Source organism: Ornithodoros turicata, chromosome 1 (genome assembly GCF_037126465.1).
Source record: "Ornithodoros turicata isolate Travis chromosome 1, ASM3712646v1, whole genome shotgun sequence".
NCBI lineage: Eukaryota > Metazoa > Arthropoda > Arachnida > Ixodida > Argasidae > Ornithodoros > Ornithodoros turicata.
The window spans coordinates 87349541-87421629 of record NC_088201.1 but is presented as its reverse complement, the minus strand read 5'-3'; the positions used below and the strand labels follow the sequence as shown (position 1 = coordinate 87421629).

At 44.4% G+C, this 72089-nt stretch overlaps 1 protein-coding gene and 1 long non-coding RNA gene across 2 annotated transcripts; one reads left to right on the top strand and one right to left on the bottom strand.

Moving 5' to 3' along the window:
- The first annotated feature begins 48017 nt into the window (after nucleotides 1-48017).
- On the top strand, nucleotides 48018-51129 carry LOC135365875 (uncharacterized). The gene is made up of 3 exons (XR_010413979.1): nucleotides 48018-48055; nucleotides 50879-50987; nucleotides 51075-51129. It is a non-coding gene; the product is annotated as an uncharacterized LOC135365875 (long non-coding RNA).
- A 3580-nt stretch (nucleotides 51130-54709) lies between these two features.
- Nucleotides 54710-69341, bottom strand: LOC135378084 (uncharacterized). The gene is made up of 4 exons (XM_064610949.1): nucleotides 69295-69341; nucleotides 69145-69217; nucleotides 68936-69070; nucleotides 54710-56209 (listed from the first exon to the last, which is right to left on the bottom strand). The coding sequence occupies exons 1-4, from the start codon at nucleotides 69339-69341 to the stop codon at nucleotides 54710-54712; spliced, it is 1755 nt and encodes a 584-aa protein (XP_064467019.1).
- Between the last annotated feature and the right edge of the window lie 2748 nt (nucleotides 69342-72089).

The window sequence follows — 72089 nt, the reverse complement described above, 5'->3', positions numbered from 1 at the left end:
CTTAACATAGCGTACTTTCCTTCTCGCGTCCAGACGTGCAAGCAACAGACATACACATTTGTACAAGTGAAAATATTTTATTAATCTAAAGTACTAGCAATCAGCATAGAGAGGTGTAAAGTTGAAACGAACAATTTCTGCAGGCAACATTCACATCCTACACACACACACACACACTACAAATTTTATGATATTGTAATATCTGCAGTTAAACCAATTTAATATCAAATGGATAGATTGGATAACTCGAGTGCGCAGACAATCGCTTCCCCAGAGCAGATAATATTTATTAAAGAACATTCAGGAACACAACTTTTAATTAAGGAAGAGATTCTTAGTCCATACAACAATAATTAAATTAAAATTTCTACCATAACAAGTCTGAGCTTCTTCTATGTGACGTCCATCTTCGTGTTGTAAATCAACATAAAAAAATCATACATGTAAATAATTAATTATTCCATGCTCAAATCATTTCAATGCTATTAAATACGAGTCATTTCGATTGAAGAGCACAACAGGGGGGACACACCGCACCATCCAGGAAAGCACTAATTAAACAAACAATAGTTAACACGGTCGGAGGGACATCATTAGCACAACTTTTAATTAAAGAATCTTTAACTTCGAAGCTTGCTATCAATACGACCTGAGCTAGGACGAATGCCGAGTAACGCGAACTATATAGGGAGAACAATTTTCATTGATATGAAAGAAATACAGCCCGCACTTTCTTGTGCATTCAGAATCATTACATGTACACACATTACATACAATTCCGACTCACATTTACGCACTTTTGTCGAACATTTCCATGAGAAGAACACAGTGACACACACACGCACACACACAAGCTCAGATAAACTTAATACCTGACCCCAGTCCGCTAGAACCGGTTTCACCTCTCCTTTCACACATCCCTCTTTCACTCTTTCCTCGAAACGCGCGGGAGATCTCCCTCAACCCCAATCGACGATTCCATCCCAAAGTCAAAATACATATTGGGTGACATCATCATTAGAGTGAAGGATGATATCAAACCACAAGTAACACCATAAATGCAACGACTGATCTTGCTGTTATATGAAGGCGATATTTTTTTATTATCCTAATTGAACAATATACAATGATCACAAATACTCTATATGTAAGCATCTTCAGGGTGGCCAATTCGAATTTTGTTGTAACTCACACCCCCGTTTTGTTTGTTTGTTTGTTTATCAGATCACCATCACAAATAGGTGTAAGAAAATAATAATTAACTACTTATAGCTACCAAATACGAATCTCCCAAGTGAAGAGCAAAACGCAGGAACATGTGGATAGTTGGAGAAGTAGAATCAGACACACGATCACAGCAACAATTATCATTAGTCAACACTACAAATATTATGCTAAAAAGAAGAGCACAAGTTAAGAACATGTATATAGATGGAGAAAGTATGGAGGAGTAAAATCAGACACACAGAATATTAGCAACAATTAGCAATAGTCAATGCTTAAAGAATTAATAATAATTATCTACGTATATCAATCGAAGGCTACCAAATACGAATCTATCAAGTGAAGAGAAAAAACAGGAACATATAGACAGATGGAGGATTTATATCAAACACGCAGAATCGTAGCAACCATTATCGTTTGTCATTGCTTGGAGGAATAATAATTCTCAACGTATATTAATCGAAAGCTACCAAATACGAATCTGTCAAGTGAAGAGCAAAACACAGGAACATGTAGATAGTCTGGAGGAGTAGAATCAAACACACAGAATCGTAGCAACAATTATCAATAGTCAATGTTAGAAATAACATGCTAACAGGGGAACATCGAATAATCATTAAAGGGATAGAATCGCGGCGAGCAGTCATAGAGGTAATTAAAACAATCAATAGTCAATGCTAAAAACTGCCAGAGGGATATTATTAACACAACTTTTAATTAAAGAAGAATTAACTTTTATGCACGCTGTCATTGCGACCTGACCTAGGGCAAACACGAAGCAACACGAATTTCTATAGCAGGACAGTGTTCATCAATCTGAAAGAGGCTACAAAGCCTACATTCTTTTGCATTCGGGATCATTACATGTGCACAGATTAAACGCAATTTTGACTCACGCATTCTCGGATTTTGTTGAATATTTCCATGAGAAGGACAAAATAGCATACACACAGAGACAAGTTCACTGTCCCCCAGTCCCTACAGAACCGGTTTCCCCCGTCTTTTCATTTGTCCCTCTCCATTCTTTTCTGGAAACCTACGGGAGACGTCCCCCACCGCAACCTACGGTTTCCCCATGGCCGAAATTCCTATTGCATGGCAAAGCAGTGGACTGAAGGATGATATCAACGCACAAGTAACGTCATAGATTTTTTAACAATACGATGGTAAAAGCAAACGACGTGCTTTAATTGAACGTAGAATCCCCAAGTGAAGAAGTTATAACACAAAGTAAACATCACCGCTTTTCTTTGCTTTTTCTCTCTGTAGCATTCATTATCACTACAGATTTTAAATATACTCATACCGTTTTTTTTAACGTTATGGATAAACAACCGCTTCACATGTATCGAATCATTATTCTCTCCCTTAATCAGGAGCATAAATTTGAAAATGAAAGAACATATGATAATACATCTATAAGCTTACTTTTATTTTTTTGAGCAGTTTCATGGCTTCGAAGACTATTTCAAGACAACTGCCAAAATAGTCCAATGCATAATCGAAAGAATGAGCATGACCTCATTTATCAACATATAATGTAAGGATCACTGTCCCAAATTTACATCACATGATACAAATGCAACGAAAGCAGGTAAAATGAGAACAACGAACATGACCATTTAGTGATGGGAAGCTCTTTTTTGTATACTTAGACAGTCATAAACAGCCTATGTCAGGAACTGATTTTCTGGCGGTGAAATGACAAAACATATGCATATCTAAGCAACAAACATGTATTTTTCATTGACCTACAAGAACGAGCTGGGCTGGAAATATTCCTACAAAGCCCACGAGTTCTCTCATGTATTCCTCGCTACATGCAAGCAACCTTTTCTCAGTTGTGAGGAGGCACAGACAAAACCTTTCTAGTTGGCTACAACACAATTGACCATAAGCTCCCCATCCCGTCAACAATAGAACGTGGAGATGTACGGTCTTTTTACGACTTCAAACGCCCCAAGGATGGAAGTAATTGATGGTGGGGGAGAATCGGTACACAGGATGACGATAAAATTCTCTCCACACACACCTCAAACCAACGCTTTTTCTTCTTTACACATTACTATCATGTTTCAAACTTAACAAAAAAACTCAATCGAAAATATTTTTGAGTGTCAAAACAGACCAACCAATGCTATATGAGGAAGAACTGTTTACATCAGCATATGGAATCAACAAGGCAAGCAGGACGAGCGAAAGCTTTGTGAAGCTTCTAAAGCAACTGTGAAAATAAACAATTCCACAGCTGAGAAAAAAGAACGAGTGTAGATTATTTCCTCTATACATCGCATGTCAATGAATGTTCAACTGGAATCTTGTAAACTACTCCACTTCTTTGCCAATCAACCAAACGAATTTGATTACATTAGAAGGAGAACACATAATTATTAATCATCTTTTCCAAATCGTACGGAGATTCATAGAGATGCTCCCCAAATGCCACAGTCGAGGCCTCTGTTGGAATCAGCGCGCAGACGAAATAGTGTTCTCACATATATTTCTTGTAAACTGCTCTAACTTTGCCCATCATCCAAATGAATTTGATTTCATTAGAAGGAGACAATGTAGTAATTTTAGACAAGCACCCAGAATGGCTTAATTTAGAACTCGTGAAAATAGATGATTATCATCTATAATGGTCTTTCAAATTCAAAATAGTATGCAGATACACATAAATACCCTAAATACTGCAATTGAATCCGTTTTCTTTTTTCTTCACTTTTAGAAAATTAGCATTCAGAGGGAATAGTGTGATGATGATGATTGGAGTTTAATGGCGCATTGACAACAAAGATCATAATGCGCCACAAACGGGAATAGTGTTCCTACACAAAACTATTGTCACATGTTAACATTGTCGTTAAGGCATTTTTCATCCTAGTAATCTAGTGTTGACATTAGAACATTCTCACTTTTTTTGTGTGCGAAAACTTGCAACAGTATGTAATCTGGATGTCTGAAAGCAACAACAATATAGCGGACGGAAAAAGTGATTTCATGGTCGACATGCAATCTCATTCATGACAATCATTTCAATATGGTGAGCATGTCAAAGGATGTGTAATCACAAAAGGCCTTTGCATCTCAATTGTCTCGCAACGTAAACCCCCAGTTATTATTATTATTAAAAAAAATGGAAAACCTGTGTTCCAGGTTACGAATACATTTACGAAGAGTGCGATTTTAGCAATATACAAGCTTTAGTCATGTGACTGATACGAGGACACGACAAGAGGACACGAAGGTCACACTGACATAGAATTTTGTCGATAACCGACGATATGATCAAGAAGAAGCTTGATTAAGAAGATATGATTAAACAGAAGCAAACTTGAAGAGGCAACTGCATTGGAATGATGTGCGTTCGTGAAGACGTATCTCCGACGATGAAGAAAGCGATTTCAAAGCAACACTCACGGTTTCAGCGATGCGCCCGAATCCCCGATGCGCAATGCCGGGCACCCATGTGGCAACATGTGCGAGTCACGCACGACGCATCCAAGCCCCCCCACAAACGCGCAATCGCAAGCCCAACGCGGTATCCCGACTGTGTTGCTTGTCTCCTGAAACGACTTCGTCATCGTCTTCACGAACGCACATCATTCCAATGCAGTTGCCTCTTCAAGTTTGCTTCTGTTTAATCATACCTTCTTAATCAAGCTTCTTCTTAATCATATCGTCGGTTATCGACAAAATTCTATGTCAGTGTGACATTCTGGGTGCTTGTCTAAAATTACTACATTGTCTCCTTCTAATGAAATCAAATTCATTTGGATGATGGGCAAAGTTAGAGGAGTTTACAAGAAATATATGTGAGAACACTATTTCGTCTGCGCGCTGATTCCAACAGAGGCCTCGACTGTGGCATTTGGGGAGCATCTCTATGAATCTCCGTACGATTTGGAAAAGATGATTAATAATTATGTGTTCTCCTTCTAATGTAATCAAATTCGTTTGGTTGATTGGCAAAGAAGTGGAGTAGTTTACAAGATTCCAGTTGAACATTCATTGGCGTGCGATGTATAGAGAAAATCTACACTCGTTCTTTTTTCTCAGCTGTGGAATTGTTTATTTTCACAGTTGCTTTAGAAGCTTCACAAAGCTTTCGCTCGTCCTGCTTGTCTTGTTCATTCCATATGCTGATGTAAACAGTTCTTCCTCATATAGCATTGGTTGGTCTGTTTTGACACTCAAAAATATTTTCGATTGAGTTTTTTTGTTAAGTTTGAAACATGATAGTAATGTGTAAAGAAGAAAAAGCGTTGGTTTGAGGTGTGTGTGGAGAGAATTTTATCGTCATCCTGTATACCGATTCTCCCCCACCATCAATTACTTCCATCCTTGGGGCGTTTGAAGTCGTAAAAAGACCGTACATCTCCACGTTCTATTGTTGACGGGATGGGGAGTTTATGGTCAATTGTGTTGTAGCCAACTAGAAAGGTTTTGTCTGTGCCTCCTCACAACTGAGAAAAGGTTGCTTGCATGCAGCGAGGAATACATGAGAGAACTCGTGGGCTTTGTAGGAATATTTCCAGCCCAGCTCGTTCTTGTAGGTCAATGAAAAATACATGTTTGTTGCTTAGATATGCATATGGTTTGCCATTTCACCGCCAGAAAATCAGTTCCTGACATAGGCTGTTTATGACTGTCTAAGTATACAAAAAAGAGCTTCCCATCACTAAATGGTCATGTTCGTTGTTCTCATTTTACCTGCTTTCGTTGCATTTGTATCATGTGATGTAAATTTGGGACAGTGATCCTTACATTATATGTTGATAAATGAGGTCATGCTCATTCTTTCAATTATGCATTCTTTCAATTATGCATTGGACTATTTTGGCAGTTGTCTTGAAATAGTCTTCGAAGCCATGAAACTGCTCAAAAAAATAAAAGTAAGCTTATAGATGTATTATCATATGTTCTTTCATTTTCAAATTTATGCTCCTGATTAAGGGAGAGAATAATGATTCGATACATGTGAAGCGGTTGTTTATCCATAACGTTAAAAAAAACGGTATGAGTATATTTAAAATCTGTAGTGATAATGAATGCTACAGAGAGAAAAAGCAAAGAAAAGCGGTGATGTTTACTTTGTGTTATAACTTCTTCACTTGGGGATTCTACGTTCAATTAAAGCACGTCGTTTGCTTTTACCATCGTATTGTTAAAAAATCTATGACGTTACTTGTGCGTTGATATCATCCTTCAGTCCACTGCTTTGCCATGCAATAGGAATTTCGGCCATGGGGAAACCGTAGGTTGCGGTGGGGGACGTCTCCCGTAGGTTTCCAGAAAAGAATGGAGAGGGACAAATGAAAAGACGGGGGAAACCGGTTCTGTAGGGACTGGGGGACAGTGAACTTGTCTCTGTGTGTATGCTATTTTGTCCTTCTCATGGAAATATTCAACAAAATCCGAGAATGCGTGAGTCAAAATTGCGTTTAATCTGTGCACATGTAATGATCCCGAATGCAAAAGAATGTAGGCTTTGTAGCCTCTTTCAGATTGATGAACACTGTCCTGCTATAGAAATTCGTGTTGCTTCGTGTTTGCCCTAGGTCAGGTCGCAATGACAGCGTGCATAAAAGTTAATTCTTCTTTAATTAAAAGTTGTGTTAATAATATCCCTCTGACAGTTTTTAGCATTGACTATTGATTGTTTTAATTACCTCTATGACTGCTCGCCGTGATTCTATCCCTTTAATGATTATTCGATGTTCCCCTGTTAGCATGTTATTTCTAACATTGACTATTGATAATTGTTGCCACGATTCTGTGTGTTTGATTCTACTCCTCCAGACTATCTACATGTTCCTGTGTTTTGCTCTTCACTTGACAGATTCGTATTTGGTAGCTTTCGATTAATATACGTTGAGAATTATTATTCCTCCAAGCAATGACAAACGATAATGGTTGCTACGATTCTGCGTGTTTGATATAAATCCTCCATCTGTCTATATGTTCCTGTTTTTTCTCTTCACTTGATAGATTCGTATTTGGTAGCCTTCGATTGATATACGTAGATAATTATTATTAATTCTTTAAGCATTGACTATTGCTAATTGTTGCTAATATTCTGTGTGTCTGATTTTACTCCTCCATACTTTCTCCATCTATATACATGTTCTTAACTTGTGCTCCTCTTTTTAGCATAATATTTGTAGTGTTGACTAATGATAATTGTTGCTGTGATCGTGTGTCTGATTCTACTTCTCCAACTATCCACATGTTCCTGCGTTTTGCTCTTCACTTGGGAGATTCGTATTTGGTAGCTATAAGTAGTTAATTATTATTTTCTTACACCTATTTGTGATGGTGATCTGATAAACAAACAAACAAACAAAACGGGGGTGTGAGTTACAACAAAATTCGAATTGGCCACCCTGAAGATGCTTACATATAGAGTATTTGTGATCATTGTATATTGTTCAATTAGGATAATAAAAAAAATATCGCCTTCATATAACAGCAAGATCAGTCGTTGCATTTATGGTGTTACTTGTGGTTTGATATCATCCTTCACTCTAATGATGATGTCACCCAATATGTATTTTGACTTTGGGATGGAATCGTCGATTGGGGTTGAGGGAGATCTCCCGCGCGTTTCGAGGAAAGAGTGAAAGAGGGATGTGTGAAAGGAGAGGTGAAACCGGTTCTAGCGGACTGGGGTCAGGTATTACTAAGTTTATCTGAGCTTGTGTGTGTGCGTGTGTGTGTCACTGTGTTCTTCTCATGGAAATGTTCGGCAAAAGTGCGTAAATGTGAGTCGGAATTGTATGTAATGTGTGTACATGTAATGATTCTGAATGCACAAGAAAGTGCGGGCTGTATTTCTTTCATATCAATGAAAATTGTCCTCCCTATATAGTTCGCGTTACTCGGCATTCGTCCTAGCTCAGGTCGTATTGATAGCAAGCTTCGAAGTTAAAGATTCTTTAATTAAAAGTTGTGCTAATGATGTCCCTCCGACCGTGTTAACTATTGTTTGTTTAATTAGTGCTTTCCTGGATGGTGCGGTGTGTCCCCCTGCTGTGCTCTTCAATCGAAATGACTCGTATTTAATAGCATTGAAATGATTTGAGCATGGAATAATTAATTATTTACATGTATGATTTTTTTATGTTGATTTACAACATGAAGATGGAGGTCACATACAAGAAGCTCAGACTTGTTATGGTAGAAATTTTAATTTTAATTATTGTTGTATGGACTAAGAATCTCTTCCTTAATTAAAAGTTGTGTTCCTGAATGTTCTTTAATAAATATTATCTGTTCTGGGGAAGCGATTGTCTGCGCGCTCGAGTTATCCAATCTATCCATTTGATATTAAATTGGTTTAACTGCAGATATTACAATATCGTAAAATTTGTAGTGTGTGTGTGTGTGTGTAGGATGTGAATGTTGCCTGCAGAAATTGTTCGTTTCAACTTTACACCTCTCTATGCTGATTGCTAGTACTTTAGATTAATAAAATATTTTCACTTGTACAAATGTGTATGTCTGTTGCTTGCATGTCTGGACGCGAGAAGGAAAGTACGCTATGTTAAGGGGAAGCATGGGGAGATGAAACACTCTTCCATGGAGTGGACTTCCTCACTCAGGATGTATTGTATGTGGAACTGGGCCGGAGAGGGAATAAGATGGGCGGGCAATAACATTTTGGTTGGTGGTTATGTACTTTGCATGTTCATGCATGCTCGAATGTGAGAAGGAAACCCCTCTCTACGCGACGCGCGGCCGCGAAACGCGCGGGGCGGTCTTGGTGCGTGCTCCTCCTTGGCGCGAACGATCTTGCTCCAAATACCTTCCTATCTAGAGTGGTGGGGACCGATGGTCACCAGTATCTTCGGTTACCAGTCTCTTCCTAGTACTACTCGCTTGCTCAATTCTGTGCTTGATATCTCCTACCGTGTTGATAGTCCCGCGGTACACCTCATCTTTGACGTAACCCCAAAGGAAGAAGTCACATGGGGTAAGGCCTGGTGATCGGGGTGGTGACGCCAGTGTGGAGGTGCCTCATCTTGCATGAATATGCAGACTTCTTTCTGTATGTGCAGTGCTTCGAGTTCTGGCAAGAACTCATACTGGAGCATGGCAAGGTAGCTTTCGCCAGTCACGGTGCCACTGAAAAGGGACCAACAACCCCTTGCATCCACAACCCGCCCCACACAACGACCTTTGGGGACTGCAGATGGCATTGTAACGCCCAATCTGGGTTGTTCGCGGACCAATATCGGTACTTATGGCGATTTACGTAGCCTTTGAGATGGAAGTTCGCCTTGGCGTTAAACAAAATTAACTCTAAGTGAGCTGGGCTGTCAGCGATGCGCCGCAGCCCACCACAGCAGAACTGCACACGGCGATCGCAGTCTCCTCACCCCAGTTCGTGAAGCCCTTGAAGTTTATATGGAAAGAAGGAACTGTCTTTGAGAGTCCTTTCTACATTTCCGACGCCGAACAGTCGCGCGGCGCTGGTTGTGGACATGCCAGGACGGTCTTCGAACGTGCCCAATACAGCGTTGACGAGTTCGTCTGTCGGTTTGCTTTTCGGGTAACCGTGCGTCTTGTTCTTGGCAGAACCTTCGTCGGTGAATCACTTTGCCTTCGTTTTTTTTTATTTTTCTATGGGGTGTTCTGACGGCGCAAGGCGGTTGCAATTCGCTCTGAATTTTCATTGCATGAGTGCGACACTTCTTAGCTCCGTATACCAGAGCACTATGTCTGTGCGCTCCTGTACAGCTAGTTGGCGTATTGTACGCAATGTGAATAAAGTGGAAACGCGGTACATACAGGTTCTGACAGCAGATGAATGAACATTGAGAAAACGGTTAACGATAGGATGAAAACAAGTGCACGTCGAATAACTCGAAGAGGTTTGCAGACGATTGCTAGAAGACAGAATCGTCTGCTTCAGTGATTGCTTGCTGGTTGCCTTCATTTTCCTATTTCACCTGCGCCACTGCGCCCACACACCTCGTCGCAAGCCCATTGGCCGGGCGGCTGTGCGCGTTGCGTTTGATAGACAATGTTTTGAAATCGCATTTTGTACGCACGCATGTGCGTGCATCGTCTCGGCCGTTTCAGCGGTTCCAGCATAGTTTCGAAATTGCACGGCCACACGGCGGTCTCCTATGTTCCGTGTTCTGGTGGTGTCAATCGACAGTACAGTTTCTAGAAATATGTTCGCGGGTTTATTCGTGTGTCACAGTGATTCTACTCGTGCTGTGCTCTTTCTTGACATAACTATCATGCCACGAACAGCCTATGAACTGCGAAACTGGAATGCTGTCATGAGTTGGAGCGTAAAGAACACGTTCGGGCGCCGTCGGATCTCCAGGACTGACAACAGACAGCATTACGTGCCATACAAGCGCTTTCTGCTTCGCTGTAACGTATGATGCACTATATGCAGCGCAAGAAGACGACCATCATGAAATGGTACGCACTCATGAGACTGGCTCGGTATTAGGGAGGAACGGTGTGTTCTTTTAGCTTCAAGTCCCAACTTGGTTACAGTGTGCCAGCAACGCGGTGGGCTTTGTATGAACAGTGTACCCATGTATCGGATCTTTGAATCAGTGCTTTGTGTCAAATAAATGCTTCTTTTAGCCAGAAGTCGCTCGAGTTATTTTAAATACCAAATAACGGCGGCAGGCGTGAAATCCAGTAGAAATCGATGGTAGCCAGGACCAGTCGAAAGGCCAGCAAAACATTGAGGCTCCTGATTGGCTGACTGGCTATGTATACAATGTCGTAATCCCATTGGTCGTCTGCCCAGTTTTGTGTCAATTATCTCAAACTATGGGCTCTATGGGGAGATGTTGGAGCCTGGTTTCACGTTACGTATTGCAATCATACTTTTTTTTTTCTACTTACAAATTTGCTTTATGCAGCTGTGTCATCGAGTTCGACACACTTAGTTGCTTTCAATGTTGAAATGCCGTCCGCAACGCCGCTTCAGACTGTGGCGTCATCTAGCGGAGGTAACGGAAACAGATAAGGGCCATAGAAAATATTAAGGAGCTGGCGTTTTATTTTGTTTTTCTTTGTTGTTGTTGTTTGTTTGTTTGTTTTTTCACGAATTCTTCACGGAAGTTTGAACGGAGTGACTGTACTTGACATGAAATGTTAGTGCATGATACGTCGTCCGATTCATAGTTCAGCTCCCGAAAGGCCGTATTCTTTGTGTTATCGTCATTGCAATCCCCGAACTTTATCTTGGGCCACCCTGTATATCCGAGGTGCCCTTCACGCTCCTTTAAACAATGGCAGACACATAAAAATGCACCAGCAGTGGGACTCAAAACTGCCCCCTCCGTTTTCCGGTGAGAGATGCTACTAGTTACGCAAACTACCTTTTCACCAACATAAGAAGCCACGCTAGGGAATACTGGGACACGCGCTCACCCTCAACACGTTCTCTCTTACATTGTTACCAGTGACAATCACATTCACACGGAGAAACACACTCGTGGCGAGCGGCATCGTGTGCGAGGCGTTGCGAGGCTTAGGTGTCCCTTTTGGAAGAGACACCAGAAAGATTCTGGTATTTTCTAGTGCCTTTGATTTGGGACATTTCTAGTATTTGTGCTCTCGGTTGCAAACACCAGGATTCCTTCTTTCCTTTTCCGATGCTCCCATAGGCGGAGAGTTTTCAATCTGCCGAAGGGGGCCGGGGCACAACATCACCCCCCCTCCCCCTTTCATATACAGAGGTCGGACAGGATGTCGGGAATTCCGTGTTGCGACGTTGTGAGGCAAATTTTTACAGGATTTTCATGATCACTCGCATGAAACACGCAATGTACAGGATATCCCTCGAAACTTTCATCTTTAGTGTCAGCTGAGTAGACTTCCCGGAGGGGGCCTGGCTCCCCTGGGAAAGTTCCGGTGGGGAGGGGGGGCTCAGGTCACCAAGCCCCCCTCCCCCCGCAGTCGGCGCGTATGGATGCTCCTATGTTGTGCGTTATGATTTCGTGCACTTGACCCAGTCAGCTGCTTGGTTCCTCGGCAACCTCACCTGGAACCAACACTTGCTTGGGTACTCTTTATGCATCTTGCACAGCAAAGTTTGTTTTGCTGACAAAGCGTCCGAGATCCAGCTGTGACAGGCTGTTAAATGCTTGCCATACAGTATGTGTGTCTGAATATCTATAAGCAGAAATAGAAACAGACAAGTGCATGCCACGAAACTGTCTGTGTTATGGCTACCTTTACTGGTACACGTTCAAGAGAAGCCTGCAAACGACAATCTAAAAGAACGACAAGGTAACATGCATAATACAACACTTGCGAAAAAGCACTTCCGAAACGATGTTCTTACATTTTTGCACGTTTTCAAGTTTTGAAATGCAGGGTGCGACGCCAATGAGACGCTAATCGCTAGGCGCGCGTCTTTGCACTTCGAAGCTCACCGAGCGAATGCGAAACAGCTTCTGATACCGACGGCTCCAGGTCTGACATGACAATGCGAAAGTAAAGTTTTGGTTTCAAAGTGGAATGCTGACAGCAGTTTCAATTTCGACAGTCGAGCGAGCTATTTACGTGACGTTGGCATAATAGTCATTGTCAATATACGTATATATATTATCGAAATGGTTCTATAATCTTCAGCGTTCGAACGTTCAAAGCCTCCTTTAGCGACCGCAATAATGCAGAACCGACGACAAAATTGTCTCTTTCGTCATCCTAGACAACTGTTGCACTGGTTCATTTGACATGAGTCGGTCTTATCTACACCGAATTTTAAATTTTTGAGTTGACTAAATAACGTTTGACTTTCTTTATTTATACTGTGAACGCTGGTACGCGTAAATCTTGCCAATAAAAAGTTATGCAGTGCAGTTATGTGCAGAACACGAGGGAAAGTAACTGTCCTGAGGTTGGAACACGCAACAAACGAACACAACACAAGCCTCAATGTGCTTAAAATCATGAACAGTGGCGGAACTCGAACTACGCACCTCTTGACTGCCGGTGAAGTGCGTTAACCAATTATGCTACGCTGGCATCTGCTTTCCAGCGACTTACCAACATGCCTCCTCATTCAACTAACGGGACACGCACTCACTTTCTTCGCATTCTCTCCAACATTCCTTCTCCCACACGCACATATTTATTTATTTATTTATTTATTTATTTAAATACCCTCAGGGCTTGCGCGTTACAGAGGGGAGTGGTAGTTAGAATAAATGGGTTACAGAAGCAAAAACAATCGAACAAACAAAACTGAGTACAAAATATAACAATGATGTCAAAACAACGAAGATGATTACAATGCAATAAAATCACTAATGACACTTTTGAACTGAGCAATGGGCGAGATTGACGTTAGTGAACCGGGGAGGTTGTTCCAGTCGACGGCAGTACGGTAGAAAAATGAGTCAGCGTGAGTCTTGGTTGAACAAGATGGAATGTGGACCTTTTGACGATGGTCAGTGCGGTTTGATATGTACGCGGGCGGAAAAATAAAGCGAGATCGCAAGCTATCGTTATGGTAGTAAATTTTATGGAACAAGCACAGACGGGAAATTTTTCGTCTGGAAGCTAGGTTAGTAAGCTGCAGGTTACGTTTCATGGAGGTTACGCTGGCTGTGCGTTGGTAGTTGCCAAATATGAAGCGGGCAGCCCTGTTCTGAATGGTTTCAATGGCCTGAACAAGGACTGATGAACCTGGATCCCAGACCGAAACAGCATATTCAAGCTTCGGACGGACAATGGATGTGTACAAGGATAACTTCAGATGCTGAGGTGCCTGATGAAAGGTGCGCCTAAGATAACCCAAAGTACGGTTAGCGTTGCTTACAACATACTCGACATGTGCTTTCCAAGACAAATCAGATGAGATGAAGACGCCCAGGTATTTGTAGGAAAGAACCAAATCTAATGTAAAGTTATCAAGAGTGTACGACTGGCAGTGTCCACGGACTCGTGTTATTCTCATGTGTTTACATTTGTTAATATTGAGTTCCATGCTCCAAGTGTGGCACCATGTTAATATGTTATTAAGATCAGACTGAAGAAGCAGGGCATCAGACTCCTGTAAAATTTCTTTGTATAGAACACAATCATCGGCGAATAGACAAATAGACGATGACGAAATACACTGCGGCAGGTCGTTAATGTAGATTAGGAAAAGGAGAGGACCAAGCACGGAACCCTGGGGCACACCAGAGAGTACGGGAGCTAGACAAGAATCAGCGTCGTTAATGGTTACGTATTGGCTCCTATCAGAAAGGAAGCAATGCAGCCAGGACAGTACGTTAGTATCAATGTTGAGTGCACCGAGTTTATGAAGTAGGAGACGGTGCGATACTTTATCAAATGCCTTCGAGAAGTCAAGGAATATGCAGTCGGTCTGGGACCCTTGGTCAAGAACAAAGCTTAAGTCGTGCACGAATGACACCAGTTGAGTTTCGCAGGAAAATGATTTCCGAAATCCATGTTGACTATGATGAAAGAAAGAGTTGGATTCGAGGAACTGTACCAAGTGGGAATATATGACATGCTCAAGAACTTTGCATGGGATGCTGGTAAGAGATATTGGACGATAATTGGCTGGGGAGTGTTTGTCACCGGATTTGTGAAGGGGAACTACCTTTCCAGTTTTCCAGTCGCTCGGAAGACAACCATCTTCTAATGACTGCTTGTAAATCATAGATAACATTAATGAAGAATAACAAGAAGTATTTTTTAGGAACTTTGAATTGATACCATCTGCACCGGAACTTGATGACAGCCTTAACGACTCTATGACCGTTTTAATCCCATAGGGATCAATGGCAATGGGTTCCATGACAACGTGATTCGAAGTAGGAATGTGAGGTAGGACGGTTATTGCAGTGTGAGAAAACACACCACAAAAAACATTATTAAACACATCTGCACACTCAAGGGGAGGGATTGGCTCGTCGGATGAGTCGATTAAGGATATGCAGGAGTTGCGCTGCTGATGGTTATTAACTGTATTCCAGAACTGTTTCAAGTTATTTTTAAGCATGTCTGGCAATGAGACGGAAAAAAAAGTGTGCCTTAGCTTCCTTAATGGCGTTTTTGTACTGAGAAGCGGTCTCATGATATCTACTCCATTTGGTGGCGCATTGGGACGCTTTGGCCGCTTTGAAAAGTCGCTTCTTCCTATTACAGAGTCGCTTAATATGTCTGGTGTACCACGGAAGCTTTGAGTTGGAATGTATGTATACGAGAGGAATGTGTTTGTTGATGAGTTCTAAAGCTTTGGCTTTGAATAGTGACCAGTTATGCTCAACAGAGCGAGAAGTGAAATCCGTGATAAATGTATCCAGGAAAACACTGAGCTCATTGTTAATATCTGTGAAGTTAGCTCTGTTGTAATTCCTGATGGGCTTCATCCTTGACACGCGCTTTTGTATTGGAATGTTAATAAAGAAGTGAATAACGGAGTGATCACTAATCCCATCTATGCAAGATAAATTAGTGACAAGTTCAGGTGCAGATGTCAGAACAAGGTCAATGATATTTGCACTTGTGGATGTTATTCTTGTCGGGCAGTGTACAAGCTGATAAAGATTGAAATCGTGACACATGTTTACAAATGCATTCAATTGCACAGGCGACTGAGCTGCCTGGGGCACGACATCAAGCCAGTTAATATTCGGGTAATTAAAGTCACCCACTAAGAGCATAGGACATCCGGGAAATCTATTCACGAGGACATTTAACGCATCGTGCAACTCATTGACAAAGGTTGAGGCCGAAGATGGAGGACGATAACACACTCCAAGTAAGATACGTTTGAAATTATGGGTTACAGAAACCCATATCATTTCAAGGTCTGTGGGGAAGCTAATTATCGAGGATACAATCCCTTCAGCAACAGCTATAAGTACGCCCCCACCTGCCCTAAGACCTCTGTCTGCACGATATACATTGTAACGTTTGTGACACAGAAACAATTCATGACTAGACACTTTGGCTGACAGCCACGTTTCAGTTAAAAACACGAAATCAGCATCACATGAATCAATCAAAGAAGAAAGTTCATCGCGATGCTTCAACAACGATCTAGTATTAGTGTAAACAACAGAGATATTGGCATGAGAGGAATGCTATGCAGTGCTTTGCTTAGAGTTAACGCCGTCAGGCAGCAACGGGCACTGGCCTACACGATTACCTTCAACTGGGGGAGGATTATGAGTATTGGAAACAGGCTGACCCGAAGTGGTTGTCAAAGCGTGAAGCTCCTGGATACAATTGTTATGACTATCATAACGATAAGAATGATTGTTCACGAACAATGTATTATACCTAAGCTTAAAAGGTGTTCCCATTGACTTGCCATATTCTATTAACTTTTTCCGTGCAAGTCTTGTGGCCGCACAGAAGTCTTCGGATATTGAAATGTCGGTCGACTTCAGCTTAGCCTTAGCCTGCAGAACCAACTCGCGTGTCTTGTAAGAAGAGAACTTTGCTATGATGGGATGTGATTTAACTGATTTGAACGCACCGATTCTATGCACTCGTTGAAAGGCGTCAATTGTGACGGCAAGGCCGAGCTTTTCAGATAGCACTGCAAGCACCTTCTCTTCTGATTGTATCCATGTTTCCAACGAGCTATCAGGAATCCCGTGGAAGATCAGATTATCACGCCTGGAGCGATCTTCAAGGTCGTCAAGCCGGGACCACAAGCGAATGTTTTGTTTCTGTAGTGTACAGAGTTTGTCTTGGATAGTATGTATAGAGGATGCCGTGTTCTCGACAGCAGTTAGCCTTGAACTCAATTCTGAAATTTGAGACGAGATATCGACCTGCGTTTTCTGTACTGAAGCAACAGCCTCCAGCACATCAGTCTGTGTTTTTTGTACTGACTGTACCGTTGCTAGAAGCTGGGCCTGACCGGATTCCAACGAACCAGATCGTGTGCTAAGGTTTTGTACTAACTCCAAAATCGTGTCAATTTGCTTTGTCTGGTCTTGCCTAGTATTTGGACCTGGGTTAAGTTCAACATTGCCGGACAATATAAGGAGACGTGGCACACAATCATAGACAAGGGCAATCAGGCATACGAGTAGCTGGTAAATAACACTGAGGCACTCGTTGAGCGTACGATACAGAGCATGTGGACAAGGCAGCTCCAAAAGTAATCTGTTGCTAGTTTTTTTAGCAAGGAATGGGTACACGGTTCTCACCTGTGTGAAGAGCAGAAAATGGTTTAGCGTAACCCACATAACGGAGCTGCAATGCCCACTGCCGTCTTCAGACACTCCCGCGCTTTTAAGAGGAAGGCGGAGGGTAAACAAATCCATTGTTGCCTGAGTCGGCGACGTGGTTCCACCAAATGGGATGCTCAGCGGCGCATACGACGGCGTTGGATGGGTTGTTGTTCCAGTCGTCGATGTGTTCCTAAGATGTAGCTTGTCGGAGACATCAGGCGTCCACAAAGGAACGAACTGTGTGAAGAGCAGAAAATGGTTTAGCGTAACCCACATAACGGAGCTGCAATGCCCACTGCCGTCTTCAGACACTCCCGCGCTTTTAAGAGGAAGGCGGAGGGTAAACAAATCCATTGTTGCCTGAGTCGGCGACGTGGTTCCACCAAATGGGATGCTCAGCGGCGCATACGACGGCGTTGGATGGGTTGGCGTTCCAGTCGTCGATGTGTTCCAAAGATGTAGCTTGTCGGAGACATCAGGCGTCCACAAAGGAACGAACTGTGTGAAGAGCAGAAAATGGTTTAGCGTAACCCACATAACGGAGCATATATATCCAACACAAGTAGGGAGCCTACATACGCGACTCCATCTTTAGGGTGGTGTCACCTCCGGTGGAAGTCCCTCAGGCGGCCGCCAAATTTGGCTGGTTGCCATGTTGGTCCTCGGCTTTAACCAATGGGGTGGCATCCAATGTATTGCTCCGTAGACGAAAGCGTGCTGGGCGAACGCAATGCATCCTGGGCCGGTCCTGGCCCACGTCACAGCAAACGTCAACGCACACGTGACCTATGACGCTATGTAATCTGAGCACTGCAGTCGCGGAATTTGGAATGGAATGGAGTTTGTGAAAACTGAAATATAGTTCACAAAATTGGAAGCATGTAGAGATACTTATCTTGATTCCATTGGACTGCAGCTCTAATGCACATGCGCTAGAGGAAAATTGAGCCAAATGTTGCTAAGCGGGAAATATTGAGATATGCGTATAGAAACAAACTTGTAACTTTCCAGAGCGATACAAGAACAGGGAGTTCAGGGGAACACCCGTTATTTAATTATTGAAAATAGGGTGCGCTACATGAAAATCCGAATACGCTTGGGTGACGCGTATAACACCTTTGTGGTAGTCTGCATTCGTGTCACGCATTAGTCAAGCAAATTTTGTTAACTGGCCATGAGGAAAGCGAGAACTTCGGTGCACGCAAAAAGGGACAACTCGACACGAACATCTTGTTACTTGGATTTGCAAATTAGAGAACCAAGTTTAGTATTTTTTGTCACGAATTCCGAAGCCTATGGTTGTAGCACACTAGTATTTCAATCAAAATCACAGGGTTTCTCCACCAAAATTTTACCCCCAAAATCGATCACTTGAATTTGCGTTTGCAGAACAACTGGCTCTGCTCAAGCTGTTGACCCCTGTATTGGCTGTTCCTCCGTCAAGCTGTCGGAAATGAACCGGGTTCGACTCCGGGCGCCGGCTGTGCTGTCTGGGTGTTTTCCCTGGGTTTTTCTCAGATGCTTTAAGACAAATGTCGGCATAGTTCCCTGTGAAGTAGGCCCAATACGCACGATCCCCCCCCCCCCCCCTGCGATAGTCATGAGCGTGGCTGACTACGGCAAGCAGTTTCATCATCATCACCACCACCACCAAGCTGTTGGAGACTCGGTACAGCAAGGAGAGGGGGAAAAGGCGATGATGGTATACGAGAGGGAGGGGAGTGCTGCCCCTCTTGCGCTGGGATTCTAATAATTCCGCAGGACTACCTACCACCACGAAAAACGTGCGAACATGCCTCAGTAGCCTTCGTTGGGATGATCCCTGTACCATGGTAAGCGTCAGGATGATTGCCCACGTCGACTTTGAGGACCTCAATTCCGAGCCACAGTAACCATAGTGGTGGTGTTGATTATTACAGAGTGAGATGGATAATTATATCAGATAATTATATAAGAGTGAGATGAATGAGATGGATACACCAGATGGGGATGGTGAATGTGAAGATCTGCAGATACGCAGAGATAGAGGGAGTTTGAGTAAAACTTTGTTGCACGTTTCTCCTTAGCTCTTGTGCATAGAGTGCTCACGGCAATATGCGGTCTGACAGGATTTATAGATGTAATCATTTCACTACTTTTTGCAAGCTTATTGTTACTGGATGGTGTTGCATGTACTGACCAGGCGCCCTAACGCCTCCGCTTTTCGGGTGTTCCTGTTCTTCCACTCTGTTCCGCTTCCCATGATTCTAATAAAATTGTAGATGCCCAGGTCTGTACGTCACAACAATTTTTTAAATCGGTGGTGGCAAGTTTCAACGTGGATTGTCTCCTGTGGATTGTCTCCTGAGAAGGTGGTGTAGCCTCGTCATGTATTGTTTGAAAACAATACAAGATGAGGCTACACCTGAATCATTCAGATGTTTTTAGTGGCTGTTATTTGGGACATCCCTGGTGTTTTCTTCTCTGATGTTAACATGAGAATTCCGTGGTGTCCCTAGTTTTTTTTTTTTTTGTCTGATGGTGCACTCCACGATTCCTGCTGTTTTTAGTATGTGTGCTCTGCTGTTGCACACCTGGTGTTTTGTGATGATCCACTGTTAAACATTATGCTGTCTCATGCATTCGATCCTGTGAGGTGCTTGGTTCCTCAGCACCCTCACGAGGCACTAAAAGATGTGCATATTTGAGAACGCTTAGAGAAAAACACACAGGAAAGCACAAACACAGTGTTTGTGCTGTCCTATATGTGTCCTTCTCTCTCACAAACAACGCTCTGCTCGTTCTTTCATTACTAAAAGCTGCTTGAGTACTATATATCAAGTGTTGTTTCTAGGGCAAAGGCGTTCCAGCTATTAGCAGGCTGTTAACTGTTTGCCATACGGAATATAATCAGGAATAGAAATAGACAAAATGCGTGTAACAAAACTGTGTATATTATGGCTGCCGTTGATAGCACTGTGCTTGACAAAAGTATACGGAACACACTCCGGCGCATTCCTTCCTCGGAGTGACAGGTTAGCAGCGAATGGTACCGTACGGACTTTCAAACAGATGACTGGGTTACCTAGGCACACCTCTGTAAGTCCGTACGGTCCCATTCGTTGCTAGCGTGTCATTCTGAGGAAGGAATGCGCCGGTGCGTGTTCCGTAAACTTTTGTCGAGCACTGTACACATTTAGAAGAAGCATGCACACCACAACATAAAAGTACAAAACGATGCAATGTTATTTCTCCTGCAAGTGTCAATACACGATATGAATAATCACAGTCCACGTGAAGCCGGACGAGAAGCACATACAAAGACATCACACCAACAACCAGTCGTCACAACTGCCCCGAATGCATCGCTTCTATTTTCTCATGCTGCCGCTCGTGCAGAGGTTGGAAAGCAAGATAGCACACAGAATAATACAGAAATTCGGAGACATATTTTTAAAGGTGCTCACAATTGTGCGCGGTTTCAAAGTTGAAAAACGGGATGGAGCGCTAACTTACCAACCTCGACCAGGCTCGATGAGTGAGTTCAAAATGGCCTCTAATGCGGATGGGGCTCGGTCTCGTGTGACAATGAGAGCGTAAAGTTTCGTTCTCAAACTCGAGTGAAGGCTGCAAAAACGTCTCGATTTCGATACTCGATTGAATTATTTGTGAAGCCAATTATTATTGAATTGGAAAAAGAAGTTGCGATAATGAGCTCATGATTGTATCTGATAATTGCAAACTGCGGTTTTCATGGTAACAACGCATAGTCCACGTACTCTTGCGTCTGTATGTGTGGTGTCTGTAAACCACTACAGACCGCTCTAACGGTCACCTTAAAACACTACGTCAATCTCATGCGCACACCAGGCATACTGAAAGGCACTAGAATCATTCTGGTGCCACAGTAGGCCACTCTGATGTGCACATCAAAAACAGCATGTGGGTGTAGTGTGCACATCAGGGTAACAAGAAAACACCAGAACCACCCTGGTGTCGCATCACATGCACGTCACAAACACCACAAGAGTCTAGGGGTGACACCAGGAAGCACCAGCGTAATTCTGGTGTGTGTGTGTGTTTTTAATCGGGTTACAACCTGACAGCACTATCAGGTAGTGCAATTTGATGGGAGCAGATGTTTCTTGCGGACTATCCTTATTCAATTTACTGTAGGTCTAGAAAAAGGTGCACTGTGCTTTACAATTGCATAGCAGGGACATGCTTCTAAGTTCCATAATGTGAAAAACCTTAGTCTGAGCTAATGGGACAGGACGAACACACGACTCTAACCAGCATGCATTCTCAAATACCAGTTAATTCCAGTGGCTTACCAAAATCGTGTCTACACGGCAGGTATATGATACATTTACAGTCGAGAGGGAATATCATGTTCGGTGGATACGAGAACGACTGCGATCTGTAGCTATCCAATTTCTCCAATAGAGCACGGCAAAAACAAGGTTACCTATCCAGGACTTAAAATACACTTACTGTTCTGGCTCTAACTGTTCGCAAAGGAGTGAAGGCTGGTGCCTGGCGAAGCAGCAATTTAAATTCCACACCACGGGCGCCCTCCCCCGCACACTGTACCGCTGAACTTTTCTGAGTAACGCAAACTTTTCGGCATATTGGTATAACACCTTGAATGTTTCGAGTGCAAAGACAGGTCAGGGACGCAGAAGATGGACGCACGGCCCTCACTACCAACACCTTTGTTCGAAGTGAATAAAACGTACGCCCTCCACTCGTAGAGCCCTGGACCGGTAATCCAGAAGATGTGGGTTCGATCCTTACAGCTGGCTAACCTTTTCAGTGACTTTCATCTTTCATCGTTAATTTCTTAGGCAATTTGAGGCTTTGTTTGTATCTGTCCCTTCTATGTTGTTCCAGCCTCAGAACATCAGTTTCTCTCTTGCCCTCCACTCCCTCCCAAGCACGTCAGCACAAACAGGTGTAGCGGCGACGACAACGACGACAACGATGGCCACGCGCGTGGAGCACCGGCTTCAGTTCCACCGGCGCGGCCATGGAGACAGAGCACCGTCACCGCCTCTCCGTGGCATACCATCATCGCCGGTCGGGGCTCATGTAGAGGCAGTCCACCGTCCTCTACATTTGGTGACCCGGACAAAGAACATCACGTCCGGAGCAATTCGGCCCTTCACCATCCCAAATTTCCGGCCACGCCATCGAGCAGCACTACCTCCGGCACACACGGCCCACCTTCACTCCTACCGCACTCTCCGGTCTCTCTCACCTACGCTTCTCTCTTCGCTCAAGTCTTCTCACGCTTCTCACTGCCGGCCGCGACACTCGAGCCTTGCGCTCACCTGCCGGTTGCGGCAGTCGCGGCAGCCGACGCCTCGGCACGCTTAAGCCCGTCTCGGCACCTCACTCTCGCCACCTGGGACTATCGAGCTTCGGCTCCCGTGCCGGTCGCGGCACCCCAGGACCACGACACTGAGCGCCTCACTCTCTCTTCGACGGATCGCTGTTCCCGTCCACACCTACCACAGGGATGACTACCTACACACGGATGCTGTTCCCGTCTTCATCCCCTCTGAAACGCCGCCAACGTGTGCCGTGCCCCTGTTCCCGCTGTTCCCTGTTCCTGCGATGCGTCCGCAACGCATCTGACGGCCGGGGGACCCCTGTAGCGGCGACGACAACGACGACAAAGATGGCCACGCGCGTGGAGCACCGGCTTCAGTTCCACCGGCGCGGCCATGGAGACAGAGCACCGTCACCGCCTCTCCGTGGCATACCATCATCGCCGGCCGGGGCTCATGTAGAGGCAGTCCACCGTCCTCTACACAGGCTTTGCATGGGTTGTCACTTGACAACATCCTTCAGTAATTCAAATTCTTTTGTAGACAGAGCTATCACTCCAAGCTTATGCATCTATCATTTTCTTGTTTGTTAAAGACCACTTCCACGTGCTCCCTGTGTACGTCACCTGTGCTCATCGTTCTTTCGCAGGAGCTCATTTTGTTCGTTGCAGAACACGCCGCATCGGAAACATGGTACATTGTACTCCTGCTAGCTCCAGGTTCATAAGTGTATTAGTTACTAGTGACCACCAAACGATACCTTCCGTGCATCGTGACCATCGTGTCTTTCCTGAAAACCGTATTCTCCAGGACGCTCAACGCGTTTTCCTTAAAACGTAACGCGCCTCCGCTATCGCAGAAGAGTTGTTATAAAACGCTTGCTATAGCCTAGCGTCAAACATGAGGTGCGCACTTGCTATGGTGTGGCGCTATATGCTTCGCAGGTCCTCCAAATATTCACCACTACACCTTTGAGGGTGGTGGTAGAATTTATTCACGAGTCCTAGGTCATTCTATGCCATAATTAATAGCAGAGTGATGTTGAGCAAGTTGCAGTCAACCTGTCTAGAGCTTCCCAGACATGACTGGTATAGTCTTGCATAAATTTGCTGTTGTTGTTTATGATGCTTTTTTTTCGCGCAGATCCAATGGAATTCGCGCGCCTTGGTCGATTCACAACGTCAACTTTGTTGGCTTGCAAAGAACACCTCATGAATTTGAACATGAGACCTGCAGTGATTCATGTAAGTATGTGTAGTAATATACGAAAAACACAACACACAAACAACAAGCATTGGCGTTTCAAGGGACTGTGTGCGGCACCGTGGTTACGTGATCTGAATCACCGACATGTCCTCTTTAGGCTACTGTTCCAAACCATGTTTCATGGAAGCGAGTAGCGCTACGCCATCGCGGGCGGAATAGGCCCTAATACTTTGTCTCGATAGGCATGAGTGGATTGTGCCATCGAGTAATCTACCGATTTCCCCAACATTTCCTGCTCGTATAGGTACTGTTGGAAAACCGAATGCAACGAGGGTGATAATGGCGCGAGGCTCGAACATTACCTGTGGTGCATCATCCTCATGCTACAGGCTTCGTAACCCTTCGGTCATCACCACCGCAATAAACGGTCCCTTCCGACTGGACTCGGAATTTCCTCTTTAATTCCTACTCTTTTGGGTGTCGAAACCCCCGAAGGAGGGCTCTGGCAATTCGAGACGCTCGAAGCAGGCTGATGGGACATCTCCAGAAACAACGAACACAGGTGCGTACGACGGTCACAAAGCTTGCAGAGGACATTGTACTACTTCTCCTACGATCTTCTCCACCGAGAGAACAATTCGAAGTGAAACTAGATGTTCTATTCGGGCTTCTGTCCTGGAGGACGTGAACCGGGAAATAGCAGCCATCACCGACGAAGCTGAGTTAGAGACCGAAGCCGAGGGCTGTGAATGGTACTGGAATGTCTGGAAGCAATACCTATGGCTAAGTTGGCAGCTCGGCGCTAGTTTACCGGAACACGAGATGAAGCGTCTACAGCGATCACAACTCAAGGACCTGCTGGACGAGCTACACCGCATCCAGTCAGTTTACCATAGGTACGGCGAATTATCTGTATGACATTCTTTTGGGGATCATTTCCCAGGCGCACTACGACGTAGCTCTGTCAAACGTCGTGAGGCTCAAGTATCATCGTTCGCCAGTGAAAGGCAAGGCCGAATTGTGTATCAAAGGGCTGGATCTCACAAACGAAAACTATCCGGCAGCCGTAGAGATATTGAGGAATCAGTTTGGAAATCGGGTACGATTAGTTTCGGAACGCTTCAGTGACTTGTTAGAGTTTGCAACGACCCGGTCTGCAGACCAGGTTGGCAAATTTAGACAGTTGCATGATAACGTTATGCTGCAAGACTCCTATATCCACAAATGTGTCAGCAAGTGAAGACTTCCGTGCACATAAGGGGGGGGGGGATTTATTGACAGGAAAAAGAAAGGGGAAAGGTCAGCCATGCAGCACGCTGGCTTGCTATTCCCTAAACAAACAAAACAAGAGAGAAAAGAAAAAAGGAAAAAGAAATATAAACAAGAAAGAAAAAGAAATAGCAAAAAGACAAATAAATAAATAAATAAAATGAAAAAGACACTCGGCTCACAGGGAGCCCAGGAGGCCCGTATCACGCAGAAAGCGGAGCACCGCTTTTGTGACACTCCACTGGCTAGCTCGCTGCACGGGGCCAAGGAGTGTCGCGAGAGAAACGTTCGTCCGACCGTCCGTGCACCCAAGCTCTGAGAGGTGTTACCTGAGCACGGCCCGATGATGGTGGTAATGCTGACAGTGGAGGAGTTGATGGGAGATATCGTGTTCTACGGCGCAGAAGGGGCAAGTAGGAGATGGGACGCGGCCCATTTCGAACAGAAGTGAACGGGTGAGGGCAACGTTCAGCCGAAGACGAGGGGACTCCTCCTCGCGGGTACAGCGGTAGCCGATGACAAACTCCAGTGACGGGTCAATGGACTACAGGAATGCATGAGGTCGGATAGCGTCTACAAGAAACTGGCGGGTGCCGTCGCCGCAGAGACGCCGTATTAGCAGGCGACACGCAGACACCGGGAGCGGCAGTAGGGGCACCGGCGTGGCCGCATCAAACGCGGCGCGTCTTGCAGCCGCGTCAGCACAGGTGTTTCCGTGTAGTCCTGTATGCCCGGGTACCCACTGAAGGCAGATACGGTGGCCGACCGAGGAGAGGTGGGCGTACTCCTGAAGTACCATGGTACGCAGATCACTCACGACGCTCGGGTGGTATGCTGACAGGAGTGCCAAAGACGCCTTGCTGTCTGTGAGGACGACCCACGCATAAAGGGTAATCTATAGCTTCAACGCTTAACCAAAGCACTGACATAGGATCTGAAGAACTCTACTTTGTTACCGCGCCTTTATCTGTATATGTATCAACGGTTAACAGCAGCGCCGTCGTGATGTTGCAAACAGCAACATTTCGAGCACAGAGTCTTGCTGGAACTTCACAGAAGGATTTACGCATCCTGTATTACGGCGTACGCAACAAGAATTAGCCGAGGCAGGCCATGAACATGGACGACACAAACACGTAATCCTCCAACGCCGAGAATCAATGAAATCAAAAACTCAGGAAGAAGGTGCTGATGACGCCAGGACTCGAACCGGGACCCTCCTGATTTCCGGTCACGGATGCTACCCTTACACCACGACAGCGGGACTCTCTCGTGAGCTAGAGTGCCTGAAGTACAAGGGGGGACGGACAACCAATCACGCAAGCCCTGAAGAAAGTGATATATTCTTGCGTAACGTGCCGGAAATATTGCAGTAATCCCTGTAAACAGAAGACTGCGCCTCTTCCTCAAAAATCATTTATTGCGTAGAGGCCCTTTGCTAGTCGCAGGCATCGACATTGCAGGGCGCTTATACTCGTATTACCATGACAGCTCTAGTGCGGATCGCAAGTCTCACATCGTTTTGTTTACTTGCGCAGTAACATGGGCCATACACATCGGACAAGTGATTTCCAGGAATATTGACAGCTTCCTACAGTCTTTCAAAACCGTTCATCGCTAGACGGTCAATTCCAAGATTTATGTTCTCGGACAACTTCCGAACTTTCAAGCGTGCTTCCCAGGGTCAACTCAACTTACCGCTATGACTGAATCAGAGGAGTTTCAGCGATATATGCGAGTTTTAATAACACATTAATAACGTTATAATAACAGTTGAACTGTTTTGGGTAGACTGTTGTACTACCAATTCTAGTAAATTTACCAGTAGAAACGTTTGTACCCTTGCAGTTGTACTCATTTGAGTACAATTCTGGTTGCAACGCAGTTCTATCCACTCGGGTAGAAAGTTGTACCGTTTTTTCTTAGAGTGTACGAGCGTGCAAGGTAAAGCTATCGGACGAAGCTATTCTACGACGACCAGTGTAACGCCTTCATAAGCTGGACCTCTGTCATTTGACCAACCTTTGCGTTCAGCGCGGCTCGGGAGTATGCTGGAAGACCGAGTGAAACGAGGGTGAAGCGGGCGTGAGGCTCTGGCATCATCGGGCTGACATCATCTGTACGCAACGGGCTTCGAATCCATTTACTCATCATCATCTGAATAAACGGTGAATTTCTACTGGTACACTAATGGTGGTCGCTCATCAATATGTATGCCATTCAGGCCATTATATCAAGTGTAGAGGATGTCCACGGCCTCATCCTTGAACTCTCTTAGCAATCCATCGATCACAAGCATACTATGGCCACATAGACAAAACTATGGTGAGTTAAAATGAGCTAGCTCACCATAGACCAGCGTTAGACATAGACAATCGTTCCCTACTCAATTTTGCGCACTTTTCGGACCTATATATCTGCCGTCATGTTTCAAACAAAACGATGAACCCCACTTTGAAGCGCTCTATTCCGGCGTCTGCAACGGCCACAACCTCCAGTCTTCTTCAGCAACGTATTCACCATGCCATAGGAGCTAGGGCTGATTGATATTTTTTGTCTCCGACGAGCGGAACCTTTTATAAAAAAAAAATCCGCGAAAAGCGTTCCCTACTCAATTTTACGTACTTTTTGTACCTATATACCTGCCGTCGTGTTTCAAGCAAAAGAATGAACTGCACGTTAAACGGAAGCCTACTTTTCGCTCTATGCAACGATGTGCAGCACAGGTCTCTATCCTGTGTCGTTCGGATGGAATTTGCGCTGCAGCTGTCATAGGTACGAAAATGTTGTCAAAGTTCTCGAGGCACGTGCATAAAAAGGCTATGATCGATTTCGAAAAATAATAATAATAATTCCGGTTCACGATCGATGCTTCGGCTTTCTTTCGACATACGATTCATCGTTGCTAAAAGCTTCGTGACTGAGTTACAGCGCTTACAAACTGCCGTATTTCGCTACGCCCGCCAGACTGCCGTACTTCGCCGCTTACCTACACAGACTCCCGCTTACATACTCGTGACATTACCTACAGACATACATGACCTGAGACCAACCTACATGACATGAGACTTACACAACATAGACTCCACGCACTCTACTCCACCACAGCACGAGGATGATAGCCTATAATTTTTTTAATTATATTTTTTATTTTTTACTTTCTTCATTGCACCGCGGCTATGGCAGTATTTGTTAGTAGAGTTAGTTAGTTAGAGTTAGTTAGTAGAGCGTCCGCCTACGGATGCGACATTGGATGAAGGTTACGCCCACCTTGGACTAAGAGTGACTGCAGACAGAAGACTGGCTGAAGACATGTTCCACCATTTCTTTAAAACTCTTGCAAGATGTGCGCATCCCAACGACGTAAAATTACTTGTGTAGTGTGTACGCGTGACACCGAAGCAACACCTGGGCAAAACAGGGTGTTGACAGAACCGAACGGGCCGTCCTTCCGCAGCTCTGTAACATCAGTTCCATTACCGGAAACAGTAACGGAAACGTAACGGAAACTAAATTTACAAGCTGGTATCAGAAACGGATAACGGAAACGAAAATATAGCAGTAACAAAAATGGAAACGGTAACCAAAATATGTCCGTTACCTTTCCCTGCATACAACAGTACCAAAAAACCACTTGTTATGATCGTTGTGTCGAAACCAGACGTCCTGTCCCAGACGAAGTGGCTTGGACAGAATTCACACGCCGATTCAGATTCGATAAGAACTCTTCCATTCTTCCCACGCTTGTGCAGGATCACCATTAGGCACAAAATGGGATGGCGCCTGCACAAAAATATTCGTCACGGAGGGTGATAGCACTTGGTGAGTTCGGTGGGACACTTCTTACACCATGTTATGTCAGTTGTAAAGGCAACGTGGCTGCCACTGTGTCGGTGCCGCTTTATTGCATGTCTGTGAGTCAAGTACACACACTCACTGTGAGTGACGGAAATTCGGGAGAGCACATTAGTACACAATGGGGACGACACCACTCAACGATATCACAAAGGCACACAGAAGGGGGGGGGGGGGGGGTGCGCCACATAACTGTGAGCTGGGAGTCTGTATTCGCTGTCGCGCTCTGCGAGACGGATATCGAGACTCCCTGCTGCGCTTGCACCGAGGGCCAGGAGCGAGGCAAAGTGACCAATCCCAGGCTGGCTGCGGTCCCGGTTCGAGGAATCGAAGGTCCGTAAAATGCCACGTCCTTGGGAAGAATGTATGTATTATAAATAAACCGCAACGTCTCGAAGACGTTCGAAAAAGTGCTTAGACTCCACGTTGTCCATTTTTCTGTTGCTGGGGACAAGTCCCCGCACTTGGAAGTTTTTCCCCCACATAACATACATAACAATATTCACTTGAGATGCATTCCACTTCGCAGAAAAAAAAGAGGGAAAAGTGGTAAAGAAACAAACAAGTTGGGCGGGGAACAATCGTGTATGATTCTTTCGTCTTGGGATGCGCGCAGCACACCATTAAGGAAGAAATCTCAATAGCCCAGTGCTTTATAGAGCGCGACACTCACTCATTCCTGGTTTTTGCAGGCTGGGCAAATTGAATTCATAAGATCTTATCTGCGTACTCTACTAATCTCTCTCTAGTGTTCGCGACCACGGACGGGCTGTGGTGGAGACGTTTGCCACCACGCAAGGTCATCTTCATCAGTGCGGGTCCTGGTGCCATAAACAGAATAGCATGTAGCGACTATGAGTCCGAAAAAAACAGGAAGAGAATATTGGACACCCTTGATGACACACGACTGGTGTTCTCACACGTCGTCTGTGTGTCGGACGGTGCAGCGGATTATTTCAAAAACAGATATCAGTTACACGGGATGCGGCGTAACAGTCTGGATATTTTCACCGAGCGGACATGGGAAGAATGCCTGCGATGGAGTTCGGTTAAACACGCAGCAAGCGGTCTCCAGCAACGAGCATAATTCGGTGGGCTAAGAACTTGGTTTCCACCATTTATCCACCAGCTAGCCTGCATTTACGACATTCTGTCAATGAACTTGGTTTCGGTGCTGACAGAACGAGGACACGCAACGCATATCTTGTACCTCCCTTCAGCATTCAGGGAATCGAATGGTCGTCGGCCTTCGTTCATGTCACGTTTCGTACAAAGCGGACAGAAGTGCACATGAGGATGTTTTCCTTGCGAAAACAAGTGACGGCCACGTATCAATGAATTTTTTCGAAGGGAATGTTCTCTTTTTATAAAAGGTTGATCTCATTGCCATTCCTTGTTCCTTTCTTTACCTCTTTTCCTTCTTTTTTTTCTGCAAAGTGGAATGGGGATCAAGTGAATATATATTCGTTATGAGCTGGTACTTATATTGTGGTTCATACACCAGCTTATACAACGTGTGGTGAATATACATGCTTGAAAACAGTGACGGCGAAGCACGGCAGTCTGGCGGGCGTAGCGAAGTACGGAAGTTTGTAAGCGCTGTAACTCAGTCACGAAGCTTTTAGCAACGATGAATTGTATGTCAAAGGAAAGCTAAGGCATACGTCGTGAACCAGAGTTTTTTAAATCGAACATGGCCTTTATGCGCACGCGCCTCGCGAACTTCGACAAAAGTTTCGTACCTATGACAGCTGCGACACAAATTCCATCCGAACGACACAGGATAGAGACATATGCTGCACATCGTTGAATAGAGCGAAAATTCGGCTTCCGTTTAACGTTCAGTTCATTCTTCTGCTTTAAACACGACGGCAGGTATATAGGTACAAAAAGTACGTAAAATTGATTAGGGAATGCTTTTCGCGGATTTTTTTATAAAAGGTTCCGCTCGTCGGAGACAGAAAATATCAATCAGCCCAAGCGCCTATGGCATGGTGAATACGTTGCTGGAGAAGACTGGAGGTTGTGGTCGTTGCAGACGCCGGAATAGAGCGCTTCAAAGTGTGGGAAATCGCTTCGGAGCGCAGCCGTTGTTTTCACCCCTGACGCCCTTGATTTTATATCTCGCCTACCACGTCGTCTCGGAACCTGAGATCAACGCCAGTGTTCATGCCACAGGTGGGGCTATCTCATAAAAAATAACGGAGAAAGTCGAGGACCCAAAGGTTAGGGCCCTGCCTGAATTTGAATGAAATCGCCCGATTGCGTACGCGGTAGAAACTTAATTATGAAATAATGCGTATAGAGCCACTAGAAGAAGGAAATCAATGGCCGCTCACAGGTCAAAGGCCGGTTGAATGACGCCTCGTAGTTCCTTGCAGCCACCAGCGTCATGGCCGAGACGTTCATATTAGATCATGCCCGTTCGACAACCAATAAACATCCTGTTTGTACGATGAAAGATGAAAGTCACTGAAAAGGTTAGCTAGCTGTAGGGATCGAACCCACATCTTCTGGATTGCCTGTTTGTCTTCGCCATTCCTTGCGATCAATTGAAGATTTTCCCCGTTCTCTTGAAAGCCTTGCGCGATTCCCTTTCCACTGCGCACTTGCTTCAGGTTTCTAAAATTAGCTCTCCATAAGACATCACCAAATCGTTTCACCGGATGTGTACTCTCCTCTTTTACTCCATCGCCCCCACAGGAAAGGAGGCGGATGTGCGTGGTATTTCGATTCTGCTACACAGTTGCGGAAGCACTCCGGAATGTAAGTGATATAAAATTTACTATCAATGTAATTACTGCAACACAAACGGCTATACTCAACAATGCTGTTATGCTATGCTGAACTGTTATGCTATACTGAACCATGATCGCCACTGCAATCTTTGTTCATTATAGCATAGCCAGGCATTGTAACATTGGCACACAGTTCTAGAAAATTGGCGTTATTTGCAGCTCCACCTGAAAAATTATATAACTTACACCTCATTCGATGTATTTACGCACCCCCAAAACACGTATGAAACTATACTTTACAAAGATTCACCCCCCCCCCCTCTACAATAGCTGCTTCCAGTGGCATAGCCAGAAGGGGGGAAGTTTTGGGGAGTTCAAGCCTCCAAAATCGTACCTTTGGTAGTGCATTTGGGAGAGGGTAACGAGGGGAAATCCACCTCCCCCTTAACAGAAAAAAAGTAGAGAACTCCGACTTAACATAACAAAATAACAAGGTTTACTCAGACGTTTCGTCCGTCATGCGACGGACATCGTCACTGCCAAACTGAATGAGAGACTCCACAACCAGTCACTATTTGAGGAGATGGGAGTATTGTTCGGGAAGGGGGCCACGGCTTTTGTTACAAACCGAGGGGTCACCACGTATGTGCCAAGACTCTAGAAGCTTTCTGGGTCCCCACCTTTGTTCTTGGGCCAAGGTTACCGCGTTGTCGAAGTCAGAACAATGTCCCGTGTCCCAACAATGTTCAGTAAGCTCCGTCTTAAACCTTGTCGGTGCGTTGCGCTGTTTACGTCCCGGGACATTACGGGACCTTTGTTTTGACTTCGACACCGCGGTGACCTTGGCACAAGAACAAAGGTGGGGACCCAGAAAGTATAGTCACTGAGGGTCCGAAGTTGGGGAAGTCGGTACATGACAAGTTCACACCGCCGCAGCCAGAAACACAGACAAAAGGCACACACAAAACAGGACGAACTGCAGTTCGTCCTGTTTTGTGTGTGCCTTTTGTCTGTGTTTCTGGCTGCGGCGGTGTGAACTTGACCCAGAAAGCTTCTAGAGTCTTGGCACATACGTGATGACCCCTCGGTTTGTAACAAAAACCGTGGCCCCCTTCCCGAACAATAATCCCATCTCCTCAAATAGTGACTGGTTGTGGAGTCTCCCATTCAGTTTGGCAATGATGATGTCCGTCGCATGACGGACGAAACGTCTGAGTAAACCTTGTTTTTTTTTTTTTTTTTGTTATGTTAAGTCGGAGTTCTTTCCTTTTTTTTCCCTCCGTTATGTCGTCTCCCGGGTTTTGGAGTATTCTGCATCTCCCCCATGTAAAGTCCTCGTAGAACCCCTCCCGAAATATTCTTCTGGCTACGCCACTGGCTGCTTCACATGCATGTTTCGGCTGTATTGAATGCCGTACTCAGTTCAATACGGAAGAAGCTTCATGTGCACGTGCCTACTGTGTGCTCAATTGCAAATCTTTAGAGGGATGAAAAAAGCTTAAAGATGACAGCTGTTGTCTGTTCCTTGTGCACCTGCTCTTGCTGTATGCAATAAAGATAAATTACATACGTCTGATAAGGTTTTATTTAGAGAATGGAATGTCACATGTCGGGAGATCACCCGCAGGACCGTCACTGCTAAGCTTCAAACTACATTGAAGCCTTTCGCCGCATCGCTAGAACCTAGCAAGACGCGATGCAACGGTCATAAAGGGTATGATTGAGGTGAATGAGGCGAAACTAAAGAGGCAATGGCCGGTAGACCGTGGTCATGCCATAACATTTGTTAGGGGGTTGCGACGGTTTGTCCCAAGTTATTGCAGATAGGCCGAAAGCCAGGGGATGTCATGAGTATTCACATACGCACGCTGGCTTGACGTAACAGAAGAACACAAAACTGATGAATACCCACTACTCGGAATATGGTTTATTCACATGACGTCATCCGTAGGAGGTCGCCACTGCCGCTAGCTGGCAGACGTGCTGCCATCGGCCGCCACATTGTAGGTCCCATCCAAGCCGTCTCCCATATCGCACTCACCGTATTTTTGGTGTTTCAAAGTTATTGTGCTGTGTGATTTGTAGCATGTCCAAGTAATTTCCATGTTTTCGACGTTAATAGTCATCCAAAAACCGCAGCAAACGAATGCGGGAACATAACTTCGAGGGACCTACAGTATGGCGGCGAGGTGACGTCAGTGAATAAAGCCTATACTCATGACGTCCCAAGTTATGCCGGATAAATGTAAATGATGTTCACTTACACCGACGTCATCCTCCATTGCAAGTTTCACGGCAAAAGAATCAATGGACGTGCAGAAAAACGGCACCGGGAATACCCAAACTCATCCGGCTCTAACACCGCTACAGGCGTCTCCGCTAGTGAGGTAGCGCGGGAGAGGTCACGTGCTCACGACTACCAATGGAAAGGGCCTTTGCTGTGGCTCCCGACGTCAGATCTGGACGCGTACGTGTTTTAAAGGGTTTCTGCGTTCATGTGCGGCTCACCTAATGAACCCAGTGTTGTACCCGCTACGAAAACAGAGTAACGCAATACCGCTACCCGCTACTCCACAAAAAAGCAGCGCAATACTAGAGCCGTTACAAATTTCAAAAAGTAACGCGATACCGCTACTGCTACCAGTTAAAAGTAACGTAACTACTATGCCGCTACTTCTCCGCTACCATACCCTTCTCTAGGCAACACATTATAGTAGGCATCTCGTTTCCGAATGTGTCTAAAGACGGGGCAGTATTTTTGCAGCATGAAGTATGTCGTTACTTACAGCCAAGATATGTTATTTTACATTGAGCTTGCATTGATAGTGTTTTGTTCGAGATATCTGCGAATCCCAACTTCAAACTTTTCCGTCTGCTTACTTCCGACGGATTGAGCGCTTTTCCTTGTGGTCAAGTGGTGCAACTGCCATCATAAGCGAACTCTCATCGAGTTATCTATAACTAGCTACCATGTGGTAAAAAGATCAAACGAAAGGCATAATGTTTGCTCATGCTTTCGCCAGGAACAACGCCTCCAAGAGAATAGACAGCCTTCTGAGTGATGTTGGCATACAGCACCATAGCTTAGGTCTCATAGGAATTAGGAGTTACTGTTATTGCCTACCCCTGCTTCCATTCTTCCAGCCACACGACGGCTGCTCTTACAGAGCGTTTCATTATACTACGTTTAATTACTGCACGATTAAGGCACATGAAGTGCCTTCATAAATTGTATAAAAAATTAACACTACATACACACGTCTTGCGACAGGTTTCACTGGAGTATTACGCGTTTGAACACTGAACGCACTTCAAGGACATCGAAGTCCATAGAAGCAGCTGTGAGGTGCCGAGTCTCCTTGTCATCGGCAGACAAAGAAAATGAATGGCTGCCTCCGAGGAACAGAAAAGCTGCTCAGGATTCGGTTGCAAAGCTGGACTTTACTTCAGCTAGCAAAATGGATTTTGATGAGCTTGTTGCTGAATCACAGAATTTAGTAAAAGTAATGAAAGTAACCAAAAAAGCTCAAAGGCTCATTTAAGACGAGTCATCCCAGCAGACTAGATCCCGCCGCTGAATTCAGTACCGTCTTGGTCGCTTCGTCTTTCTATGACATTTGCCGTGCCAAAGTTGAGAGGCCGCCGATGAGCCTCATCAAGAGGATATGCGAGATAGGGAAAATAATGCCTCACGTGGAAACGTGACAATGAAGAAAATCCAAGAAGAAGCTAGAAACAACGTTCACTCTGTCTCCATGAGGATGTGACTTTTGCAGAATGTGGCCCCATTTTATCACAGCACGCTCGTACATAGCAGCAACTCCAGATGGCCGTGTATTGTGTTCGTGTTGCGGAGACGGTGTTCACGACCTAAACTGCCCATTCTCTGCGGTTAACTTCACTTTCCAGGAGATGTTATTACTGCGGTCATCTTGCATTGATAGAACACCAGAAGAAATACAACTAAAAAAGCACCACAGGTACTTCTACCAGACGCAGCTGCAGATGTACTGCTGGGAAGCGATGCATGCAGACTTTGTGGTTCGGACCCCAACGTGATTGCATGTTGAGAGAGTCGAAATCAACGCAAACTTCCTGGAAGAGGAACTTACAAAGGCCTCAACATTTTTTATTAACGTTATAGTGTGGTCATTCCACGCCAAGTGATCCAGCGATGCTGCTCGACCACCGCCAATTTTGATAAAAAAAATCAGAGATCATTGTGTGGATCATTGTGGCGGTAGACGTATTCCAAATCCAAAATATCAGCATCAAATAGCGAGGCGTTCCGACGCAAGGGGGCTCTGAAATTCGCGCTTTGAGCAAAAACCGTGCCCCCTCTGGAAGCGTGTTGTGAGCGTTCTACACCATCGAAGAAACCCAAAATTTAAACATCTTTTCTAGAAAGACAATGCCGCCAACTGACCAAGTCTCAATAGTCCACCGCAAAATTTGGGATTTGCGGGATTGTGGGAAACACTTCAAAATTTGACCAACTTCGACATTTTTTATAAAAATAACTACACCATCTACCAAAACGAAATTTTGCAGGTGTGAAGTCCCTCAGGAGTAGTCTGGAGTAGTCAGGAGAACCCTTTTCTCAACGATCTATGTGTTGTAAAAAATTCGTAAATTCGCGGAAATCCTTAAAAAGTTCACATTTCAGGCTTAAAATTTTCAATGGCGATAACACGGTAGAAATATGCGCTTCACATAGAACTGTAGAAGAACTCCTCATTTATGCGTGGAGAAAAAATCAGGAAGGTTTTTTTTTTTTGATAAACTGAATAAATAATTTTTTTTCGGCGCCATACTCGCGACGTAGGCTTTGCAGCGCGGTCAGCGAGTATAAGCGCACGCTGATCCTGCTGGCCTCGAAAAACCTTGAGGTATAACTCAAATTTTAGCAAAAGGAATGCCGGAAGCTTTTCTGAAAGTTAATTCAGTCAGTATTTTACATATATAAGAGCTCTTTCGACCAGCCCCAAAGGACAGCTCAAGTTCGCTTGACTACTGATTTCCCTTTTCCCCTTTTGGCGCTTGCCGCCATGCTGCTTAAAGTATGTCTATAAATTTCGACCTTGTACACCTTCAGTTCCTTTTTGCGACTCTCCTTCCTTCATGTCACAGAAATTAGTACCTCCGCTGGGATATTACCCGCCCTGTAGTTAAAGGCCGGTTTTATGAGCGAAGTCAAAGCTTCCGTTTCAATTTCGTTTATGGGCACCCAGATCATCAGGCGTCAAGATTTGGTTTTTGAATGGTTTTTGAAGCTTTTGCTGCGAGCCTCTTCAACGTTCCCCCGATACCGTCACAGGGATATCACATGTGATATCGTACAAAAAATGCCAAGAAGCTGATACCAAAGTCATATTATATGGGACACAGATTGACGTTTTTTTTTTGTTTTGTTTTTATACTATGACGCAGCACCATCTGTGAAATACTCTATGTGAAACTTTCTCAATGTGATGATTGTGCGCGGTGGAGCGTTGTAGGAGTTGCCTTTGAAAAACGTGCACTGCTGAGTTGTCATGCGTTAGTGAGTCCGATATCATTTATAAGACCTGTGCTGTAGGTCTTTGTCCTGTCTGTCGACATCACGGAAATAAACAATGATAGGATGAACAGTAGCATGGCTATCGTGCCAGTACGCATTTTCTGTCGCGCCTGGACCGAAGGCGTACGATGTGCTTAGCGGCAATGCTCAAATCGCAGAACTGGAGTAATCCAGCGAATTTCACCATGTGCGCTTATGGCAGTGCAGTGGCCCAAAGCTACACGGCGGAGGATCATTAGCGTCATGCCTGAAAACATAGACAAGAAAACGGTTTTACAGAAATGAGACGCACGATTTTAAGAAAATGTCATGGAAGAAAATGGGGTCACTGTGACACCAGGAAGGAATAAAATCAAATGATATATGAAAAGTGAGTTCTCATACACTACAGGTTAATTTTAGGGGCAAAAATATCTATCGCCATATGTGCTGTAGCTGAATTTCCTTAAAAATATAATAGTCGTTGTAATCCTATAGAGGAACTTTCATATGGAATACCAGTCGCGAACATATGGGAAGGAGAGAAAAGCCAGATAATGGAATATGTTGCTCTAATTCGTTGTTTCACGTGAAACGGTTACAGTAAAACAAGCTACGGTAAAAGGAGGAGAGCGATTCGACACTCACCGCTGTGGAGGTCCTTTGCTGGTGCTAGCAGTCGCCGAAGTGTCACCGCCGTCCATAGGTTCAAGATATCCGATAGTGCAATAACGACCACCATTAAAAAGTAGCGGTCTAACAAACCAGCAACACAAATTGCACGTGTGCAAGTCTGCCGAAATTAAAACTATCTCTTAAAACTGCAGCTAATATAGGATATTCCCGTGCAGAATGTGTTGTACGTTTGAGTTGCAAAAAGGAACAAAGATGGAGTCGAACTGCTGTCATAATAGATTGTATGTGTACAACGGGCGGACTGCCCTCCGACCAAATCCGCCAGGAAAGATAAAAAAGTCAGTGAACACGAGAAGCGAAAGGAGAGCTTTGAACCGACTGTGCGAAAGCGTGTGAAGATGAGTCACCCGGCTTGGGCCGAATTCCAGATACTCCAAACCGAGTCTACTTCCAGAATGCCTGTGAGACATGTCCCCAGAAGTGCTCATTCTTTCGTGCATTTGAGCGTATGGGTAGTCGGTAGTTTCAGCGAATTGTGTGCAGCTCCGACATGACATGGTCGAAAGAGCTCTAGCGAAATAGGCAAATTACCTTTTCAATATTGACTCACTCCACTGGTAGAGCAGCTTCCGGCATTCCTTTTGCTAAAATTTGAGATTTACCTCAAGGTTTTTCGAGGCCAGCTGGATCAGCGTGCGCTTATACTCGGTGACCGCGCTGCAAAGCCTACGTCGCGAGTATGGCGCCGAAAAAAAAATACACCTAGATCGTTGAGAAAAGGGTTAATATCTTTTTATTACAGACTACTCCTGAGGGACTTCACACCTGCAAAATTTCGTTTTGGTAGATGGTGTAGTCATTTTTATAAAAAAAATGTCGAAGTTGGGCAAATTTTGAAGTGTTTCCCACAATCCCGCAAATCCCAAATTTTACGGTAGACTATTGAGACTCGGTCAGTTGGCGGCATTGTCCTTCTAGAAAAGACGTTTAAATTTTGGGTTTCTTCGATGGTGTAGAACGCTCACAACACGCTTCCAGAGGGGGCACGGTTTTTTCTCAAAGCGCAAATTTCAGAGCCCCCAAGCGTCGGAACGCCTCGCTATTTGATACTAGTATTTTGGATTTGGAATACGTCTACCGCCACAATGATCTCTGATTTTTTTCGTAAAAATCGGCGGTGGTCGAGCAGCATCGCTGGATCACTTGGCGTGGAATGACCCTTGCCATAATACCAGAGCTCCCACTGAATAAGTGGTGTACGCGGAAGAGTGTACACGTGCGCCAACAAACCAGCACATCTGCCACTACTTCGGCCAGCGTTAATGCTGCAACCCAGTCTGCCCAATCCGAGGACCAACAAAGCAGTGTGCCTGTCAGCAGCCCCCTGCAGCAGATGAGTGTAGTTGATAGAGTGGCTGTGACAGCGACAATTGCCCTGTTGCATGGTACCACATCAACTGTTTAGGTTTATCTCGTGCTTCAAAAAGTAAAAAAAAATTCTTCCCAAGCTGCAAGGTAAAAAACACCCTTGACAAAGAGAAGAAACAACTGAAAAGTTTCACTTCAATCAGCTTCATTATGACACAAAGCTGTTAATTCCAGCAAAGTGAAAGCACACAGTGAAATTACTAGTAAGACAATACTGTTATAATGGGAAGAATTGTACCAGACTTTCGATAAACATGTCATTCCTATTTGAATCACTCGTGTTACATGTTACTTCTACACTTCCTCCTTCCGTGCTTAGTATCAACTTTTCATATTTCGATGTCGCATGAAACACAAGTCAGATATTTATGAGAGGCAGATGAGAGGTGGTGCTATTTTATTCAAATAGCACAATAGACGTGCAAAAATTGCACAGTGCACTGCATACAACTATTACTTCATCAAGCACAGTCATGTGTTCACCCACATTGCTTAAACCTTCTACAGGAAGACATCCTTTCCAAATTCGGTACTTACGTCTCAACGGCACTATAGTCCTTTCTATGTGTATATGTATTCTTACATTGGATATCTCTCGCGATCTCTCTACATCTTCAGAAGAAGGTGTTTTTTTGCCCTTGTAAATGAAGGCATTACTAGCCTGGGACATCTGATGCCCACTGCATCACCTACCGTAAAACCACGATCAGCAAGAACAATGTCTATGTGGCAGAGATGGTCCAAAACCCCACATGTTTCTGTGATGTGCTCTAGCGCGGCCGCCATGACCCTGTGAGACATATGTAGTGCAGCCCTGTGGGGTAATTCCAACAAGCTACTTCATAGTAGAGCTCTGCACGGGCCGACTTTTTCGAGCGCGACCCGGCCCGTGCACAACGAAAAATGGCCCGGTACGACCCGGTGTCCGGGCCCAGTGAGGAAAGCCGGCCCGGTGACCCAGCGAATAATGCCCGACCTGGTATCTCGGGCTGTGACTTACACATAACACAACACAAGGTTACAAAGTCGAAAACACCAGAGTCCAGAACGCATGCGGGCAAGCTCGTTATCGTTGCATTACAATTTGTTTGTGGATGTAGAGGATGTTGTGGACGGACTCCTTCCAATCGCTACCCCTCTACCCAAGCTTTGCGAGCGTGATGGTGGAAGATATGATGAGTCATGAGCAATGCGAAGTGGCTTTGGGAAGGTTTACGAATTCAAACAACACAGGGAAAAGAGATGCTGACGCCTGGCGTCAGCACTAGAGCACTGCACGGGCCGACTTTTCCGGCCCCGACCCTGCCCGGGCGCATCGAAAAATGGCCCGGCCCGACCCGGACCTTCATAATTTTATGCGGCCCGGCCCGGTGACCCAGTGACTAGAGCCCGGCCCGGCCTGGAATCTAAGCAAATAGAGCCCGGCCCGGCCCGGTGACCCGGCGAGTAGATCCCGGCATAGTATTTCCAGCCGCGACGTACGCGTTTCTGGCGATTATCAAACAAATTTATCAGTAAATTTATATGGAGAGAAGACAAACATACAAGTGATGGCGCTTTAACACCATAACCGCACCAGACCAAATTAAATCCAGAACGTACGCGGGCATGGGCGTTATCGTTACACTGTCAAGATTTTGCGGAGGTAGAGGATGCTGTCGACAAACTCCTTCTCCCAGTCCATACCCCTCTCACCAAGCTTTGCCAAGTGACTGTGAAATACGTGAGGAGTGACGAGCAATGTGAAGTGGCTTTCAGAATGTTCTAGAGGGTCGAATCATATGCCTAATGCAGTATCCCTTGCTTGTCTATGCAAAATATCCACAAGAATGACGCAAGCGCATGATGATATGAACTAATGCATCTCCATTGTGAGGAATTAGCTGCGTGGCCCGGCCGGGCCTGACTCTCGGAAACATATTTGTCGGCCCGGGCCCGGCCCGGCCCGCGGTGGTGGCGTATTTTAACGGCCCGGGCCCGGCCCACGGTGCTACCGTATTTTGTCGGCCCGGGCTCGGCCCGGCCCGGAGCACACAGCCAATAGCAAGCTCGGCTCGGCCCGCGGGCCGGGTCGGGGGCCCGGGCCCGTACAGGGCTCTAGTTGTTTGAATTCGTTAATTTCTGGGCGTTCGAAGCTTTCGTCTCCGTGTCGTCCCTAATTGTGCTCTGCCTCGGCCAATTCTCGTTGTTTACGTTTGATACATATTTGTCCGCCCGGCCCAGACCTGTAGCACACAGCAAAGAAGAAGCCCGGCCCCAGGCCCGTGCAGAGCTCTACTTCACAGTATTGTGGCTCTTATAGTTGGACCACGTAGCGGCCCTTGTATCTAGCTGTGATAGCCTGTGAATGAGACTTTCGAAGCAGTCCAGAATAACTACAACCCTGGTGCCAAAATTCTCACGGAACGCCATAGGCATTGGCATTGATAGAACCTTTCCTTTCGGCCACTGCACGAAACGCTGAACGGCACAATACATGTGTGGAGGAGGTGGTGTTCCTCTACGCGAGTCCTGACCGGCGATGATGAAATTTCCCGGCGGGCAGATGTGCGTGGCCTCACGCTAGGATGGTACCGGTAGCACTGAATTAACTACCGCACGAACAGTCAACCCGAGCAGGGCAGAGGCAGGGCTCGCGGTCGTCAGCAGGTGCCGCTACAAGCCCCCCCCCCCCCCCCCCCACTAGACCGGAGGTTGACGAAGGCAGGGCTGGAAGACGTGGCGGAAGTCGGCACGGCTGCGAAAAGGCGGGGTCGTCATCGCGGATTCCGGGATAGGTAAGAAGCGGGGAAGGTGCGAACTTGCGGAGAATCTGGAGTCCAATGGACGCATCGCGGAGCTGGTAGGGCAGCTTGCGGGAGCGAAGGGCGAGGATACAGGCGCCGAGGGGTCGGTGCTGGGGAAGTATCCAGGAACGCAGGCTTGACGCGGTCTAAGGATACGACCTCGAGGCGATTCGGTAATTTGAGGGCAAATGTCTTGTCTTGACTCGAGTGCACCAGGAAGGGGCCGTCGTAAGGAGCCTGGCATGGCCGGCAGATGGCGTCGTGGCGAAGAAAGACATGGGTGTCGGTGGAAAGGTCTGGGTGCACGAAAATTGGGCGAGAAGATGAATGGCGTGGGCTTGGTGAGCGAAACTCAGCCACAAGTTCTTGGAGGCGTGTGGCGAAGTGAAGAGGGTCTGGTGCACGCATGTCTAGAGTCGCGGCGTCGAAGAACTGCCCTGGGAGGCGCAAGGCGGACCCGAAGACGAGGGTGGAACGCCGCAATCTACCTTGGAGGTTGCACGAATGCCGAGGAGCGTTAACGGTAAGCCCTCTACCCAGTGGGTCGGGTTTTCAGTGGCGCGTAAAGCCGTCTTCAGCGTGCGATGGAACCGCTCGACCAGTCCGTTGGCGCTCGGGCGGTAAGCCGTGGTGAAGTCATGGCGAGCGCCAAGGAATCTGCAGACGTCAGCGAAGAGGCGGGACGTGAATTGCCGTCCGCGATCGGTCGTGACATCGGCAGGAGTTCCAAAACGCGCGACTCAGGAGGACAGGAACACGAGAGCGGTTGTCTCAGCCGTGATATCCTTGATAGGTGCCCCTTCCGGCCACCGGGTGTACCTGTCAATGCAGGTGAAGAGGTAATCGCGGCCGGCAGACGGAGGAAGAGGTCCAACCAGATCCAAGTGGACATGACGGAAGCGGGCATCGGGGGTGGGAAATGGCAACGATGTCGTGTGGCGCTGGATCTTGGAACGCTGGCAGGCCGAAAAATTCCGAGCCCATTGGCGGATGTCACGATTCATGGACGGCCACACGAAACGGGTTCCAGAGATGAAGTGGGAGTGCTGAGTGGTTGAGTGGTTGCTAATTGCGTTCAGTGGCTGCTGATTCCGTTGACTGCGTTGAGTTGCGTTGAGTGATCGTTGCTGAGCCTTGATTGCTGACCGTTGCTGAGTATAGCTGTGAGTACGTTGAGTTGCGTTGAATGATTGTTGCTGAGTGGGCGACGGTATCGCGACCGGTACAAGAGCGTGAATGCTGGTTGTCGCAAGAGAAATGCCGGGGAGGACCATCATGAAGGAGGTGGAGGCATAAACTGAGCTTGCTGTGGTCTTACTGCGGGTCCCCGGCGCAGCAGTGGTCCCGGAGCGACTTGCCTGCTAGAAGGTGGTTCGCTGTCGGTTTGCCGAAAAATTTAGGATGGTGAATGGCCGAATTACGCCGAACATGGTGTTCGTTGTTCGGGTCACCAGATGTAGAGGATGTGGTGTTCCTCTACGTGAGTCCTGACCGGCGATGATGGAATGTCCCAGCGGGCAGATGTGCGTGGCCTCACGCTAGGAACTGACTGGCAGGTGCAGTGGCGCGCGGCAGCAGAGGCGCGTCGTCGCCGTCCACGAGCCGCCACACATGTACTGAAGCCACTTGTGAAAATTTATTGAAGCTGTAATACATGAAACACCAAATCTTTCTGCTATATCCTGGAACGGAACATTAAGCCGTATCTTCAGAAAAAATGCGATGCACTCTTGGCACTTTGTTAGCCTGGTGTTATCAAAATGTGGGATCATTTGCTCCACAATCTCAAAAACGGCCTCTAGAACCGTGTAACTTGGCAGACCAGTGTAAATTGACACCCTATTGTCATTCTGACGAAAACGTTCTTGCGTCATTTGAAGACTGCCTAATCGTCCCTTTAGCGGCATAACTGCTTGACGTAATAACTGGTTATCGAGCATAACTCTTTGCATGTCTGTCATGGCATTTGGTTGAGCCACAATATCTCAAAATAGCATTGATCATACATAAAATATATGTAACAACAAAGGCAACAAACAATCTAACTTCAAGTTGTATGTGTGACGCTAAGCCGTTGCTATGTGAATTTTGTACCTGGTATGTCTTCATGGCGGCCACTTGAATGAAGATCATCTCCACGGAGAGGGGAGACCTACACTAGGTCTGTGGCTGGGTGTGATTCTTCTGACTCTTCTGCGAACGTCAACAGTTGGGTTGCTATCACATCACGCCATTAGAACCCGGGTACCTCCCGGTCAAGACGTGAGATGCTAACCACTGAGTCACGCGAGCTGGTGACGCGATGCCGCGTGGCTCAAACCCAGCCCAGTCGTCGGAACCATTCGAAGATATCAAAGATGACCCATCGCGCACCTGAGATTCCAGAACTGTAGCGCCGGATATTCATTCGCGCTCGCGGGGTGCTGCGTGCTACTGCGCGGAAAACGTACTGCGCGTGTGGTATCTAAATTGAACGCATTTCTTTTCCAGTTTGAGGTTGTAACTGTTTAGATTTGAACATAATAATACTCACATTCATCTAGTCAATTTCTGCCAGTGAAATAAAATCATACGTGGAACCCTTGATCGTAAGTGGTGGGGAAAGCGCCACGTCAAAATGGACGTAAAGTTAGAGCCCAGGGCGGAGCTAAAAAGCGAAAGAGAGCAGTGAATATGCTAGTATGCAGGGACCTTTTGGATTTGAGCACTAGTAATTACAAGGAGCTTTCACTGCCCAAGTTGCAATAATATAACGTGAGAAATGCGCACCTTGTATACCTGTTTACGGCCACTTTTACGGCTAATAACTACGGTTCCCCCCGAGCAGGAGGGCTCGTATAGCGCTCTCTTATGTTCTTGTTATTTTGATTTTGTCATACTAATCCCTCTCTCATACCGCATCCAACCAAAACCTTCTGTACGCATGGAAAGAAAAACAAGACTTGGGTCTTTAGACTTGTTTTGTTATGCTTGAACCTTGATACAAGAAGTATTGTGTCATGCCTCCGCGTGTAGCTTCTGTGTCTGACATGACACCTGTGTGTATAGTCATTTGTCAATAAGTTGCACCCATAAGGAACCATAATCTCCTGCTGTTGAGCTGTAGCGAGCATGGGCCCCAAACTAAGCCGTTGGTGCTCAGTCTTTACCACTCGCGCGTACTCATCTGACACAAATGTGCATTCTATTTCAGAATGTGACTGTCTTCAACGATTTCTTATTCGAGTGTACTGAGAAATTCCTAACTACATTTGAAGCACTGCAACCTGTACGTATGCATACACCTGTCAAAACACTTTGCACACTTCGCACACTTTGATTTGATCATAGCTTTCTGGGGACGTAAATGTCGAGACAACATTATGATTAGATTTTAACTCGGGTACCTCGTTTTCGGCGATTATATTTTTTGGGGTATTACAAGGGAGGGCGAAGATAGATGAGAAAGAGAAATTATCATGTTAGCTCGTGATGTTATAATCCAATTCAACTTTGTAATTCACTGTGATATTGTTTTGCCGCTCATTTTTTGCCGCGTTTAGGGGGGTCTAAAAAATTATAATAGCCAAAAACGAGAGACCCTAATTATAAGATACAGTCAAGGCATTGATTTATGAACCCTCGATTTACGAACTCCCTCGCTTTATGAACGGTGCCCTTTGGGACAAGCCACTTTCCCTTCCTCATTCAAAACCTTTATTTATGAATCCCTCGATATATGGACGATTTTTTCAGGAACGTGAAGCGTTCATAAATCGACGGTTGACTGTGAATACATTCTTATTACAGTTTGGCTTCCTTGTGGAATAAATAGAGATCGACGTGCCCATGCATGGCATTTTATAAATGGTTTATTACAGTGCATCCCTGCATCCCTTTTGCTATCTGTCAATGCGTTAGCCCCTGTATTCACTCAAAGGTAATATACAGTCATATCTCGGTTATCCGGACACCTCGGGAGTCGCCTCTTTTCGTCCGAGTAACTAATTTCCGGATAACCTAACCAAGCAAACTGTCGGGGAAACTAAAACCTCTTTATACCTCCGGAAAGGGAACAAGAAAAAGAACGTTACTTCAAAAATTCTTGCGAAGTGAGCTGCTTGAAATTAGTAGGCACACGGGGGTATGAGAGAATTTTGGTCACAGCCACGGCACCCGCTGCGTCGCCCTGCTGTTCAAATGTCTCAGAAAGTTCGTCCCGCGCGCATCTTTTTGTCTTTGTGCAAAAGTCTTTGACATAGGCTAAAAGGCAGGAGATGCTTTCGGACGGCCTGGACATTGACGTTCACATGTAGACCTCCTGCGCCGGGTAGATACAGGACACCTCTTCCGCTAATCGTTTACGATCTCTACCGTCTGGCCGCGCACATAAAAAGCGAGTGACTTCAGAAGAAATGTGAGTCAAACAACACAGAATGTCCCGGTGAGATGTCACCCTTTTCCGGAACAATGTGAACACAGCACATGCCAGGGACAGAGGACGTTGATACTTTTCCGGATACGCGAATCAGAATGATCTAGGTCCTGGAAGATTGGTCCCCGTACTTGCTGTCCGGATACGGATAACGAATTCGGGATAACCGAGACAAACTCCTATGGTAGCAGGTTCGTTCCCGGTGATGTTGTCCGGATAACGAGTTTTCCGGATATCTGAACTCCGGATAAGCGAGAAATGACCGTATACATACAAATTCAAAGTAATTTATTGTTTCTTCCGGGTTTCTTGAACGTATTGTTGTTGTTTTTTGCGCGGGACCTGGCCGCTAGATAGCCCTTCCAGTACCGTGCGTACCTAAGAGCCGTTGTGAGACACCGTCCAGCCGTTACTGGTTACTCAAAAATGTAATTGAGTGTAATAAAACTGTAACTGCAAAGTGTAATTACAGTTCGATGAAAGTATCTAACTTACAGATAAAGTTACTAAAACTAAAATGTAATTCATCTCAAGGGAAGTGCCTCAGGACGAGATTCAGATTAGTTAGTTACTCGTCAAACGTAATTAAGTTACTCATGAGTTGCTTCAGGCTGTGTGCGTTTAAAGTATCCACAGATTACAACCCCCCCCCCCACACACACACAAAACTTAATAAAAAGCACAGTTTTTCATAGCAGAAGTTCCTAATCGACATCACAGGCTACATGACATAAACACACAAACTGCAGTTACAATTTTACATCCTTCACCAGGAGAGATGAGTGTCCAAATACGCAGTTCACGCCCTGGTTGAGTATATTACGTTTTAAATATATGTTAAATTAGTTAGAATTCTATCAATATAATTACGTTTTAAAATGCATGCTAAACCAGTAGCTACAATTAATATTGAAACGTGAACGTAATAGAGCTAGTCTTCTAAAGAGAAGGACTGGAGACAGAAATTTACAGGTAACTCGGTAGAAACACAGCAGGAAGCAACTATGCCTTGAGTACAAGTTAGAGGCAAAATGTAATTAAATTACAGTTACTCATCTCTGAAAGTTACACTAATTAATTACCCAAGAAGTACTTCATTATTGTGATGTAATTACTTGTATTTAATTACTTAACAGCTATGGTTCCTGGCTAGATATTTTATGAATGACTATAACGCGCGTAGTGCGTGCAAGGGCCGATCAGAGGCGCTTGCTACATGGTGTCATTCTCCACGTGACTCCGTCAAAGTCTCCCTCCCCCTGGGTGACAACCCCTGGTTCAGAATTACCGTTCGACGAAACCTTTTAGCAGAGCTACGAGTAACCACCATATGTGATTATTGAAATCATGAATTTTTGAAGTACTATAAAAGCATGTGATTTTTTTATCTACTTCTGTGAGGGCCTGGTGACTTCCTACAACGTGAACGGGAGTCTGCTAATTGCAACTGCGCGGGTAAGCATTCAATTATGTGTTACGCCAACTCATAATGTTGTATCTTTTCGTCAGTACCCTTTATCTAAAGAGTGATATACTACGTACCTAATGCACTGAAAAGGGAGATGGGGTGGTATGTACAGAATATTGAGGAAGTTCCATTACATGCGCTATTAAAATTTGAAGTTTACATATAACCTCAGTCTTTAGTATTGGTATTTTCATTTTTTTCTAGTACTCTCAGTACTCGTTTCTTAGTGTTCTTAGTATTCGCCTCTGTGCATCTCTGGCGACGTTCATACTGTCCCTGGAAGGCTCTGACAAGTCTCCTTCCGACTTGTTGTTGCTGTGCACGGAATTGCCTCCGAAGTCGCAAAACAGGAGAGACATTTTTAGTTTGGGGAATAGAAAAGATTCAGCCAAGGTCATAAGCCGCACAAGATCGAACAAGAAGACGGCAGAGCTGGTACATACGTGACATATCCTGATTGTACAGGATATTTCATGAAAAATGAGCGAAAGTGTAAAAATAGAATGGTTCATCGCACACCAAAAAGAGGGATTGCATAGTGTTACCAAGAGGTGCGAGGATACTCATCTATTTTTGTTTTGTAATTAATGAATGAATTAGTGAAATTAATTAGTCAGTTTTTTTAGTGATAAGGATTAGAGCCACCATGTCAATGAGAAATTGTAGCAGGCGATACAGCGACGCGAAACCCGTTGATTGCAACTTTGTACCTCTAACGGCTCCTTTTTTTTCCGACTCCAAAGTCTAACTTTCGGTTTACAAAAAATCGATGCGGGACCTGTCGCAGACGCGCAAGGAGTCAATGTCAAGCCAAAATGTCAATCAGAACGGTGACTAGTCTTCGTTGAATAAACAAGGACGCTCCAGAGCGTTGTGATCCGGCGCTCCTGGCGCGTCTGCGACAGGTCCCGCGTCGATTTCTTGCAAACCCGTAAGTTACTCTTTGGAATCGAGAAAAAAAAAAAAAAAGGATCTGTTTGAGGTACAAAGTTGCAATCAACGGGTTTCGTGTCGTTGTATCGCACGCTACAACGTTCTCGTTGACATTTTCGCTCTAATCCTTATAATTAAAAAACTGACTAATTAATTTAACTAAATAATTAATTAATTACAAAACAAAAATAGTTTGAGTACCCTCGCAGCAGTGGTAACACTATGCAGCCCGTCTTTTCGGTGTGCGATGAACCATTCCATTTTTAAACTTTGGCCCATTTTTCGTGAAACAGCCCGTATATGTATAGGCTTCGTTAGACCAGCCGATTCACAGAGTTCGCCAGCGTATCCCTTAGCCAAGATGTGGCTTCTGTATTCGTGTCAGGCATGCGTGAATAATTATTTTAAAGCCGCAGCGAATACAAAGCGAATAGATACGTGGCCAAAACAAATTTGATGTGAATAGTTAGAAAACCGAATAGAATTAGAAGCGAATAGTCGTATAAGTGGACCGGATACACATGAAGCAGATACGAGTACGAATATAAAGATATGTACAGCATGTATACGCGGTATATGCATACGGATCCGAATATCAAGTAAAGCTCACTTTCTTTTATGCCCTCTCTTGTTGCGCTTGCGACCTTAGGCATGCAACTTCGAAGACATTAGAGTATATTTGGTTTGGAATAAACGTCTGTTCGGTTCTAAATTTGAATATACAATTTGGTATTTGATATCCCAAAACGACTAAAATAGAGCATTGTTTGCTTCGGTGGTTGGAAAATCCAATAATCGTGCCAGCCCAGCTAGAATGTGTCTATAATTTGTAACGGCGTCCCTTTGTAAGGCTACTTGTAATGGAGATCCACCTTCGTTGTTTTTGTTTTGTTTTCGTTTTTTTTTTTTTTTTATGGTACAACTGAGGTGGGGGAATCTTGCAACACAGACCGTCTGAACCGTCTTCGAGGTGGTGTTGAGGAACCGTAAGTAAGACAAAACACAAGGCACATGATCGCTAAAGTGACAAAAACAAAAACAAAAAAACACACACACACACACACACACACATATATTGTCGAGGCAAGCACCGTCGAGCTTCGGAACACTGAGGATTTAATGAAAATAAAGGTGCTCGCGAAACGGCGAATGTGTGAAAGTGCCAAGACACGAACACAGATCCTCCAGATCGTCTTTTTCACTCATCGGCGTCGTTCATCCTTGGACAATAGGAGGCTGAGGTGTTTGGAAAACTTCTTTCGTAAGCAAAGAAGCTGAGATATCACTACAAACATACTAGCTAATGCTGCGGAATTACCGCACTAAGGAGCGAATGTTGCATCAAATATCCAGTCACTTGGCCCCACCACTCCTGTTTCTTTCAGTATGCATTCCTCGAGTTTAAAATTACAACCGAAATGATTTTAGCGTTCCTTACGTTGAATGTCACCACTGCATCGTTCTACCTCAAAGAGGCGTGTATGCAGCCGCGACTATGAAAACCAGTATGCTTAGGAATGCATACGCTCTGCAAGCAGGTTAGCTGTCTGCGCAGCTCCCCTGTATCCCCCTCTCCCTATTGCCCGTAGAGCGGACTCATTGGTCCCTCTCCCAAAATAAGGGGGTAACATCTCAATGTTAGTGCACGTGGTTTCTTCTGAGGACCCAAGCAGAGTACCATGCCAGTCGGTGAATACCCACTTATTCCTGCCTTGTGACTGAAGAAGCACTTGGTCACGTGGTTTCTCCGCACCTCTCTCCTACGCAGAGATAAACTACCGTAGCGTATTACGTGGGCCTTACACTCTCGAACCCAGTATGTAGCGGTGACATAGTGTGACAAGACTTTATACCCGCAGGCATCGATTTATTTGCAGAAGTGCCTGATCCCACCAAAGGAGGAGAAGTACGCAACTCAAGCCATCAACTGGCTTATGGATTACATATCAGGTTGAACAGGTCTACGTGAGTTGAGCAGAAAAAAACGTGATTATACAAGGGAACTTCGTTAATACTTTACCAACCCCAAGTACTCGCCAGGAAGATAACGTGCGTTTTAAAATTTATTTTCAGGAATGGCATCATCAACGCTACGGTGTTCGACACATGTGACGTCACTACAATCGGCTCCATAAATAAATAATGACCGAGATTACACATGCTCTTTGCGTAATCTGTATAGTCAGACGTCGGGGCAGGGCACACTTATGTTGCCGTGGTGACGAATTGGCCTTGTGGCCAATATATGTGGCCTTGGTGACGCGCGGCATCCTTGTTTGCGGGTGGAAATATAACGTTTTGAAATCCGAGCGGATAAAATGCGGATAACCGCATTTTACCGCAGATAACCGTTGTTTCTCCGCCGACGTCCCCTATGAGGAACCATAATTGAGAGGTCCTGGTGCAAGCACGCAACTGTGCCTCTTTACCATTGAAAACGAAAGCCAGGTGAAACTATCGTACAGCACTTTTTACTTCACTGCGTACGCTTAGGAACAGATGTAAATTTAGAAACGTCAAGAACACAAAAAATTGCGTGTCTTAAAGGGGCACTCAGCTGACCTCCAAGACTTTTGTTTCGTTTTGCGGTGCAGGGTATTCTCCAACGAATAAAATGAGTTCCTGCGAAAGAACGATGAGCGTAGGTGACCTACAGAGGGAGCGCGAGGGCTCTGCTCCACACACCTTTGAAAATTCCTTTTCCTCGCGAAAGTTTTTTTTTTTTTTTTTTTGTGAAATCCTTTTCTTGTTGAGCTTGGTTCACGCTACCGCGTCGTTTTGTAGCGTGTAAATGACTACGAACGTATGCGTGCGACACAAGCGATCCGCTAGACTGTTCACCGGGTGTCCCAGAAAACGTGTCATTGAATTTTAATTTAAAAAACTACCCCAGATAGAATCATGCGGTCAACGGCATTTGTTCTTACTAGGTTTTTGCCACCTCCTGATATGCATGTCATGTAACCTAAGTTTAATTATGTAAATTTTTGCGAACTGAACTCGGAAATTTGCCAAGTAAAGGTCACTTTTTACCCCACCAATATGTAGAGCGTGCCGAATTTACTCAAAGTAACGATAATAGACGATATGCAAAACTACCGCCATCTACCGGCGTATTAGTTACCTAGCGCCATGTTTGAGGCTCTCGGATCGGCCGCGTCTACTTGTCAAATGGTGTGATCCTCCACTGCCAGGAACGTACCGTTGTAAATTGTACGTCTGTGAAGCTATGTGTCTACATTCTGAATGGTCATCAGATATTACTAAACTCCCAGTGATCTCCGAGGATGCCATAAAATTATTTTACGACAGTAAGACATCGTCGGGAAGGCACCTAAAGCGGTCCTACAAGTTCCTGACTGAGTCGTATGTTGATACCTCATCCCTCCAGACGAGGACGGTTTTGGACAGGTTTGTAACACTTCCTTTTCTGCATCCACACGAGGGATTCGTGTGCACGCGCTACTGTTGCAGCATAATGCACGTTCGTAAACGAAGTTGTAAACAAAAAACAACCGCACCATGCTTTCATGGAGCACCGTATAATTTTCAGTGTGCAGCATATGGTTTTATGTTGTGCATACTGAGAAAAGGAAAAGAAAAGCTTTGACGACTTGTAATTTATGTGCACACACTTACTGAATACTATTTTCTGCAGCCCTTCCGGTGTCCAACACAATCTCAGATGCCTCTGTCATAGAAGTCAGAAGAAAAACAGTGCACCATATTCAGTACAAGTTACCTTTTCAAGAACAGGCAACGTCACATTTTCAAGCTGCCAGTGCCCAGCCGGAAGTGGTGGAAATTGCAACCATGTGATTGCTGTGCTCCGTACATTGTGTACCCTTCAAAAATGTGGTTATACACATGCACCGAAAGAACTTACACCCACAGAGCTACCTCAAAGCTGGAACAGGCCACGCCGCGTTCTCGGTGCGGAAAGCATTTTGGATGTGAACTGGAGAAAAGTATATGAAGGAGGTCAATCAAGCCCTCTGCTTTCAAAACTCTGTGTCCACAAAAGAACCAATGAAGAGGAACAGAGAGAAGCTGCGAAAAAGCTTGCTTCGGCACTATGCCGTGCATATGGAGCGAGTAACAGTGTTATTCAAAGCCTGGAAGAGGAGTGTGCGTTCACAAAAACAAGGATGGGCCCAGCACCTGTGGGTTCAGCCATGCACGCACAACTTCCAGAAGAACGTTTTGTCAGCTTGCTGAATGTTCCACCTGAAAAAGTGTCCACAGAGGTGACAGAATTGGTTCTGTTTCATGATGCCGAGCCTTGGGTTCCAAGTGATTCGAACCCTGTCCTAATGGTAAGTATATGCATCGCCATGTGTCTTTGGTATCTCTTGCCGTTGATAGAATTTCGTGTCATTAATGACAGCTTATATGTTTTCACAACAGCATACAATACACCAACATATATAGGTCATTGCAGATTATACATTTTTGGGTCCTTTCTACTATCAATTTCATATGCTATTCTTCTCCAGGACCTTGTCATTTCCGGGGATGAAGCCCGTGAACTTGAAAGAAACACTATCCACCAAGGAGGCAGTGCAGCATGGAAAGATGCTAGAAAAAAACGTGTGACAGCATCACGCTTTGCGAGAATTTGCAAAAGGCAGCAGAAGTGGTCCACAAGTGCTCTGAACAACATATTTTCATCAAAAGACATCTCGCGAGTGCTCGCAGTCAAATACGGCATTGAACATGAACACCAAGCAGTACTAAGATTTGAAAAGGTCATGAAGGAACACGGACACAATGTTCAAACACTTGAGTGTGGTCTAATGATTCCACCGCAAACACCATGGTTGGGAGCAACGCCGGACAGGATTGTCCATGACCCTCAAGAGACAACCCCTTTTGGACTACTAGAAGTAAAGTGCCCCTGGTCGAAACGTGCATCCACCTGAGAAGAGGCACTGCAATCACGAGATTTTTACATTGGTATAGAGGATGGGAAGCCATATTTGAAACGGACAAGCGATTACTTCTATCAAGTGCAGGGTCAGCTATACTGTGCAGGACTGTCCTGGGCATATTTTGTAGTTTTTTCACCACACTGGATTGTTATAACGAGGGTTGAGTTTGTTCCTGTTTTTTGGCAACAGGTCATGAGCAAGTTAACGTCCTTCTATTTCGAGGTAGGGGTAGAGTACCTTCGTAACAACAGTTTGTGATAATTATCTATGATCTGGGTAGTCACAGAAGTTTATTTTTATATAGTCTTTGCTCTGCCAGGGCATAGTTCATTAGGTGGTTGTCACCTTTTTTATGTATTCCTTTATTTTGAATATGTGCAGTGTCTTCAGATGTGTCACTTCCGATATTTGTAGCATTCTTCCCTTTTCCGAGTATGTGCAATACCCTCAGATGGTGCCAATTTTATATATGTGATATGTTTAGCATACATTTTTGTATATGTTTACCATATTCAAGTTCCCGAGCTGATGAGCTGTGATAGTGTACATATTTTCCTCAGTGTGATCGTCCCTTTCATGTGAACAGATTTGAAAATATATTTGAAATTATCATAATTACATTTTGCGTGTTTGCTCGTTTGCACAGTTTGGTTCGTGTCATCAACTGTACAGGTACACATTCGGAAAGAAGCATCGCAACATAACAATCTGCATTTGAAATTTATTATCAGTGATAATCAGCTGAAGTTCAACAGAATGAATATGATTAGCAGTAATTCATTCAATATCTGGAAGCTCCTGTGATGCACCTCTTATGAGTGGGTGCTGGAAATTTGTCAAGAGGACACACACAGTCCAGATGTGGTTGACAAGGGGTCCAAGCGATATTGGAATTGCTCTATCAAATATGTGGAATGACTTCACTCTTCGAATTCTACGTTCAACATGGATCCTTAGTGATGCTATAGACTGAGTCTCTGCTACCTCTGAAGTAGTCAAGTGGCCTTGGCTCAGAAATGGGGGAATGTTCAAACCTACACCAAGTGGTGATAGCAAGTCTCTAATCCGAAAACCTTTATCAGCCATGACTGAATCCCCTTCATTGAACGGCATCTCTAGAAATCCACTCCTTTTCACCAGCTCAACATCAGAAATACTTCCTGTGTAGAGTGCAGAAACAAAGGTAACAAAGCCATCTGGTGAGACCCCAATTAAACCTTTGAATGTGTTCACGGATTTATAGTTCGAATATGTCTCAGATTGGAGAACTAGTGAACTTGGTACCTCACATCTCATTTCGGTTGCATCAATTACCACTCTTGTATTTGGGTATTTCTCCTTAAAAGCTTCAGGCATGTTTTTGTCAATCGTTTCACGAGACTGCCACAGTGGGAGTGCAGAGAGTTTCACATACAGCAGGTTCATCCACGAGGAAAATAACCTGCTCACAGTGCTTTGGTGCATCTGAAATCTATGTGCTAAGTCCTTCTCAAACAAACCCAACCGTAATTTCATCAAAACGAGAAGGAACTGATTTTCAATAGAGAGGGCGGAAGGACGGCCAACATTTGTGGATGTCTCTACTGTCTGGCTGGACATGTTTGTCCATGGGTCAACGTATTCCAGGAGTGCTTTGAATACCTCGTAACTAGGAAGCCCAGTGTAAAACATCATGTCATCATCCTTGTCTTTAAAGGTTTCAATGGAGCACACACTGGCACTTGATGACAATGAAGATTTTGTTAAACGGTCCTTGTAGAGTGCTGTCTCTCCTTCTGCTCTGTAGACTTCATTCTTCAGACTTTTAACTTCTTCTTCCAGTGCAGCCAGCCTTTTCCTGCTTTTTTCTAGTTCTTCCTTTCCCTTAAGAAGCTCTTGCATATGATCACACTGGCAGTCCTGGGATTTTCCTGGTGTGCTGATTTCATCTGTCACAACTTCCATGCTCTCTGTGTCTGAATGACAATTAAATGTCTGAGGGTTGACAACAGTTTCGACAAAATTGTGTTGGTGTTCTTGAAGCACTACACGTTCCTTCGGTGGTCTTCTCTCAGGCTTCTGCTTCTTGAACACGAAGACTGACGGCACCGCAGATTCATAGAGGATCCGTCGTCCACTTGACACGTTTGGGACAAAATCAGACTCTTTGAAGTGCCGTGAACACACTTTTGCTGTGTCAACACTGAACTTGTCTTTTCGCTTGATGGCTAGCAGCCACTTTTGCCTCAGTAAAGCAGCCTTAGGATTTTTGGGTGATGGGAAGCTGTGGAAGGTGACCTGTAAGGTATATAGATAACAGCCGAGCATGAAATGTCCGCGCACTGAACGATTCAAACACACAGAGTGCACAGACTGAGGAGTATATCCGGGGCGGACTAAATGCCTGGTACACACATGAACTACAATGCAACATAACGCGACAGTTGTGTTGATTGCTCAAATGACAAATACTCAGTCCACAATTAAAAATCAGGAACAATTCACCGAGCCGAGCAAAATCCCATTTCATATGCGTATACAGGTAAGCACAGCGTGTTTCATAGCGTTGGCGCAATCGTACTTCTGTATCACATGTTTCTACTCTATAAAGTGCACTACCTAGTTCTCAAATGGGCGGAACTATGGAATGTTTAAATATTTCCTGGGATTGGATACACAGCAGCGTTGCAGTTAGGTTAACGTAAATCACTCGCTCAAAATCGAAGTGCCCACGATGAATGCTTCCCAAGCAACAAAGAATACAGGCATTTGAAGTGTCTTACCTTGTTGGCATTCTCTTTCGAGCCTCTTGTCTGACCACGCGAATAACACAGCGGTACAGCGCACGTGTGAGGCATGACACGCGATAGAACTGTCCACAGTCGTGTGCATGACTCGCTATCGGGCACATTCAGACGGGGAGGGAGCCTCAGACATAGGCGGAATGAGGCAGGTTCCCGGGAGAGCTAGCAGATGGCGCTGGGTTTTGCATACGGTCTATTGACAGGAATATTTAGGCGCTATATCGTATCGGAAAAAAATAGCCGAAAAGCATGCTCTATGGAGCTCGCAGAGGATAGCGCGCGACGAATTTTTCTGCGAAATCATTGTCAGTCCGACGAAAGGAGGTTGGAAACCCAGCCCACACCGGCATGGTAGAAAGAGATAACACAAACATAGCTTATCGCGTCCGGCTTCGGCTGGGACCATACCTTCCCTCTCCCAATTTCAGGAACTGTCACTTTTTCTACTATCACACTGTGGGCTGGGCTTCCAACCACCTTTCGTCGGACTGACAGCGAATGCGCTCAAGAAGACCTCCCGCGTTACACTCAAGTGCCCCGAGAAGCATGATGTTCGGCTGTTTTTCCCGATAGATCCTGAATATAACTGTCAATTATCATGAATTTTAGTAAATTTGGTACGGTCTTCATGTTGGTGGGGTAAGAAACTGACCTTTATTTTGCAAATTTCCGAGTTCCCTTCGCAAAGATGTACATAATGAAACTTAGGTTACATGACATGCACATCAGGAGGTGGCAAAAACCTCGTAAGAACAAACGCTGTTGACCGCATGATTCTAGGTGGCGTAGTTGTTTTATTAGAATTCAATGACACGTTTCCTGGGACACCCTGTATATGCGGGCAGCCTAAGAGGCAGCCAATACGCGTCTTTCGTGACATTCGTTCATGAAGCGTTAAGCAGGAAGCTTTCTGTCCACGTTTGACTCTGGCGTGACAGAAACGGCTGCCAGTTCGAAAAAAATGTAATGGATCCTGTATCTTGTTTCTTGCACCTGCCATGCGCTCCATATAGAGGGTGTCCACGCTAAGTGTGAACAGATTTTTTTTTTTACATATATCAATCACTTTTTCCGAGATGAAATCAATTGCAATATAGCATATGCTGAAGGGCACTCCCTAGGGGGGCATTAACAGACTCCTAAGGCAATGTCTTAATTAACTTTCAATAATTAACTTTTTAATTATAAAAGCTACGAAGTTGCTCCAATGAGAACATCTGATCTCTTCGGTCACCAGATACCAAAGCCGTTTTCAGAACAAAAATCCGTTCGATAGATCGTCCGCAAAAAATTCGTGAAGGAACGTCATTTTTTTTCTTTATTTTATTCATTGCGCATTTCTAGAGACGCGTCTTTCCTTCGCCCCCAATACGAGAGGATGAAAGAGCACACTATCGCCTCTTGCGTCATGGAAAAAGATTAAAAGAAAACAGAAAATGCAGCCCAAGATAAGGGCAGTCGCGATAGAGTCACCCGATAGATTTGTGTTTTTGTCTTGTTTCCGCAAGTTAAAGCTAATCTTCGACGCATGAGGCGGCACTGTGCTCTTTCACTCTCTCACACTGGCGGTAAAGGAAAGCCGCTTCTTCGAAGATGCGCAATAAACCAAATAAAGAAAAAAAATGGCGTTCCTTCACGAATTTTTTGCGGACGATCTACCGAACGGATTTTTGTTCTAAAAACGGTTTTGGTATCTGGGGACCGAAGAGATGAGATGTTCTCATTGGAGCGACTTCGTAGCTTTTACAATTAAAAAGTTAATTATTGAAAGTTAATTAAGACATTGCCTTAGGAGTCTGTTAATGCCCCCCTAGGGAGTGCCCTTCAGCATATGCTATATTGCAGTTGATTTCATCTCGGAAAAGTGATTGATATATTTTTAAAAAATCTGTTCACACTTAGCGTGGACACCCTGTATGTTTACAGCGACCATGTTGGAATGTTGGAAATGGACCATTGGTATATCATTCTTCGAGGAGAAATATTTGCACTTGAGCGTCCCTTTAAATTCCACCCTGCAAAGCGTGTGACAGCTTTGAATTTCCCTATGTATACCCATCTCCCCTACACACTGACACTTAAGTGAAGCAGAAGGCTATTGATCATAAGTAAATAAATATATAGTGCAGTTGGCAAGGGGGGCCAACACTAAGTAATGCGGAATAAGTTTGCAAATTCCACGCTCCTTGCATGTACGCTCAGTTTTGAAAGCAGTGCTCCGTTTAATTGTAACAAGAAAATCCCCCAAAGAAATACGGTGTCTATCTGAGTACAATCTGAAAAGCGTATCTTTGCACCACATACGTCCTTTTAGGTCAATCGACAAGCACGGGAAGGTTTTACGGGAGTAGTACTGTGTCTGGTCATAGGAAAAGCGGATCTACTCCTAGGCGCGGTTATTGACCCCTGGCCCGACTTCGCTCGCGATTTTTTCCCGCATACGGCGGGCGGCGCGTGTGCGGGGGGTTTTCCGCGCCCTTATAACATGCATATACATGCAAAGAGGAATCATACACAAAAAGTACAAGTTGAAATAAAACAACAACAACAACTTTATTTCAGGATGATGGGTGAGGAGTTTGATCGGCGGGGGCGATACTCTACCTTTCAAGTTGAAATGTATTTATTAATCCAATTATATTGCCAATAGTGCTAGGAATTGGGCCAATTGTAATGCCAATAGTGCTGCCAATTGTGATGCCACTAAGGTGAAAGAGAAAAACCCAGCCGAAAAACCTTCACGACCTGAAGCAGAAGAAACAAAATGCAAGACAGTACATGTAAAGAATATACATTTTTTATTCGCTATTAATATATGAGCTAGCAAAGCCAGTCATCAGATTCTGAAAGAAAACATAAAATCAACATTCATCGCATTGCTTACCAATTGTTCACTTATGCAGCTTCGCACTAACGCCCTGAAAGATAACTTATTATTATATGAAACTACATTCGCATTCAATAATACGAGGGGTGTTCAAGTCAAACCGGGACTTTTCATTTTTCGCAAAAGTAAAATGAATTCACAGACGAGAAATTAGTTTTATTTTTCAACATAATCTCCAGCTACACTAATGCACTTGTCCCAGCGTTTCATGAGGGCTTGGATGCCAGCAGCTTAGAAGCCCTTACTGGCGCGTAGCAGCCATGATCGGACCGCATTCTTGACCTCGTCATCGCAGCTGAAGTGGCGGCCCCCAAGGAAGCCTTCAGTCGCCTGAAGAGATGGAAATCGCTGCGGGCGAGGTCTGGACTGTAAGGGGGATGTGGCAGCAACTCCCAGCCAAGTTCCTATAAGGTGCGTGTCGTGAGATGCGCGGTATGCAAGCATTCATTGTCCTGTAGGAGGAGGACTCCTTTGGTGATGAGGCCTGGCTTTCCGAAACTGGAGGTGTTCATGAATGATAGTGTTCAACGTTCCCACACAAAGGCCTGTCTTTCGAGCCAGTTTGAGACATGTTATCCGTCGGTCCTTGAAGATCAGGCGCTCCACAAGTTGGATGTTCTCAGGAACTCTGACACTGGGCTCTGAGCCGCCCCAGCTGGGATCGTCCTGCACTCATGTACGCCCGCCTCGGAACCGTTTGCACCACTCAAACGCTTTGCTGCGGCTAAGTGTATCGTGGCCATACTGAGCCTGAAGTCTTCTGTGAATTTCAGATGACTTTACGCCTTCATTCACGGGAAACTTCATGACAATTCGCTGTTCGATGTGCGCGCTCACCTCGTTGTCGGCCATCTTGTCCAGCACGTGTCTTCTGTTTTCCACAAACTATGGACCACCACGTAGTGAACGCGGTGGCCTGTGGCGTGTGAAAATGACGAAAAAGAAGTAGCGTGAGCCATTTGTACACTCAGGCGACAGAAAGTCCCGGTTTGACTTGAACGCCCCTCGTACATACAATATGATGGTCGTGTCGGATCTGAAAAAGATACTCACATTTAATATCATCAATCATATTTGCATTATAGCAACACTTAGAGTGTGACGGCATGGGGCCCCAATAACCTGAAAGAGGATCTCATTTAATATCATATTCTACTTTGAATAATACATACATTGTGTAGGTGCCATCGGATAGTCTGAAAAGGGTACATTTAATATCATCAGTCATATGGAATCTCATAACTTTTACTCACATTGCGGGGCCGGTGGGGGTACCTCTGTATTAGCTGAAAAAGATACCAGCAATTAATAATAACTAAACATAGTCATATGTTAGTACATACAAGTCCAATGAGTTGCTCCTGCAAAGACATCTGAAACGGAGCTCATATATTAATGTCAAATTAATCAAATTTCGATATTACATACATCTAGGTGGAGGTGACTCCGGATCTGAAACAAGAAATAAAATTTAAACACTTTTCATATTCACTATAATTCCTTACTGTCTTCAAAAAAGAATACTGGACTTGTGCTAAATACTGAGAAAGACAACATTCATGAGAAAAACAACTACACTGCAAAGCAAAAACTTACCGCTCTTGTCAGACATCTTTTTTAGTGAGATGGCAGGGAGGAACTTTCACTTTTAAATGTGGTCAGTCCTCATTATCTTACAACCTCCTCTCCACTCTTTTCCATTTATTACATCTCGAACAAGGTCATCTCCTCATTTTCCTGTTCATTCCCCAAACCGGTAGCTTTCTCTCTCCCAGAAATAATTATGTGGAAGCTCTTTCGTCGATGTATTGGAAAGGAACAGGAGGAGGAGGTTGAGTCAACTGAAGAGAAGAAATGGCGACTAAAACAATAAATTTATGAAGCAAAAGGTGATGGTATCAGGCGTGTTTTGTCACATGAACGACTTCTTGCGGCCAAACGACAGTCGGCAAAAAGTCAATTTGATCAAATCGATGGTTGGGGAAGTGCTTGATAATAGTTTTCACTATGTCTTGCCATCACTTTCAATTCTACCTCTGTGACACAACGTTCGACGTAAGACCGTTTTCTTCCATTCACCCTGCGTGAATTATTATATGCGGGCCTTCCATGTCAGGAAAAACTTACCTAGTTTGTAACATCCTGAGAAAGCTAACAGTATTCAGTGTAGTCCTCGAACAAATATTTTGTATTAGTAAATACAATGCCAGCTGGCAGAATGAATTCACTAAAATTATGTTTAGTAAGTAATTAGTAAGTAATTACGTTTATTACATTACATTAGTAACCGAAGACATGGGATGAGAACATACCAACACTGATTATAGTTGACGATTTCATGACTGAAAAGAATGTTATGCAAAACATGGTTCATCTCTGTACGCGAGCATCCCATCACAAGAATGCGTCAATTATTTTTCTCTGTCAGCACTTATTTCATCATGATGTAAACTATCGCACCCTATCCCCCAACAGTACATATATAATATTATTCTATAATTTAAGGTCTCGCGTGCAACTCGAACTTCTAGGATGACAAATCTATGGGAAATCGGAGTTATCACACTTTATGAACGCGTTCGAACAGGCAACAGAGTAACCATTTGGTTATCTAGTGATTGACCTACACCCACTTACACAGTCTGATAAAAGATCGCGAACGGGTATAACCAATTAAAACATCAAAAACAGACGTAAAGTTTTTAGCGCTTTTACGTTATGAAAGGGTATAACCAAGCTCGAGTCACAATTTGTTTTCATACCAAAATGAAAAGCCTACGTCACCATTTAACTTTCCTTAAAGTGCTTGCAGCCTGTACTCCAGAAGAACGGGAAAACATTTTGAGGGAGGCTCCTCCACACAGCTTTGAAGCTCTTTCAGAAGTTTGCAAGAATATATTGAATGGTAATGTTAAACTGTCACAGAAACTATACAAAGATTTAAAGAAATATAAAGCCACAATTCGTTACAGCGCATATAAAACATTGCACAAATCACCAGAAACTACAAAAGTTTCAATACTGCTAACGAGGATGTTTGGTTCCCTTACTCCTACTGTTACTCAAATGTTTTACGTGTATATTAGGTGGTGTAGCAGCTATAGCTAAAGTAGCCGGTGTAGCCGGTGAAAATGGCAACAAAAATCGAAGTATTAAACCCAATGGACACTATTTTGGAATCTAATGAAAGCGAAGACGTAAAGATAAAACGCATGCTAACAGCTATGTACTACACCATAAAAAATCAATTGAAACCGTCAACAGAATTAGATCCACCATAATAAAACCAGTACAAATGGGAGAAACTATTATTAGAAAATTTGATTATGATTCTCTACCAGATGATATAAATATTAAAAAAGGAAAACAGATAGTGTCAGCGCTACCAAGGAGTTTGCCGTGGCATGAAAAATGAGAAATCGTTCATAACAACAAAACCATTCACGGCTGTAGTGTAATAGAATTGATCTTGTACCTTTCCGGTCATAAACGAGTGAGGCCCGCTTGTTTTCTAAAGGTGTCAAAACTTCTACCATCACACAAAATCAAACACAAAAGAAAATCAAAGAAGAAAATATTGTGGGAAACATACAAGTCACCACAAAGAACAAAGTTCTTTTCATCTTCGGACGAATAATATTTCTCAGAAGAAGAATGAGCTACAGGTCCCCTAACGGCGGGCTTGGAGGGGTTAAACGTTATCAAAAGACACGGAAAATCACAAAGAAAGAAGCACTACAAGAATAACAGCGCGATGACGTCTATACTCTCCACAAAGACGGAAGACGAAGATTTAAGAGGAGGAAAGTCATCTCACTCCATCTGAACGACCTCCACCGAGCAGACCTCATTTCATTCATTCAATACAAGAAATACAATAAAGCATTCTCCTACATACTGCTTTTGATAGACTGTTTGTTGAGGCAAATCATGGCCACACCTCTCAAGACCAAACGAGGTGAAGACGTGAAGAAAGGATTTATGAAGATATTTCGAAACAGGCAAACACCATGCTTACTTCATGTCGATCATGGTAAAGAGTTCTTCAACAGAGTTGTGCAAGGCTTGGTGTAGGCGTCATAGCATACATATGTTTGCGACTATGACAGGACAAAAGGCTTGCATTGCGGAACGTGCAGTTAGAACAATTAAAGGTCGCCTATTCCACTATTTCCATAGTAAAGGCAGTCACAAATAGCTTGCGATTCTTCCAAAGATTATAGAGGATTATAACAACTCTTACCACTCAACTATTAAAATGGCACCGAATGAAGTGAATGAAAGCAACGAGGTTGAACTCTTCAATAGACTCAACAGTAAAAAAGATGATGATATCCACCAGCTAGCCTGCATTTACGCCATTCTGTCAATGATGATATCACGAGAAAGGTACCATTTAAAGTAGGTGATCAAGTTCGAGTTCTCTTGAATCGCGCAGTCGTTGACAAGGGGTATACAGGACACTGGTCTCACGTTATCTACACAATTGCGAGGTATAAGAAAACAGATCCCCCAGTCTTTTACATAGCAGGCCCAGATGGTGAGGGCACATATTATGCAAATGAATTGCAACGCATAATCAAAGGGGATGAAGACCCATATCCAATTGAAATTATTATATCCAGTAAGAAAATTGATGGAGCCACTCATTTTAAAGTGAAGTGGGCTGGTTATGACGATTCATTTAATTCGTGGGTTCCAGCACAAGATGTTGCCAGGCTCTGAGTTTTATGTACCTCCTATCCAATGATTTCACCGAATTATATCCAACAAATACCCTAGACAACTTTACAGTTGCTTTGAATTCACCCCTACAACTGAGTGGAAAGTACGAAGTTGGATTACAAGAGCTATCCATCTGTAATCTATTCTATAATAAACCACGGAGCGATGACGGTGTCATGCAGGTTGATTACAAAGACTTTGCAGAGGTTCGCAAGACTATCGTGGTTAAAAGAACGTTGGAAACGGCTCTTCTAGAGTTTTTTGAAGACCTGAACATTTCTTTCACTTATAATGACGGGAGGTATGTATTCTATTTGCCGCATTCTATTCGTTCAATTAAATTTCCAGATAAAAACCTACAAGACGCTATTGAAGTGCCGTCCATTCAAGGCACTGCTATAATAGGTTCTAAGGTGCCGAGTCAGGACACATACCTTCGAGAGGAATTCGCTTTGCAGCTATGCATACTAGAAGACATTTATATTCTTACGCCAATTGGCTTGATCGCATTCATTCCAGGTTGCTCTGTCAAGATCACATTAAATCGTTTTTTTTAGAACACACAACATTGAAGCAATTGTAACATTCCGAAAGAATAGTTATAAATTGTCACAATCATTATACAGTCTCTTTGTTTTTCCACAACAACTCAAGAATCTTCTCCGATTAAATAATTTTATATTAGAAGGTGATACAGCCCACTACCAAGGGGATACATTTGAACACACATATGACTTGATTATAGAGAAAAAAGTACTTGTAACAAAACGAATAACTATCCCACCAGGGGCTCTATCCTCGTCAAAACTAATCGACCTCGATTACTTTACGTCACAAGCTGTAGGGCGTGGCTGCCACGAAATACTCCGCCGTAGATCCCGCCCGTTTCAATGGAAATTTATACCTAGTTTTCCTTCACAGCCTCTCGGCCCTAATCTCAGACCGTGACCCTACGTCATTTTGACGTAACAATGACGTAAAAGATTAGTTTCAAAGCTGAAAAGTAATGTAGCGAAAGAGGGTCGATTACTTTGAGCGGCGATGGGTTTCGTGATGTGTCCGAATGTGCATTTCCGTTTATTGTGTTGTATAAAGTCTGGTTGTGCTCGTCACAACAAAAAATTCATATCTTTATATGTTTTTGTTTAATTATGATAGAAAAGCACCGCGTAACACCGTTTCTCTGCGGCGATCGCGGCATCGTATGCGTCAAAGTGGCGGGCTTTTCGAAGCGTCGTTACAGCCGTACAATCAATGTTATTGCAGCATAGTGGTGTGCACACAAAAACTCATTGATCAAAGTTCACTGTTTGTTGAGTAAAACTATCAACGCTCATTTGCGGTATCATTACCACCCCCACAGCTCACGAGCAAAAGAAGCATATTGAAATGCGAATTATCATTTCGCATATCGGGCACACGAACAAACAGAAAAATAAAAGCTCTTAAATAAAGCTCAAGATTTAAAGCACGAACCGATCTCTCATAAACGCGTTTACGGCTCGCACCACACTGTCCGTTCGACACTTTGCAATGACCTTTCGCGCTTTTATCGTTTTGTTGCCTGCCATCAGCGCCATCTCACGGGCACATACCGAATTATACATGCCAAGTACAATCACGGTGTCACACAAACATTGCCGTCTTGCACACCTGTACGTCAAGAAAAATGACAAACAGCAAAAAAGGAAATTACGAGCATGCTTTTCCGCGCATTTTCCACAAAATTCAGTTTTACGCCGGTAGAGTTTTCTGTTTCCGACACCAAAGAACTGAAGCAACAAGGCAGGGCGGGCAGATCACAGGTGTGGCCTTCGGATTATCAGGAGGAAACACCGATAAGGCGGGTCGCTTTCCAAGATAACACTTGGGGAGATTGGTTGATAGAAGGTGTGAACCACTTTTAATATTCATGCCTTTTTCGATTGTGCACCAATGACAGAAGAAATTGAAAGCAATCGAGGTAGATTACTTTGACCAGGATAGGGCCCCAGATCGCTATGAAACTCCAGAATTACTACTTCATACAATCAACAATCAATTAGAGGGCAAAGGTCTACTCATATATAGCAATGACACAAAGCTCTGCACTATCAACCCACTTGATGATGTAACAATTCATCTATCAGAATACCTCTCTACTATGTTGGGTTTTGCACCACTTGGAACCCTTGTAAACATTACAAGTGGAAACATGCACCTCAGGCTTACACCATTATTTCACCATGTTATAGTTTATTGTGATATTATCGAATCATCACACTTAGGTGCAAAGTTTACCATATTAACATTAGTCATATACTCTGCACAGGAAAACAATATCATTCATTATGCATTCCAAAACATACAATATTTTAAGCTATTGCATAATGAAATAAATTTCATTTCAATTAAGTTGCGTGACGACTCTGGTCGACCTCTCCACTTCAAAGGTCCAGGCAAAACAACTTTAGCTCTACACTTTAGATATGTTTCTTAAAAAAATCCCAGAAATCTACTACGGGAATGGATTTGGCGGCCTTACACCATACTCGGAACCAATGTTTCAGAGGGATAGTGGATTCTTTAAATCATTGCGCATGTCTGCATTACCACTCCTGCACCGAGCAGATCCATACGTGACTCAGACCGCAATGAATGCCGAAAAAAAAACTCGCACGAAAACTATCAGATGGACAACCTTTGAAAGAAGCTATTAGAAGCAGTGCATCTGAGCTTAAGGCACAAGTCTTAAAAGATTTCGACGAAGGCGGCAGACGGAGGAAAAGAACAAGAAAAGACATCTTTGACAAGCAAACCGATTGGAGTGCAGAATAAATATTTTCGTCAACGCAGTTTTGCTGTGTCCGTTTGTATGACTGGATAGGAAAAAGGAGCCGTCCAAGGCTTGAAATGGGGGCCAAGATAAGACAAAACGGGAAATAAGGCAAGGTGGTCCTTGATAAATGATTGTGGGATAAGTCAAAGTGTTCGCGACATGGAATAAATATTTCTTCAACGCAGTTTTGCTATGTCCGTTTGTATGACTGGATAGGTAAAAGGAGCCGTCCAAGGCTTGCAATAGGGGCCAAGATAAGACAAAACGGGAAATAAGGCAAGGTGGTCCTTGATAAATGATTGTGAGATAAGTCAAAGTGTTCGCGACATGGAATAAATATTTCTTCAACGCAGTTTTGCTATGTCCGTTTGTATGACTGGATAGGAAAAAGGAGCCGTCCAAGGCTTGCAATAGGGGCCAAGATAAGACAAAATGGGGAAATAAGGCAAAGTGGTCCCTGATAACTGATTGCGGGATAAGTCAAAGCATTCGCGACACAGTGTCATCCATGTTTACAATTGCATTCGAGTTCAGTGCTTGTGAGATAAGACAAAGTCTTCGCGAGAAAAGCGGAAATAAAAGTCATAACGCCAGATAAATGGTCTGGCAAGTCCTGAAAAAATAAAACAATGGAGAGGATGATACTTGTATTCAGTAGCAAACATGTCACTGGTCAACGTAGTCCACGCCCAGTCCGAACTGGTTTTGAAGGGAGAGTGTGAGCTATTTCAAATCCCGCCAACTCAAAGTTCTATAGAATCATGCGAGAATCAATTGTTCTATCGTATATCGGCAATTACCGAATTTGAATGGAATATAAGCTAACATTAAACTAACTATGCAGATATTGAGAAGTGATGGAAGTGATCCATATACAAGAACTGTGGATGGTGTAGTCAACGATGTTGTATTTCCTGTGAATAACTTGGGAGCTGCAATGTAAGTATATTAATCTATATATCAATCAGCGATTAGTATAATCAAATTGTCTGAATTCCTATGGATACTTTGCTCCACACAAACACGCATCTTCATTGTATATTTATGATTCAGGTGACTATGCTGCAAATGATCCAAATTCGAGAGTTGCTAAAGAACTCATTTCTAGAGCAAGAGGTGGTAAACTATTTGAAGTTGTCATGCGTGTTAATTTAGATTTGACAGATCAAATTAAGGTATTATTACCGGGGTTGGATGTTAGGGTATCTGCCGTGCACACTAGCGGTCCAGCGGTATAGACTGGTCCAGGAGGAACACACCAACACCAGATCAAGATACACAATGCAGTATTGTCATTACGTAAAGTCAAAGTCACTAACTCAACTTTCCTCTCTCACCAGTCTATATTGAAGAAACATCCAGCATGCTATACTACGCGAGGTTTAGAGAGCAAGATTAAGACATTAACTGCCGGCTCAGTGGATGGAATTTTTGACAATCTGTACACCTATCGCATTCCAGATCGAATCTCAATGGCTATGACACGAACCGAAGCCTATCAGGGCAACTTCAAATTGAGTCCATTCAATTTTGAACATTTCAATGTAAGTTCAGTAACACTAACAATTGAAGGACATCGAAAACAACTCTCATACAATTGGGACAATGACCTACCCAGATGAAAAATTGTCTATCTGGGAGCAGTTCAAATTGTGTTATGAACTGGTACCAGTTCAAAACCAGTTTGCAGCTGGTCCCAGCTTGAACTGGTCCCAGTTCAATAAACCAGTTTGAACTGGTCCCAGCTTGAAGTGGGACCAGTTCAAAAAACAATTTGCAACTGGTCCCACCTTGAACTGGTCCCAGTTCAAAATACCAGCTTGCAACTGGTTGCAGCCGAAGTAGCAACGTTTCTCCTCCAAGCGGAACTGAGCCACTCGGGAGCTTATTTGGGCCGCCATGATGAAACCCACAGATGCATGATACTGAAATAAACATGAATTATTTTATTGTGCACTTCTGAAACAAACATTTTGTATTTCACGATGCAGTTTCTCACTGACTTTACAGAAACGGTTGAGGAAAACAGGAAGCATTCCGGGCAGCCGTGGAAGTCGTCATCAGTTGGGTTTCTACGTATAGAGCTGCAGGAGACTGTATCATTACTAATTCATTTAGTTCACTACACACATATGTCGCAGACACTCACCTTTCCTGTGTATCCCCCTTACAGGAGGTGCTTGCGGAGTCCGACATATTGCTTCGCAGTTGTTCTGTGAAGCACAATATTATCATCAAAACATGAACTGAAACGCACAACTACTACACACTCTACTACAACGTACTCACAATATGCTTTTCGGACCCACGTCAAGAGTACTGTGGTGAGCTATGAGGGTTCTAGAGCAACCCGTGTTTTCCGTGTGAAGGATCTGAAACACGAGAATGACGTGCATCAAAAGCGGGAACGCGCAGACTAACCCCAAGAACACTCGCGATCCTCAGGACGTCCTCAAAGTGTCATCGCGTCCTCGTCCGTGATGGGATGTACGGAGGAGATCCCGAGAGTGTCATCATGGGATCTTCCAGTGATAGCCATTTGCGTACATCCTGCGGCCGCCAGCCGGAGGACATATATAGGAGGAGTAAATTAGTTTAATAATGCGATGTGCATTTCTATGCCTGCGCCCATTAATTAGTGTTTCGGTTTGTTTCTCATAACCAAATGCAACCAAATCAGCAGTAATCATGTATAAACTACAAAATACCACAAAGAGAGAATAGTAGAATAGAAAGAGAAAATACAAAAATGCAGGGATACAAATTGAATTATTTCAACGGATACTTCATGCACTGGGTTCAATATGCGATAAAATATAGCTTGCTACACATTTCATTGTGATCTTGTTGCATTGAACATCCGTGCAAGGTCCCTGACAGGATTCTGCACGGAGCATTTCCGTGGAAGATACAGAAAAGTGATGGCATATTACAGCGCGTGCTTGACTTTCGCTGGATGTTTTAAATCAACTAAGTAGGAAACACGGACGCTACCTTGGTTGTATCCTGATACTCCAAGGAATTTGTCACTGGTGTGTTACTTATACATGAAATTGAATTAAACTTAGGTACCTCACCCTTGGTTTTGACTGAAATGCTAGGAGGACTCTCGCACATGCGAGAGTTCGCAAGATAAGCAATACATAGTATATGTTGTACCTGCGAAAGGAAATGCCACTGTTGGATATTCCTTTCAAAGTCGGCTGTCTTAGTCTTACACTTAGTGGCACATGACCTTTTATATTTTTTTTGCTTTTTATACCACGACACCCATTCTTCGTTATCAAAAAACAATAAAAAATGAGAGACGGAAAATGACAAGCTGCTGGCCGAGGTTGAAAACTGCAAGAGAGGAAGTCCGTTTCCACTGTAAACGTCTGCACACTGCTAAAAGTGAGAAATGAAAGCAGATTTACTGTAGAATTTGACATGATCCTATAGTGCTCCTAAGAGTATCCCAGTCTTGTCCCCATATGTTGTCCCTAGGACCATCTCTGGAGTCTCATTCTAACACTTTTCTAACAAATTGAGGATCATGTGGGGATATTCCCAGGATGTCACCGCTGTCCCGCAATGACATCCTCAGGATAAGTGAGGGATGTCAGCGTGTTCTTGGGGAACGGCACATGATGATTAAAAGAACGAGAAACCAAGAGACACGTTTCAGAACGTACGGTGTGCAAAAAGTTGCTTTGTTAACGGTAACATCGCATTCGCATAAACAGGGTGTTAGTCGTGAAAGGAACGCGTCCATATGTTCTCGTGGAACACACTGGGGAGACAAACCTTACGTGCAACAGGACGGTACCATTATTGATATTTCTACTTTGTTCACAGGAAGGAAAAACACATTTGAGCATATTACCCACAATGAAGCGATCTTCGCAGCTGGAGCAGAGCCGCAATCGCATGACACCTGTCTGGTCGTACTCAAGCCGATGAAGCTCACTGTAATTTATATTCGCATGTCACGCTAATAACATTAAGAGCAAAAATGTAACTTCGAGCATGCTGAGACGAACGCGAAAAGTCAAAACACGGCAGACAAGTGCGAACGCTGCATCTGGAAGCAGCAAGCGACCGTTACACCTCGTTCAAACGCGTCATTCATCAGGGGAGCAGGAACACGCAAAATATGCGAATATAATAATTCCAAATTAGCTTTTGTTAGCATTAGCGTACCTTCCAAAAATAGAAATATGATTTTTTTACTATAAAGTTGCTTTCCGACCGCCCCCATACCTTTGTTTCGTAATCTTCTATTACTACAAACCTATCCTGGAAGCCAAACCAAAACTTCCCCCAAACATGTCAGCTAGTCGAGCTTGAACTGGCACCACTTCACTTTCCAGTTGCCACCCCCACCTTGAACTGGTACCAGTTCATGTGCAGTTGCCACCACCCCAGCTTGAAGTGGTACCACTTCATGTCCAGTTGCCACCAGCCCAGCTTGAACTGGTACCACTTCACTTTCCAGTTGCCACCAGCCCAGCTTGAACTGGTACCACTTTAGTTTCCAGTTGCCGCCAGTTTGATCCCACTTGGTTCCAGTTCTTGACCAGTTGGAGCAACTAGGGAACAAACTGGTACCAGTTGACTTCCCAGTTCATTTTTTCGCCTGGGTATGCAGAGGAAGCTATTATGAGCTTTATCAGAACTATAAAACTAATTCATTCACCTTACATTGGGATCTCAGTGCAGACGAGTCTGTGGGTGGTTACTTTAATCCCATACGTAAGGGAAATTGTAGAATTGAACTTAAATTTGCAAAACCATTGCCCCAAGCAGTGTCGGTTATACTTATAAGTGAGAGCCCCAAGATATTGACAGTCAATGCCGACCTTGCAGTTCACTTGGATTAAATCATGGATGAGATCTTGAATTACTGTGTTCAATGAATCCTCAAATTGTGAGAATGTATCGAGGAACCTACGCTGTCGACAG

Coding starts and splice junctions, on each gene's coding strand:
- LOC135378084 (XM_064610949.1), bottom strand. CDS start 69,341: ATGTCGGACTCCGCAAGCACCTCCTGTAAGGGGGATACACAGGAAAG. Junction 69,218..69,294: donor AAGGGGGATACACAGGAAAG/GTGAGTGTCTGC, acceptor CTCTATACGTAG/AAACCCAACTGATGACGACT. Junction 56,210..68,935: donor TGAACTGGGACCAGTTCAAG/GTGGGACCAGTT, acceptor TATACCTTACAG/GTCACCTTCCACAGCTTCCC.